This window comes from Calypte anna, chromosome 1 (assembly GCF_003957555.1).
Source record: "Calypte anna isolate BGI_N300 chromosome 1, bCalAnn1_v1.p, whole genome shotgun sequence".
NCBI classification, from domain to species: Eukaryota; Metazoa; Chordata; class Aves; order Apodiformes; family Trochilidae; genus Calypte; species Calypte anna.
Genome location: NC_044244.1, coordinates 119,527,317 through 119,585,232, shown reverse-complemented (window position 1 = coordinate 119,585,232; position 57,916 = coordinate 119,527,317). Strand labels below are relative to the sequence as shown.

General features: G+C 39.4%; 2 protein-coding genes across 7 annotated transcripts; one reads left to right on the top strand and one right to left on the bottom strand.

The window, feature by feature from the left end:
- Positions 1 to 11,534: 11,534 nt before the first annotated feature.
- Positions 11,535 to 41,805, bottom strand: KLHL15 (kelch like family member 15). 6 transcript variants are annotated; one of them, XM_030469451.1, is made up of 5 exons: positions 41,745 to 41,805; positions 39,344 to 39,437; positions 31,654 to 31,711; positions 28,135 to 28,846; positions 17,232 to 18,341 (listed from the first exon to the last, which is right to left on the bottom strand). In XM_030469451.1, the coding sequence occupies exons 4-5, from the start codon at positions 28,837 to 28,839 to the stop codon at positions 17,232 to 17,234; spliced, it is 1,815 nt and encodes a 604-aa protein (XP_030325311.1). In that variant the 5' UTR covers positions 28,840 to 28,846; positions 31,654 to 31,711; positions 39,344 to 39,437; positions 41,745 to 41,805. The 6 variants fall into 6 exon arrangements, with proteins under 6 accessions (XP_030325308.1, XP_030325313.1, XP_030325309.1 ...); XM_030469450.1 differs by lacking the exon at positions 31,654 to 31,711 and having other exon boundaries at positions 17,176 to 18,341; XM_030469452.1 differs by lacking the exons at positions 39,344 to 39,437; positions 41,745 to 41,805 and adding an exon at positions 37,705 to 37,799.
- A 45-nt stretch (positions 41,806 to 41,850) lies between these two features.
- On the top strand, positions 41,851 to 54,661 carry EIF2S3 (eukaryotic translation initiation factor 2 subunit gamma). Its single transcript, XM_030469455.1, has 12 exons — positions 41,851 to 42,177; positions 44,528 to 44,591; positions 45,077 to 45,204; positions 45,321 to 45,442; positions 46,855 to 46,949; positions 48,120 to 48,278; positions 49,002 to 49,136; positions 49,991 to 50,085; positions 51,019 to 51,163; positions 51,585 to 51,754; positions 52,660 to 52,832; positions 53,885 to 54,661. Exons 1-12 carry the CDS (start codon positions 42,109 to 42,111, stop codon positions 53,946 to 53,948), a joined length of 1,419 nt encoding a protein of 472 aa, XP_030325315.1. The 5' UTR covers positions 41,851 to 42,108; the 3' UTR covers positions 53,949 to 54,661.
- The last annotated feature ends 3,255 nt before the right edge of the window (positions 54,662 to 57,916 follow it).

Below are 57,916 nucleotides of genomic sequence, written 5' to 3'. Positions count from 1 at the left end.
TAGGGTTCCTGGCCTTTCCCCATCTCAAAATAATAAATTAAACCCGATAAAACTCCCCCTTGGTCCTTGTCTCCATGGATTCTGCAGCCCACCAGGCAGCATCTTCTTCTTGTGCCCAGGTGGCCAAGAAGGCCAATGGCATCCTGGCCTGTATCCGGAACAGCGTCTCCAGCAGGTCCAAGGAAGTGATTCTGCCCCTGTACTCAGCCCTGGTGAGGCCACACCTCGAGTACTGTGTCCAGTTCTGGGCCCCTCAGTTCAGAAAGGATATTGAGGTCCTGGAGCAGGTCCAAAGTAGGGCAACCAGGCTGGTGAAGGGACTCGAGCACAGACCCTATGAGGAGAGGCTGAGGGAGCTGGGGGTGTTCAGCCTGGAGAAGAGGCGGCTCAGAGGAGATCTCATCACTGTCTACAACTCCCTGAAAGGAGGGGGTAGCCAGGGGGGGGTTGGTCTCTTTTGCCAGAGGACTTTCAACAAGAGGGCATGGTCTTAAGTTGTGCCAGGGGAAGTTTAGGTTGGACATTAGAAAGAATTTCTTTACGGAGAGAGTGATCAAGCACTGGAATGGGCTGCCCAGGGAAGTAGTGGATTCTCCGTCCCTGGAGATATTTAAAAAGAGACTGGATGTGGCACTCAGTGCCATGGTCTAGCAACCGCAACGGTGGTTCAAGGGTTGGACTCGATGATCTCTGAGGTCCCTTCCAACACAGCCAATTCTATGATTCTATGATTCTATCTCCAGCTGACCTGGAGTTGTGCGGGAAGCTGTGCTTTTCCACTCACATCTGCCTCACGGGAGGGTGCTGTAGAGGGTGGTGTGTACCCGGTGTGCTGGCTTGTGAATGCAGTGATTAACCTATCATGGAATCATAGGGTTGGAAAGGACCTTACAGATCATCCAGTTCCAGCCCCCCGTGTGTGCAGGGACACCTCCCACTAGGCCAGGTTGCTCAGAGCCCCAAGCAAAAGAAATAAGGAGTACTAAATTCAATTCCCATCAGATAAAATAATCTGATTAAAATATCATGGAATCATAGGGTTGGAAAGGACCTTACAGATCATCCAGTTCCAGCCCCCCCCGTGTGTGTACAGGGACTCCTCCTGCTAGGCCAGGTTGCTCAGAGCCCCAAGTAATAGAAATAAGAAGTACTAAATTCCCTCCCACCAGATAAAATAAAGCAAGGCTGTGATCCATTCTGATTTAAATAACAGGAAATCTGTTCTCATATAGTCAGTTAATTAACTGCTTCTTTATTTCTTCAGATTTGCTGTTCAGGAGTTTCCACCTTTCGTGGCGTTTAAGATCTTTTGATCTCAAATCCAAGGCAGCAAACACATCAGCAGAAAAATAGCAAGTCCATCAAATGAGATTACTGACTTCATGTTCACGTGTCATCTTTTTCTCATCATTTACTAGGATCTCAGTGCTTGTTATTTTCAAGATTTTGTAAGATATTTATCCTCTTGCTTAATCTTAGTCAGTCAACACCACATCTCAAATGTAAGCAAGAGAATTGCTTTACAGAATACTGTTAATTTTTGCATAGCAGTGAAAAACTACCTCGAAGCTTAAGGCACAAAGTAACTTGAAAACACTAGTCTGTGTTCTCTGGTGAGATTAACTCTTACTGATGGAAAATGCAGGTTCCACAGGCTTGTGCCATCCAGTTGCCATCACAGTTCTGTTCGGGTGGCCACTCCATCCAGACTAGGGCTGAAGAAGTGATTTAGGCTGCCTACCTTTTGAAACTTTGCCAGAGTCTCTGATGCCAGGGTATGGACTGGATGTAGACTCCCCCAGAAAGTGTTCACAGCACCTGAATTCTTCTTTGAAGTGTGCTCTGTCACCTCCTCCTTCTCTCTGACATGGGGAGAGAAGTCTACACTGCTAATTTAGGCACGTAAGAACACTAAGAAACTAATATGGTCCCTCTCTTTATGACTTTTCTTAGCTCCACCCCCCCTTCCTCCTCAGTTGGTAGTAATTTTAAATAGTTAGTATTGCTTTTAGCGTATCAAGAATAGTACCCTATTAGTCCTGGAAATTTTTTTTATAATAGTTTTTGTATAAAAGGTAAAGCATCTGAAGAACAAAGTAGAAAGTAGCTCACTGGGAAGGGTATTGTGAAAAGACAGATGAGATATGGTCCCTCTTGCAATCTTAAGTGTTCTTTGTGATGATAGTTTTTATTGTTTCACCTCAAAGAAAAATCCTACATTTCTTTATTGCAGTCTCTTTATGGACCTGATAGAACCAGCTACAGCAAAAGAAATAACTTCCATACTAACAGGGATTTTTAACCACCACATTGTAGAACTGGACAATGAGCTGTCTGTAAAATTAGCACACAGTCCTTCTTAATTGTTGGTAGATCGGGCTATTGTCAGGAACAACATGAGGTGAAGTAAAAAAAGTTCAGGTTTGTGTCTTTTTTAAAGAAAGCTTTATTGAATTTTTCTGCTGTATTTCACAGGCAGCAGCTGATGCTTGCAAATTAATGGACTATCAGAAACACCATGAAGTGTTTCTTCAGTAGCAAAACCACAGGACAACAGATGAAACAGATGTTGCTACAGTGAAAAACTACATACATATAGGAAAACTTTTCCAGTATTTTATTACAGGATTGGTTATGAAGATCCCCTCTTTAGCAGGGAAGACTTACCTCTAAAACTCACCTAAGTGACCAATGGGCCTCTCCCACCTTTACACAAAAAAAGCAGCCAGGGTGCTGCAAATGTCTGTGGAAAAACAATTTTGCAGTATTCTATGACAGCTGCGTGAGGGTATGGAGATTGACTGGATAGTTTGCAAAGCAGTTGCATTTCTTGGTGCATTTTATTCATCCTTGGGGTGTTAAGAGACAGAAAATTTTCCAAGCTCAAAATGCCAGGTGAGCCCAGACAAGCCAGCTCAGCTGAGGTGAATGATGGCACTTGCTCTGGTGCTCAACCCCAGGCTGTGGATGCAACCAGCTCTTTCCCTAGCTTAGAGAGGACAGACATAAGCATATTTCAAGTGCCTTCTCCTTCTATGTTTGCTACATGAACAACAAAGAAAATTCCAATTGTTTCTGGACGTAAGATGATGTTCATGTTACAAATAGGTTTTTTTCCTGATCTATTTATATGGAATGACTACACAACAATGACTGATACAGTTATGTAACACCTAGGTATCTGAAACAGTTGTTTCATAAAGTCTTTCACACTGAACTACTTTATCAGCTCCAGCATCTTCAGTACGTTTTTCCTTAATATGGAATTTCATCTTTAGAGTGATTGATATGACTGACTGAAAAGAATGGGAACATCTTTCTAAAGAAGAAGAACAAAAATATATCAGCTTCCATGTAGGTGTGTTGTTCTCTTGGTCTACCAGTAATCTGGTTGGAAGCCCTGCATACTTTGGGGGCAGGAATAACTCATGGAGAAGGCTGCTTCTGCACAGGCCCCCTGGGACAATGATAATATATGCCACAATGGGTTATGCACAGTCCAAAACCTAGTCAGATGGACTTAAAAAGGAGCTGAAATTTCTGCTGCTATTCTATAGAATAAAGAGTCTTGGCATGATTGGCTCCTGGCTCTTTCTAATATAAGAGCTTCAAACAGTTTCAGTTTTGTTCCACATGCGAGTATTTTTCCCTTCCATTAGTATCTGGCTTTTCTAAATACTTGTGAAAGAAATATTTCCTTTAGAAAGCTGCAGCTCAGAGAAGCTTGAAACGTTGCCACAGTTCATAAACTATGTCAGCCCAAGCAGAAATAAAATTTAAGAAATTTGATCTCTAATCCTTTGACTTAGCCATTACAATTTGAGCTTTCATAACGTTGTGTTAGATTGCTTATTTACAGTTTAATTTCTTATCAAGGAAATAAGAATGGTCCTTTACCAGCAATACAATGACAGTTATTTGCCACACAGAAAAAAAAAATGTTTCTTGCAGATTCCTGTTAAAATGTGAGTTTGTAACATCTGTCCATTAAATATCCATACAGTTACTTATTTACACAGATGATAGGAAGACGTTAGTAATTCAGAAAGGTTGTCTTGTTTTGATGCTCTCCTCCATGATAAATCTTGACGTATATTTTAAAAAACACTTTTCCATGCACTTTTTCTTTGCTAAAACAACCTATAGTTTTGCCAGGTTGTTCTAAACAAACTTACTTTTAAGATCTTTATAAAATAAACTGCCTTTCTGCCTCTTCCTGCTTTTGTGTAAGTTAAAGCAACACCATTTGGCAGATCTCTTTTCCTTTCTGAAGTTATTCTGAAAATACCCAGTTAATGGAAAATACACAACCACAGGGGCTCCAATAATGGAACTTTCAGTTGTTAAGCAGTTTCATCTAAGACTTCAGTCCTGGCTGTCTAATGCTCTACACATAGCGCAGTTGGAGGTGACATGGTGGATATTACAGCTTTTCTAGGTCAGTCTCCAAATCACACGATCTGTTTCTCACGTTCCCACCACTTTTAGCAAGTATTTGTTAATCAGTTGATAAAGCAGTCTTTTACAGATCTCTGTGATGATGGACCTTTCCCAGCGCCTTTATGAAGGGAGTGTGGTTCATATCTTCATACAAATCCTATTGCCCTCTTTCTACTTTATTCACCTCCTAATTTGCAGGGAAAGGAGGAGGAATAAAAAAGGAGTTTTGAGCAATTTCTAAATTTAACAATACTGTTTCATTTGGAGTGAAACTTACCTTGTGCTTTCACTTTTCATATTGAGGGTGGATCATTTTTCAACATTTGTCTGAGGTGCAGCTATGAGATCTGAAGTCATACATTCAGAAAGTAAATTGAAGCTAAGGACAGTCACCCCTGTGGAGCACTTTGTGCTCTCCCCCTGGACTTACCTTTAATTTCACCAAAGGCATTGCTGTGTTCCCATCTGGGGTAAACCAGCACATGAATTTCAACGTGTGCTGTCTCATCAGCTTTGTCACATCCTGACAACATCAAAAATATACTCTGCACTCCAAATAAAGATCCTATATGCTAAAGTAGGGGACAAGTCAACTAGAGAAATGTATTGTGCAAAAACCCTAGTGGAATCCCACTGAATACAGTTTCACTTTTGGTATCACCACAGTTAAACACTCAAACATTACTTCCCCTAATTCACATCCACTACTTCTCACTGCAGCCATCAGTAGCTCTAGTTCCACATTTCTTAATTACACCCTTCCAGCTGTGACAAATTATTATTCTGTTAAGAAGCTGTTGATGCTGCCAAAGATGTCAGCTAGCAATCATCTTCTAAAGCACTGATACATGCTGTGAGTAGCAGTGGGAACACAAACACCTCTTGATGCTCTTAAGCACCCATCACAACAAAGTCCAACTCTTGTCAAAATTTAAAATACCTCTCAGATTTCAGTTGAGATGGATACTTTTTGGCTATCAGCTGAGGCTGAAGGTCCCCATCTGTTACTATTCTCTTTTAAGTATCTAGTGCATCAAATATTTTTAACTTTAAAATTATTTTCAACATAGTCCTTAATTTCTTAGCAAAGAGATGTAACTAACTTTACCTCGTTTGCCTAGAAATGTATTGACAACAGTATTTACATAAATATATATATATATTAAATGTAATACCTTATTTAACTGAAGGACAGTTTTTAGGCCTACCAAATAATTTCTAATTAGAGGCATGAATTCCTTCTTTTACTGTGCTGCCTCTTTTATAATTAATAGTGACATGCTGAGCTTAATTTTGCTTATAATTGACTTTGAGTATGACAATTTTTTAAAGGTTTCAATTTCTCTTTTACTTTCTACCAGGGTACATGATGTAGATCTCCCACGAAAGAGAAACAGAACGTATTATATGCTTGCTATACATACACATATCATTATACATGCATATATCATTCATGATTATTATATTCTGCTACTGAAAGTGTTCTAATGTCTTCCTTTTTGCTGTCAGGAGAGAGCATTCTAATATTCCTAACAGTATCCACACACACTTTTAAGAGTGAGAGGAGCTACAGAGGTTCATGGGACTTTCCAAACACCGAGACCAGCTGGAAAATACAGCATGTACCATCACAGAATGTGTGACATCTTGCATGTCCTGTTCCTTGAGAAACAGAAAAAGAATCATGGACTTCAGTAGTAAAGCCTACAGCTTGCACTGTTCATGAACTCTTAGCTTAAGCTCTGAATTTGGGCCCCTCAGTTCAGGAAGGACATCGAGGTCCTGGAGCGGGTCCAAAGGAGGGCAACCAGGCTGGTGAAGGGACTTGAGAACAGACCCTATGAGGAGAGGCTGAGGGAGCTGGGGCTGTTCAGCCTGGAGAAGAGGCAGCTCAGGGGAGACCTCATCACTCTCTACAACTCCCTGAAAGAAGGTTGGAGCCAGGTGGGGGATGAGCTCTTTTGCCAGGCAACTCTCAGCAAGACAAGAGGGCACGGTCTTAAGTTGTGCCAGGGGAGGTTTAGGTTGGATATTAGAAATAATTTCCTTACCAAGAGAGTGATCCGGCATTGGAATGGGCTGCCCAGGGAAGTAGTGGATTCTCCATCCCTGGAGATATTTAAAAAGAGACTGGATGTGGCACTCAGTGCCATGGTCTAGCAACCACAACGGTGGTTCAAGGGTTGGACTTGATGATCTCTGAGGTCCCTTCCAACCCAGCCAATTCTATGATTCTATGATTCTATGATTGCTTGTCCACTGAGCTCCCTGTCTGGGCCTTAAAGCCTTACAGGCCCTCAGGGACAAGAGAAATAGCAGACCATTCCAGAAAGTTTTGTTGTGCAGCTTGAACAAGAAAGGAGACAGAGATAAGTAGCACATCAAGGATCATTCAGATTACTTCACTGATGCTGCCACCATAATTTGATGCACCAGGAGATGAGCATAAGAGAAAACCTTTATTTTTCTATTTCTATAAAGTAGAATTTGTTTTCACGACTTGACTTGTTCGGCCTAGAGTAACACCATTTTTCAGAGGAAAAGCCTGTATTTGGCTTTTAAATATTTGTCTTTTCTAGATCTTCATTTCCATACAATTAAGGGATCACCTTTTAATCTTATTCCTGTTGACCCACTACAGCGTCTGTGCAGTCAACATGTTGCTCTTCACAAACACACCAGAAGCTAACAAAAATGAAGAGGACATTATTTGATTGAGAGAGAATGAGAGATAAGATGCAAAACTGAAAGCAAGGTGCCATTTTCATGATATAATCTTGTGTTTCTGTGGAGAGTACTTATTAGCCAGGAAATCCTACTGGAATTCAGGCTGCTTTTGCACCTTTCCATTCCTTTGCCTCACATTCACCAATACCATCATGTCTGGTATCTTCAACTACTGCTTCCACTTGGGAAACTTTTTCCACAAAGAAGTATCACCCAACCTTAATCCTGAAGTGCATTTAGGAAACATGAAGACATGCTTATGGGGTCTTCTGCAATCACTAATGAAAACCTTCATCTAGATAGTTTCCCCCTTTTATGTTTATCATGTCCTATTGCCTTTTGTCACTCACATTTTTGTCTCCACAGCCCATGGAGGAGAGCTCTGGCTGGCAAGGTTGCAGCTTATGCTGTAGGAACTGAAGGGCACAGGAAAGTGGTGGAGACTGATGTTGTCTTTACTTTTAACTGCTTCTCTCCAGCACAGCATTTGAAATCACCTCTTCAGTCATGTAAATTAGTGCATTATGTTGCTGGCAGAGGTAAAAAAACCCACTGCTTTAGCTTGCTTTGACAGTTTTATAGATGAGAAAAATGCCATATTTCTCAAGTGTGATTGAATAGGTTCTTACTTCTGTATGTGCTTAACAATGCACAGTATTATACAGGTGCAGAAATTGGATGTTACAAATAGGAGCGACTCTGCTGAACATCAAGAGATGGCAATTTCATGAATTGAAAAGCCAGAGGATCAATCTACACTGACAGAAGAACGGGAACACCAAGCAGGTAAATTATTGTACAACTTGTCCCAGGCTTTATCTCTGAAGGATACTGGATGATTTCCATCCACAGTAGATGCATAAGTCTTCAGAAGTTAAAGCACTGGAAAACTGTTAACCCTTCTAAGTCACTTCAATTCTACCCTGCTTTGAACAAGGGTGCAAATCTTAAAGCATGGCTTCCTCCACCAATTTAAACAAGTTTAGCAAAACATACACTCTTGTGGTTCATTTTTACCCCAGGAAAAATAAAAACTTCTGCACCACAGAGGCAGGACAAAATTAAACTAAGCAACTGCAGCCATTTTGCCAGGTTCATAACTTCTGCAAAGCTGTTGAATACTTGGATGTTAGCAACTTTATACTAAGATTTCTTCTGCTGGACTATTTAGTTTATTTAGCTTGCGTAAAGGTCAGCCTCGCTCTCCTTGTTTTCAGAGAATGAAACAAAATCCAGCTCTTTCAGAAATCAGCTAAAACACTTCCAGTACTGTTGGTTAATTGGAGCAGCTCCCAACTTTTAAGACAATGAAAAGTCATTAAATTAAAAGCTATGGTTTTGCTAATCATCACCTTTTTTTTTTTCTTTTTTCCCCTAAATACAGAGTTCTTTTCAGTGGTTTGGACAACCTGTCAGGAAAAACAATGAAGGAAAAACTGTTACTTGACAGTAACTCTTCTTGATTGCAGTAAATGAATTGAGAAGCAGGAGCACAAAGAAAGGTTTTGCACTCCAAAAAATCTTGTTCTGAAACGGAATTTTTCTGTGTTTGTGGTTTCATTACAATGCAAAAAAGATCCTTGTAAGTTAAAATAAATTCTTAGTATCAAGTTGGCACCTGTGTTAGATTAAAATAAAATGTCTGCAGAACTACCTATAAGATCCAGAAGAAATGAGAGCATGTGTTACACAAAGCAAATCTCATGGAACATCCTTCAGCCAGAGAAGGATACCCAAGTCATTAGAATTCCATTCCGGGAATAAACTAGTCAACAGGGCTTTCCTAGAGGTACAAGAAGGCAGCAGAGCAACTTCATGCTTTCCAGAAGTGAAAATGAAGGCCATCACTACACCCACATAGGGGAAAGTGCTTAGACCTTGCCTTGCATTTGACACCAGTGTCACCACCACGAGCACGACCCGATGCATTTTGTATGACTTTGGCAATCTGGAAAGTTAAACACAAGAGGAATACACTGACCACCTTGGAGTTTCTCCCTTTAATCTGTGAAAGTCAAACATGGGGGAAATATGTGGTTTCAGTTAGCGTTATGCAATTCTTTTAACACAGAAGGGATGGCAAAGTCAGAAAGCCTCATTGGTAGTACTCAAACACATATAAATAGACCCATAATATGCACAACTTGCCATGGGAGATAAAGATACTTACATAGAAAAGGAATTATATGGTTGGCATAATGCAAACTTGTGAGATAAGCCACATGACCAAAAAATAAAACAAACCAATGCTTAGAACATGCCTGAGGAAATATGAAATGGGTGTGGGAAAGGAGACTGTCAGTTTAGGCCAATGACATGTCTGTCTGGTAAAATTGAATAGTTCAATAAACAGCTTAATCACTAAATCCATCTACCTCATTGGAACGGTAGTCATTTTTAGCACCTCTGATTGATCTACATGTATCCGTAATACAGAACTGCTACCAATGGTGAATTCACCAGGAGACACACTTGACATCGTATACCTGGCATTCAGCATCTGATGCTTAATGGGGACATTCATTCCAATGGCTACAGGACTGAAAAGTCACCAAACACTTAAACAGAGCTCAAAATGAGGTTTATTTTCATCTGTACACACTGCTTGAAGCACCTGTCAGTGCATCTAAGGCACCAAGCAAAAAAGTGGAAACAATGAAACAAGAAATGAAAGCTGTCTTTAGGCATATTCTCTACCTTCTTCTTTAGAAGTACAAAAATTTTGCACATGCCAAGAACGTTGCACTCAGATTAAAAGATGACACTGAGACATCTGTAAGGCTAAAGGCTGGCTGGGGGCTCACAAGCCAATGAGTAGGTTGTGAACTTGAAGGCACAGAACTAACACAGAATGTGTGCAACACCAAAAGCAACAGTCTTTCTTTTGACAATATGAAGCTGATGGAATCAGAAAACAAAACAAAACAAAAAAACCAAAAAGCCCAAACAAACAAAACCAACCGAAAAAAACCCCAAAACAAAAACCAACACAAATACCCCAACACAAAAACAAAACCCTAAAGCCCCAATCTGTAACAAATGGGGAACATCAGTGAAATCAAGAAAAGCATGACAGTGTGTGGATAACTTAAACCAAAGAATCTGGAAGGAATTAATTAATCTGGAAGGAATTAGCTGAAAACAGTCTTTGCCAAACTAACATTGGTTTCATATCACACAAAACAAGAGAACAGAGATGACTACCTGTTGCCAAAAAACAGTATCGTGTGCTCCGAAAAAGTGAAGAATTTGGGATGAGTAGCTATGCAACAGTTAAAATGTGAGAGTTCTCCTTAGTGAGATAATGAAACCATTATTTGAGGTTTTTAAACAATTACACAGGTGCTAACAAGTAAGCCAAGCTGGTCAGGGTAGCATGGTAGAAGAAACTTATTGCCAAAAATACACCATGGCTCACTGAGAAGGGAAAATAAAGAGGTCAACAACAATAACTGCAAATATTTTACGGTGTGGTTGATGTAATCTCTTCCACTGTATCAGTCCAATACTTTTGGTCTCATGCAAATGAAGTTTTAAGTAATTTGAGGTATTAAAACTAAAATGCTAATTTAGAACTGAATATTAAAAAAATAGAGACCACAGTTTTTTTCAGACATTCTTGATAGATTTTTAAACCAGGGACTTTGATCTGACAGCAAGAGAGCTGCCAAAGTATGCTTTTTTTGGCAGTGGCAAGGTGCTGACAAGGAAGTCTTTCATCAGACTGCTTGAAAAAATAAATTCATAACTTCCTGTTATACCTGGCCCTCTTCCCCCTCCCCTTGCCTCTTTCTCAGTATTGAGTATTGTTCTAATCTGACACTTGTATCCTGAAACTAATTTCCCCCCTCCAGCGAAGGGAAATGCTAAGCAGCGTGACTCAGACTTCTGGCCCTTTGAGGACCAAGTGTGCGCTGAACCCTGCTGGCCCCAGAGCCCCCAGTCCCCTGGATGTGACAGCAGAGAAGAGACACTAACTAACCACCAACTAGCCACTAACTAGCCACTAAGCTGACTAACACCAAAGGCTGTTTTCAGTTTTCAGCCTTACAAATTTATGCCTTGACACCAAGTTCCAGATGTACCAAAGTCAACTTCAAACACTATTTCAAGCTTGAAATGCAGAGCAGACACATGAATACATCAGAGCAATTAAAATCAGGAAGATGATAAAACACAGCTAAAGATAGGAGCGTGATGCCAGGTAAGGCCATCCCACATTTCTTGTGGGAATCACCTTGACACAACATCATGACCTATAGAAACAGAATATTTTTGAAGAGTTGTTCAACCTGGTAAATTCTGAAGTCCTGCAGAAAGCAACCCAGATCCATTACACTTTCAGTATTACACAGTTTACACGAGGGTTTAAAGATTAAAAATATTTTATTTACACTTTTCTCTATACACATTTAATACATTTTTTTTCAGTTTAAAAACCAAACAGCGCATATGCAAGTCTGAGCATATTGTATCCACAGCTAGGGAAAGTTACTTCTGCCAAAAGAGAAAAAAAAAAAAAAAAAGAAAGAAGACTTTAAAACAGTTAAAACAGGCAATTCTTAAATTATTCAGAGTTTATAGCAGCTCGGGGGTAATCATTAGACAGTTAATCCAAATGTACATATGAGGTCATATATATGTAATTTTAATATTCTATAGGAAAAGTATTTCCAATTGCTAGACACAAACATGGCACAGTTTGAAAATAACTTCTGTTAGCTTATTGTATACTTATCAAATACATAATTTTGAATACAATCTGATATCATATACTGGAACCAAGTGGGATACACTATAGAGGAACTGCAATCTCCAACATACAATAATTTATTTTTAAAAGAGCTACAAAAATAACAACATATAGGAGAAAATGTTGAAAACAAAAACATTGCTCACTCTTCACCTGCTCCCAGAACTGACATAAAAGTTAGGTGGGTCCCACTGAGGTAATAAAAGCCCCCCAAGCATAGCTAATTTTACAGTCCCACATAGCACTGTATTTTCTAGACTTACAGTATGGTTTTCTACCAGAGCCATAAATAAAAGCTACCCTCTGCAAATAGAAATGGTTTTCCCCTAGCTACCAACATGTTAATCCAAATATATTTGAAATTGATTTTTGAAAGCTATTTATTAAATACTATATAAATATTAATTGAAATCTGGGAAGTGAAAAAAAAATCCACGAAAACTGTGCTCAAAACAGTTTTTCTCCCACCTGCCACATACAACTCTGTTTTATGGAGTTCACCTATGAACTCCATAAACTTTATGGAAACTTTAAAGTTACTCATCAACTTTCAAAAATAGAATACAGATGCGGAAGTTGTCATAAGTATTTATTTAAAGCAGCTTCAGATTGTTTTACAAACATTAAAATTTCAAAATGTTAACTACAGGACACCAGCAAGCTTTGTTTTAAATAGATTACACGTGCTTTCCAGTTAGGTTTTTTCTCCCAGTCTCCTTCAGTGAGCCCTGCCACACGCAGTGGACCTTCCTTACTCAAGTAACTTCAGCAGGTGAATTTTTATTAAGAGAATGAGAGCAGGATGAATATTTTCTTTGATGTCCCAACCCTATAAACACCTAAGCACAAGTTTAATAAAAGAAAACATAAAAGTGCAAATGTAAGTACCTTACAGTTTTGTGTTTTCTTTATACTAGACTGTTCACATATGTGAAGTACACATTTAAAATGTTAACAGAACCAAGGGCCCAAATCACTAGTTTGTTTTTTTTTTTTAATGTGGGAAAATGAATTAAAAAGGCAAAATACCTCTACAAATGGAGCTATTTCTAAACAGAGTAACACATAAATGCTGACACATGCCTGAAATTTATATTTAAAGGACCACTAGCATTTCCCCATAATGCTTACCCCTCTTTTTCCAAAAGAATGGACATAGTGAGTTAAGCAATATTTTTCTTTGTAAACCAATTGCAATTTGTACCTGCTGAATTTTATGCTTTGCTTCCTGAGTGTCAAGTGAAGCTCTGTCCCTGATGCAAGTAGTTACCATATTATCAGCGTAAAAAAACGCAGCACTTGGGTTTGTAAGGCAGGAGGTCCTCAAGAAAAAAATAAAAGGATGCAAATCTCAGACACCAGAGAAATAAATATTGAAGTCACAGACCTGCAGAGCTTGCTGTAACCGGGTTGCTATCATACTGCAGAAAGTAGGGCATCCCCACTTTTCAAAAGAAACTTTTATATATAAAAGCAGGCTGCAGGTAGCTCACATGCTGCCACTGCTAGTTCCCCCTTGCTAGCAGCGCTTTCTGAAGCAGCAGAGCCTTTGTAGAATCAAGTACTGCCTTCCTCCACCTGCATCAACGGGGGGAAGAAAACTTCAAAGAGGTCCTTGCCACCTAATAGCTCTCACTACAAAACTATTACCATCACTTTGTGGGGAAACAAGGGGCTATTTTTTCCTTATGCAGTACATTGAAAGAAAATTATCTGTCCCCAAAAGACAGATACTGCAGCCTATGGAATGGGGACTGGCAGTGTCCAACTCCTTTACAGGAGCAATATTCTTTTTGCCTATTCTGGCTCATCTGAAAACAAAATTTCCTCCTGGAGTTAGTTTCCAAATTAAGACATGAAGCCGATACATTTTTGCTACAAATGCAGAAAAAAAGCCCTCACTGTGTCCACCTTGTTGAAGAAAAGGCAAGTACACTTGCTGTTTAAAAGCAGGATATGCATTAAGTTTTAAATAGGTGGGTGTGATCAGATTTGCTGGCATTCTATTATCGTTGGGGTGAGAAGAAGAAACCTCCCCAGACTTACAAATCATTTAGATGTTTTTAAAACTAATCTTTTATTAATCTGATTGCAATGTTCAAAAGTTGATAGTAACAGGCAGTTCTTATTAGCCAGTTTAGTTTTTTCTTTATAATTATCTGGAGCTAGATACTAAAAAGCAAACACTAACAAAGTTTCAATAAAATAATTTTAAAAAAATCCCTCTGATATATGAATCGCCTCAAAAGTTCCACTGCAATGGAAAAGATGATGTAACTTCCTATTTCATGTTTGAAACAATTACAGCAAGGTAGAAATGTAAATTAACAAAACATTCTCACACAGCCCCACATGTTGTGAACCCAAGCAAATTCCAATCATGCCTAATGCTGGAAAGGTTACAGCCAGCTTCTCTATGGAGACACAACTTCAGGGAAGCAGTAACCAACAGTTCAAGCTAAGTTTTGATAATAATTACTATTACAAACCTGAACAAGGTCTTTCAGCACGGGGTGTCTGAAAATAAGTAAGATCTTAAAAGCAGAGCACCTGAAAATTATCCGGGTTTTCATGTTTCAAGTGTCAATACTCACCTATGACCTCAGTGTCAGCTGCTTAGCGCAAAGAACTTCAGAAAGTGCTTAAATGCAGATTCAAAAATATAACTGCAGACATCCTCCTCCTTACCATTATTTTTAATAAAGCCTTGGCCATGTCTCTTCACTACACCTGAATCATGGAAGACCAGATATCCAGAATCACGTCCATTCCCCAGACTGACCCTAGATAAAAGTGAAGTATTCCATACTACACGTAACAAGCCCATGAAAGTCTGCTCAAGCAGGATTAGTTTTTTGCTACCCCATAAAATTACTGAGAAATAGACTGGTGACAAAAAAGAGTAAAATAAAAGATTCTGGGTTTTCCTTGTGCCCAAATATTCCACGAACTATGTACAGCAGAACCTTTTTCCTTGCACACAGCTAGCACCCACTGGACTCAGTTGATCTTTGCACCCCTGCAGGGTAAGGTACACACAAGTCTCACAGTGAAACTGAGGTTTTAGTTTAAGCCACATTAGCTTTAAGTTCTTAAGAGAGGAAATTCTATTTCTAATTCAGTAAACTGAATTTTAATTTTAAAAGACCTAAATTTAACTGCAAATTAGCCTGTACCAGAAGGCTGAATCAATATTTAGCCCAGTCACTACCAGTGTAAGTAATTTACCACTGTGGTGTATGAAGCCATACATTTTCTCTTTCTGTTAAAACACAGGGAAATAAAATACTCTACCAATAAATAATTTCTAATAATAATTTTTTAAAAAGTCTGCCAACTTGCCATTTAGCTCCAAATCCTATCTCAATGCAGAACATAAGCACTAAAATACAAGTAGAAGTTTAAACATGTAAAATTCCTTGTATCAATGATATCAAAATTGGTTCACACAAGTAGGTGTTATTTTTAACATAGGAAATCTAGGGGGATTTTGGTCCCTTTTTAAGTGCATTCTTTTAAGCTCCCTGAGTACTGTACATTCCTTTTCTACAGTGACTTCTGACTGGAAGATGCTGAATGAAGTGGTTTTGCATTGCTGCATATCAAGTAAAGTCCGTTGCTTTAGGTGGAACACAGCCACGTAAGATTTTACAGAATATGCAGGTGCACATTTCAGCATTTTGCCCCTAAACATCTGGAACAAAGTGTGAACCTTCCACATCTCCCCTTTAAACTCTAGAAGTGGCTGATTTCACATCATTAGATATAATCAGAATGTAATTACTGTTAAATATTTGTTTTAGCAGATGATTCTTACCAATATACCATCAGTAACAGTATCTGCAAGTTAACACAACGGAGTTATTCAAAGCCCTCTTGGACCACACACGTCAGTACAGGCACTCTGAGGTCAGTAGCTATAGTTGTGTAGTTTTTTTTTGTAAAAGAAACATAAATGGTACTAACCATCCAACCACCTAACTCCACATATTCAAAACACAGTAGTTCATAGCACTCAATAATAAAAATAATAATAGAAAAGATTATACCATTTCAATGAGTACAAAGAAAATACTTGCATTGAAGTACAAGTAAAAGCAAAATACTGAGAATAAACAGTGGTTTATCCAGTTCTGAAAATAACTGTGGGTCAAAGCAGAGCTTATTGACATTTTCATAAAAAAAAGAAAACTGGGCATCACATTCAAACGTAAAAGAAACTCTGGCAAGATGTGTTTACTTTTTAAAAAATAATTTATAATCAGTTCATTATGTAGCATCAATAGAAAGAGTTTAAAGTTACTGAATCAATCAGTGTATAATAAAGGTAAGATACTTTGATATCAAATGAGGCCTCCAGTTACTTAAGATCTTCAAATTGCTTAGCTGATTAAAGGATAGTGCTGTACCTTAAATTCAGCAGCTATGGCTGAATCTGTGCACTAATTAAAATATAGTATTGTAACTGCACATAAAGAGATGTATATATATTTTTTACAGTGTACGCTTATGTGTGTATATTGTTTTTGCTCACCAACAAACACAATGCAGATGGCAGTGCAGAAGGCAGCATAGAAATAATATTTTGAATATAAAAATGGTCCATTTTCAACTTAGTAGAAAATGTGTAATTTGCATTTTGGTAGACTTACTGGTAGTACTATACAAAACCAGGAAAAGTTCATGCAAAGGGGTTGAGATTATTCTTCAACATATATAAAGGGAAACAAAAACACCTAGAATTGAGAATACTTTGCATTTAATGGGAAAAGCACCCAAAAGACAATGTAAATACAGAAATTATTTAGTTTTGTTCTTGCAAACCTGGTTGTACCCCAGTACAGATGATGAACTTTATTTTGATGTGCAATAGAAAGTGAAAGTAATGTCTTTCTTTCTTCCACATATATTTTGTTTGTTAAACTCAACTTATTTCAGAAGCATAGTGTTATCGTGGACATGGAAAAAAAAAAAAAAAAAAAAGAGAGAAGAGAGAGAGAGAGATAAGGAAGGATTATGGACATAAAATGTTACCAAAAAATAACCACACTCAAAAATATATTTTTCTTTCCCCTACTTTACAATTATGTTTAAAAAAAAAACCAAAACCAAAGCTTTTACAATATCCAAACCGCTATTGGCTTTTCTAATAAACTTGGTAAGTACTCTCCCTGTACATCCTGTTTCTCTTAAACATTTAGTAGTTGTTCTTATACACAAGGTAACATCTCTGAAGGAATTCAACTGGTTTGGGGTTTTTTTGATTAATTAGGTATAGCTTTTTGTATTCCATTGAGTTGTCCATTCTGCTTCAGCTGCAACGTCTAACATGCTCCAAAACATATTCAGGAAAGTGTAAGCTGCAGACTTGTAAGCCATCCAGCTTGCACGGCATCCTTGGATATTCATCTTCTTTCCATTTGTTTTCCTCTGGATCAAAGGTGAGAATGGAATCACTGTAATGACCATTGTAACAAAGGCCTCCAAGAACCATTATCTGCTTGTCCAGAACAGCTACACCATGACCACTCCTACCAATTGGCATAGAAGCCAATATAGTCCATTGATCAGTATCTGGGTCGTAAACCTCTGTAGAAGGACATCCTTGAGATTCAAAGGAAGCCCTTAGGATCACACAGACACCACCAAAGACATAAAGCTTACCATTGTAAGAAATCATCTTGTGAAAGCATCTCGCATAATTCATTTTGCATTTGTTCTCCCAGCAGTTAGTAACCACTTGAGTTCTCCTTGTTCGCTGCTCTACTGTCCCTTCTTTACTGGGATCAAACACACACACTTGCTTAGAAGTTGAAGATGAAGTAATTCCACCAGTGATATACAACTTGTTACCAAGCACCGTCCCTTCGTGTCCGTATTTATTGACTGGATAGGGATCCACAAATTCCCATTTATCTTCAGTAATATCATACCGTTCAGTTGAGTAAAACGTTTCATCCCTGGTTCTCCCAGCCACTGCATAAACATACCTCCCAATAACTCCAACAGCAAACTCAGAACGTGGAACAGACATGTCTGCCATTCGTAACCAAGTGTTCTGTCTTGGGTCATATCTAAACACTTTGGATGAAGCATGAAACTCACCATCTGGCCCCAGTTCTTCCCCGCCTAATAGGAACACAAAGTTGTTCACAATGGCAAGGCAGTCTGGTCGTAAAGGTACTTGAGGACCCTCTAGTTCCCACCAGACCCTTGGTTTGTGCAAGAGAAGAATTTTACTGTTTACCATACTGTGTCCTATCATTCCTCTAAATACTGCAGTCTGGGGTTTGGCAGAACGAATTTTGTTGGATTTCATTTCCATCAAAGGCTGCTGGTGAACGCTATGAAAGTAATTCATGGCTTGGTCAACCTCATGTCGCAGCTGCCGGGAGTAGCGATAAAACTCTGATGTTTTTACCTATGAATACATTTAAAAGATATTAAAATTCTGACCAAGAGAAGCAATCCAGAAAACCTAAATGACTATGTGTCATTAGAAGATTATTTTACTTAGTTTCATTCAGGCAATCTTGACAGTAATTGCATTTGTGCATGGAGGGTTAAATTAATGCACTGCTACCGAAAAACAAGAAGGCAATTTAGTGATTAACAGCAGTGACTAACATTTTCAGAATACTCACATGCAGAATTTAAGCCAGAATTAGGCACAGCTGAAATCATTATTCCTTCTCCCCCAAAATGTCTCTGTTCATCTGCTGCTTAATACATGAAGTTATACGAAAACATACAAAATTTAAAATGTACCATTACCCTGGTTTTGAAACACATTATACACCCATTCTGTTTACCAAGGTCTACCCTAGTATAATTTCTGCTGAATTCTCACAACGAAGCCTAAGCAGGCACTCCCAAATGCCAGACTCTGCTCACAGGGATATTTAATTGGGATGAGGTGGAAGGTATCCAAACGTCATACTATCCACTTTTCAGGGTAGGTTACCTTATGCTTTCTCCGCTGTGAGTTTTCACATGTTAACAAACACCTTTAACACAAGAGGAAAGCACCTCAACCTACAATCCTTGTTATTCATTTATGTGGAAAAGTGTAGGTAGGTTTGAGCTTGCACTTCCTAGGTGAGTGTTACAACCTTTGAATTACCACAAAATAGCAAAGTGCTTCCTCTCGATGGCATCTCAATTTTAAGAGCAATCCCTGCTCAGTTTTACTGGAGTTGGGTGTCAGGGAGATTGTAAGAATTTACCTTTTCAGGACCCCTCCTACTATCTGAGTCAATTTAAGTTGGAACTGGTCCTGAGACAATACCAGAAGACATCAACACCTTGAACATTTTAATAAATCAAGGTCTGGGCAGCCCTCAGGACGTGATTGATGTTAACTTCTTCAAAGAGGCTTCACACTTCCCGTGAAGAGCCTGGTCTAACACAACATTCTGACATACATTTCTAAAACAAACAAAAACTCAACTAGACACTGCCAAATCCACAAATCCTCTTGTCATATTTGATCCTAAGTCCAAGGTTTTTTCACATAAAACTGGATTGCTTTCAAACACTCCGAATGCCTTTAGTTCCCACCAGTTCCAAAAAGAGAACCAATGCTCCAAAAAAATGTCAGACCACTCTGAAATTTCAAAGCAACCACAAGGTAACATAAGAAGCTACTATTTTTTAACAACTGTTCCTTCACCTCCTCCTATTTCCTGACCCAGGAGATAACAGCCTGTACCACCACTAAAGGGTGGTGATGGTGTGAATTTGAAAACAGATATTCTTGGTAACTTGTGACTTTAGTTACTTGTTCCATAAACAGGTACTGTTAAGATTTTCTTAGCATTCTGCTAATAATTTATCTTCCTTGTATGGTAATAAAGACATTTTTCTGTCAGATAAACATTTTAAAAAAAAAATTATTGGATATGATTCACACAGATTTTGAGACTGTTTTACACACCAGATTTTTAAAAAAGCCTGAATACTAACCCACTAGTGTAAAGCACTGTATGGCTAAAGAGTTACAGTGATGTGATATTTTTATTTACACTTCTTTCCCCCTCTTTGTTTTGACAAGTTCAACTTCTCTTTGCTTGAAAAAAGATGATGGTCACATGCAGATTGCATATATTCCTCCTGGAGTAATATCCAGCTTCTTTCTACTGCTTTTACCAGAGATGATGACAGAGCAAGAAGGTTTACTTAGATATGGTGCTTATAAAACATCCACAGAAGCCCAACTCTTCTAGGAAATAACAGATCTATTTTCTTATTGCAAATAAAGAATGTACCATACAAATACAGGGGATATGCTCATGTAGCATTTGTTAGAATAAACCATATACCCAGCCTGTCTGAAAAGATGGAACATAAAACACAGAAAAACGTGCTGGGAGAACCACAGCAAAAATCTTATAGTTTACAAAATACGAAAAAGGAAGTTAGAATAACAAAGAATCATGTATGGGGTACATTATCCTTAAAAGTAATTTCAAATTTTAAAACAGCATAACTGTCTCACTCATGCCCTAACTGGCGCTATCATTAAAAAAAAGATAAACCATTTTTGTGCATTCTATATGCATTTCAAGTTTTTCTGTAAGATTACTGAAGAAAACAGGCTCAACATTCTTACAATGTGAAGCAAGCCAGCAAAGCCTGGCAGAAATGGAAAATGTTTCTTCTTTCTCTCTCAACATTTACAATTCTGTCTTTAAATCTAGAAACTGAAATGCCAGCCAGAAACTGGAATTGAAATAAGCCTCACATATCCTCACCACTCTACTCCTTCACATGGCCTCAATCTCACCCCATGAGAGCGTGCAAAATGAAGCAAGGAGTATTTCTAATTCCAGAGACAAAATCTCAAGACCAAGGAATCAACCTACTAATAGTTTACTACTATCTCAACAGGATTAATATCAAAGCAAAGCCTCAATCTCTTATATTAACCTGAAAGACATCAAGAAGCAAACGCAAGTACCAGTTATAAACAATTCTTTCAGACTGAAGTCCATGAGGAAGCTACCTACAAGCACAATCTTGATGAGAGGAACATGGAAACACATAAGCACTAGGAATTCTTACAATATTTGGAGGGGAAAAAAAAAAAAAAAAAAAAAAAAAAAGCCCACAAAACAAAGCAGTGATAGAATATCTATATTTTGGTAAGAAAAGGCTTGAAGGTTTCCAAGATTTTGCTGTGAGAAAAAAAAAACAAATAAAAAAAATCAGGGTTTTTAGCCTTCCACCAGCCATACAGGAACTCTCCTGAGAGTCAACTAATGGTCTAAAATGAATGTTAGGATATGCCTGTATGAATGAACAGACAGCTCATAGCTGTTTGATGCAAAAGAAGGCAAAACAAATGTGGGTCAGTTTGCCCACTTTCACACTCACACACAGTCTGCGTGAAATCTTACAGCATTATTAAAGAATCCTATTAAGCCCATAGTAAGGAAAATTTTTCAAACACCTACACTTCTGAATAATTTCACCATACTTTTAATTATTTATTAATATATTTAACTGTGGAAAACCAAAAAAGAGAAGCATTAAACGGGTTTAGGTATTAAAACACAACTCTAAGTTATGCATACATTTTAGTTCTAATAGAATAAAGAACGTGGCCTTCAGTAAGCTTTTTGTAAAAATGCTGACACCCAAAATACACTGAAGAAAGCCCCTCAGTGTTCAAAAGTAGGCTTCTGCCATTGCCTGTAAGTAGCAATGAGAAGTAACAACAGATAGCCAAGAGCTTACTGACAAATTTTCCCATTACAGTCAAATGCTCTAGAAGGAGCATGCACCTAATTACCAATATACTCAATTAGAGAGAACAAGTTTCTGCAAAACATCAAAACCAGATGAAAATACACACTAAATGCAATGAACCTTGAAGTAAAAAAAGTGCATTCTGGAGAGTACATCACCAACTCTGAATTGATAAAAAAAGCCACAAAAAACTTCCTAGCATTTTTGAAGTTTAAAGAAAGGCTCTTCTGTTATCTTGCCAAAGGGTCTCAAAGTTTAATCTGGACTCCCTTATCAATCCCAGCCTTATTATAAAAAAGGCATTTAATCCAAGAGCTAACGTTTTCCTCATGTGATTTTTTTACATACTTTCCAGTTTTCTGGACAAAACCTTCTTACAGAGGTCTGGATGGGACACAGCCCTAATGCAAGAGCTCCACGGAAAATCTACTGAGAACTCTCTCATTGCATCATCTACCAGTTAACACAGAGATTCACACACAGATTTGTTATGGCTGGAAGAGACCCCTAAGATAACCGAGTCCAAATGTCCATCTAGAGGAGAAGAAGAAAAAACCAGCAACAAACCAAAACAAAAAACCAAACAAGCACAACAAGCACACCCTCTAAAGCGTGTCCTGAAGTGCCTCATCTACACAGTTTTTAAATACCTCTAGGAATGGTAACTCCACCACCTCCCTGGGCTGGCTGTTCCACTGCCTGGCTACTCTTCCAGTAAAAAAATTCTTCCTAATATCCAGTCTAAACCTCCCCTGACATAACTTCAGGCCATTTCCTCTAGTCCTGTCATTATTCACTTAGGAGAAGAGATCAACTCCTCACTACAGCATCCTTTGTGGTAGTTGTAGAGGGCAATAAGGTCTCCCCTCAGCTTCCTCTTCTCCAAACTAAACATTCCCAAATCCCTCAGCCTCTCCTCACAGGACTTGTTCTCCAGAACCTTCACAAGCTTGGTTGCCCTTCTCTGGAAAAACTCCAGCTGTCTTGTATTGAAGTGCCCAGAACTGAACACAGGACTGGAGGTGCAGCCTCACCAGTGTCAAGTATGAGTAATAGGGACACACTGTTGGACACACTATTTCTGACGCAGGTCAGGATGCTGTTGGCCTTCTTGGCCACCTGGGCACACTGATGGTCACATTTAGCCAGCTGTGAACTAGCACCCCCTGGTCCTTTTCTGCTGGGCAGCTTTCCAGAGATTCTTATCAAGCCTGTGGCATTGCATGGGATTGTGACTGAACTACAGGACCTGGCACTTGGCCTTGTCAAACCTCATACTACTGCCTCAGCCCAACATGTCCAGGTCCCTCTGCAGAGTCTTTCTACCATTGCGCAGATCAGCACTCCTGCCCAAGTTGTCTGCAAGCTTACTGAGGAAGCACCCAACCTCATAATCCAGATAACTGATAAAAGATACTGGATAAGACTGGCCCCAACACTGAGCCCTGAGGAACACCACTCATGACTGGCTGCCAACTGGATTTAACCCTGTTCACAACTCACTACAACTCAACCATCATTACAGTGGTTCACAGTCAGACTTTTAGCTGCATAGACAGGTAACAGCATAAATAAAATCAAATGTGTCATTACATTATAAAAAAATGAAGAAAACAGTTAGACCTCTCTACTCACCCCCCTAAGCAGTCAACATCAAAGCCTCAAAACCTCACCAAAATCACCACCATCCCTCCAGGCATAGCAAACTGGAGCTTGAATGGATTTTCTCTTCTTCATTTTAAATGACTGAAACATTGAGTAAAAACTGCTGGCTTTCCAAATTAATGCAGCTATTAATAACTGCTCATTTTTCTGCTGTATTGTAATGTATGCTTTTCTAGTTGCAGCAGTTCAGAATTTTCCAGTTATATTCTATGAAAAAAAGCAATCCAAAAATGTCAGCTATTAGTTTCTAATTTGAAAACTGCTCCCCACAAAAGACCAGATCTAGCCTATCTTAGCAACTTATCAAGTCCATCAACTTCCCCCCATTTCCCTTAAAGTAATTAAACAAAATAATAAGTTACAGGAAGAGCAACGAAATGTAAGGTATATGTTCTTTAAGACAAGTTTGACTTCAGTATCTAGAGGTTACCTTTTTGTTTTCCATTACAATCACTTAAAACTTTATTATTTCAAAAAAGCTTTCAAAACCATAAAGAAAGGCTGTTTGAAATGCCCAAACTGAACATCTATTATTTGTATACCTGGTGCCTAAATCTTGACATGTTATTACATGGGGTGGATATTAGCCTGGTTCCTTCTGTAGAACTGGTAAAAAAAAAACAACAGAAAAATCTGGATGGCTCACAATGTGACCCTATCATCTCTAACCACGTAAGCAAAGAACTACTTCAAAGGTTATAAAACTCTGCTTACTTTTCTAAAACTGCTAAGTCTGAATACGTGAGTAATGAGTTGAGTAAAACTCAACTGCTAGGCAAATGGAAACACATTTTCAATGAATAATGTATCAGACTCTTAGAGAGCAAATTCCTCTATTTACTTGAAAAGAGGTTTTTTTACTGGAGATCAAGCTGAATAAAAATTAAAAATCCATCAATCCTACCAAGTAGACAGGATCCTTATTATTTTCATGTCTACTTATCTTTGGCCATACTCTAAGCATACTTATAAGCCCGTCAACAAATATTTTGATAATGTTAAAACACTTATACCAAAACAAAGTTAAGCCAAATAGAAAAAAATTATTAAAAAAAAAAAAAAAAAAAAAAAAAAATCACACATGTGCCTCTAAAATAGCAGAACCCAAATTTCTTTGCAACTTAACATGAAGATGGGTAGCACTGTAGAAAGCTGTTGTGCCTTCCCTTTTTCCAGCACAGATGTTTACTGAATTATAACCAATGGCCAGCACAAAAACTGGTCAGCACAGGGCTTGAAGGGTTATTCTGCAAGGACTACAGATTACTGTTTTTCAGCCTAATCATGTTAAAACAAGACTACATTGCCTCTGCACAGTAAGGACAATGCCCTCAAGTTGAGTATTTTGTGGGTGCTTTTTAGAAAGTGGCAAGAGAAATTACCACAATCAAGCAGGAATCTAAGCAATTTATCAAATCAGAGTGAAGCCAACAATTCATATGGCAGAACTGAGACGTTCAGCATGTAACAGACACTGCTAGTAGATCTACCACAGGTTAGTAATAACCTTTAGATATAAAAAAGTGCAGAACCTCCTCAAGATAAAAGGGGCCCACTAACCTCATCCACTAGACACATCTGATTCTAAGCTTCAGCATAAGGTCGTAGAAGTAGATACATCTGAAATTACTAGACATGTAGGTAAATGAGAAAAAAAAAAGGAAAAATTCAGCACATTTATCAAAGGTGAAGTCACATACAATGACATGTTCAAATATTATTATTATCCAGGCACAGCAGAGCACATTCTCAAAAATAATATTCTGTTCATCCTACCTCTAAAGTAGAAACAGATGCATCTAATAACTAGTAAGCTTCTGATTTAAACTATTTATTTAAAAATCAGCATGGGCTAGTCATAACAGTCCTACAGAATGGGCATTAAAAAAAAAAAAGGTTGCCATTTTAAGGCCAGAGGTTTTGAAAGAACAGTTCAAACTAAGAAGTACACAAACTAAACAGAGCTTAGACAGTGTATGAAGGGAAATCATGACAAGGTTGCCTACAGTAAAACACAGAATAAACCAATGATCTAGGAGAAACACCCTCTAGCTTTTTATCTCCAACCTTCCTCAAAGATACATTTTGAGTAAGGGCAAGTGTAACATGGATAGCAGAACTAATGCTTCTCCCCATGCACTTCGCCTTTATTTCTTAACTATTCCTCAAATCCTTACTTTATTTATCTTTCCATTTTCCCTGATACATCTACACTTATACTAAACACTGAGGAACAAAAGGAGTATCTATTCACACTTCAGAAGCAGTTTTTCCAGGACAGGTTAGAGTAACCAAACAGGCTGTACCTTCACTCCAAATGCACACTAGCCTCCAGGTATAAAAGTAGACTCATTCATCAATTCCTTTTTCAAAAGGACAAGCCATCCCACTCAGGTTGTAAATATTTTCAAAAAAATGATGCAAGAAATAGACTGTCTTAAGAGGCTGAAAGTATCCTTAGTGTGACTTGTGAAGTTAATTTTTCCAAGTTATTTATATACTACAATGACAGGCATCTTAGAAATGCGTATTAGAAAGATTACATAAGAGTACATATGACAAGCCAGACAGCGTATACAGAGTTTGCTGAACCATAACAGTCAACCTCAGATTGTATTTGGTACATTTACAAAGGCATTTAGTATTTACTGGCTTTAGGAAAAGGGTGACTTCTGTCTACGGATCTCAAAAAAATAAGCAGTTTTACCGTTGTGTTCTACTTTCTACACACAAAAGTGAGTTCTCAGGTTGCTTCTAGAACAGTTAACAGATATGCTCTTTTATTTACAAAAAAAAAACAAACAAGAAAAAAGAAATGTGTGGTCTACATTCTGATGTTATCTCCAACTGCAGTCATCCCTTGTCACCTGTCGTGCTGAATCCACTCAGTGTTCTCTAGCCAGGGCAAAACACAGATACATTCTTAGCTGCAGTAACTAACTGCATACTTATTTAGCTGTGCTTCCCCCTGCTCAGTTGTCCCACTCCAGAATCTGCACTGGTTTCTCTCTGATCCCACAGACAATTAATGGAAACGGTATTCACAGATAAAGCTTTTGCATGTGGGTACACACACTGGGATGCTGAAAATTATTTCTCTCCTGAAGTTGTACCTATCTGTCCATTCTGTAGCTATCAAGATAAAACATGAGAAGCACTGTATACAGGATTTATAGCACTAATACCAAAATGAGCTCCAGAAGCTACACCTAAATGTAATGCTGAAGACCAACATTTACTTTTAACTTACGCTTACAAGAAAACTCGTGTCCCAAAAAGCCAAGGAACTGAAGCAGACTTTTCTGTCAGTCTGGCTTTATCAGACTGACTTTAAAAATACTCTGTGAATCCAATCAGTTTTCCTACTGAAAGGCTTAAATGATGTAAGAATAAAGTATGATGTAAGAATAAGGTAAAAGCAATATTAAAAACAAGACACTTAAAAGTATCTTGCAAAGCAAAACTCTTACTTGTTGAAAATACTTTAGCCTAACCCAACACAGACATTACATTACTATTCTAAAGTACATTTAGGCATTTATTTTGTTTATGTCTATAGGCTAATATAGGACCATAGATAGATTTTATGTATTGTTACTTCCTCTACTCAATTCACACATGCAAAGAAACCCAAAACCAAACAAAAACAAAAAAACCCCTCACTAGTAGTCTCTGAAGTAACCAATGGATTTTATAGTATAAAATACAAATAAGTATAAGCACTACTGCTTAAATGATCTGGTAGACTTTAAACCACCACCAAGAACAACACCTTATTTGTATATTCACTACATACCAAAGTAAAAAGATATGAGAAATTAATTTGTAAGAAGCTGAACAAAACCACAGGATCTTAAATCCTATTAATTCACTGAGAAATGAAAAATACACAAGTTTAAGTTGTCTCTTTTCACACAAAATTAACATTGTTAAAACAAAACAGCATAGTTTAAGTAATGGCTAACCTGAATACCCTTACCAATGCCAGCCTGCAAGAGAGCTGATAACATTTTTAATTCTCTACTGTTGAGAGATACTCAGAAGTAGAAAATAACATTTTTTTTTCTGTTCTACAACAGAACAGTAGGAAAAGTTCTTTTTAACTTCTAAACACATACAATTATCAGTTGGATTTACATCACTTGTTACAAAGATTCCTCTGATATTTAAAGTAAATAATTGCATTTCACACCATCAGTAGCTTTTGACTGTATTATGTGTCTTGTATAGAATCAAATGTATGTGTAGTTTGCAGGATCAGGGCTTAGTTCTGACTGCTGTGTCAAAGGACAAGCACTGAAGATAAATCATCAGGGTGTTTTTGTTGTAGTAGCAGATACTGGTTTTCATTTGTAAATAAAAAAAAATCTGTACTTAAAACATGTAAAAACTACAGTCACTATGTTTTGATTATATTGATAACAATTATCACAATATATGCCCTACGTACCGTATAAAGCTATAAAAACTCTGGAAAGCAAGAAGCAACTTGTGGAAAACAGAACAATTGAAATAAAACTGGATACAAGTGATCTTATTTTAAAATGTCCTTTCCATATGGAGTCACTTAAAAACATGTATTGTAAACCTACCTGTTCTCCAGCCACTGTACATACTATTTTCTACTAACCAGATGACAATCTTTTTAGATGTTTGCCTTCTTAAGAGTTTATTGGAAACATAAATTCTATCTTTCTGCTCCTCCTAACAGGTTTGAGAATCTTACCTATTTAATGGCATGCTGCCCTAGCTAAATGACGAATCCTAATCCTGTCTTATTGCTTTTCAAATGCACCAACCTTCTCAAAAACACTGGATGGTGTCATCAAACAAAACCTGATGTTCTGAATGATGGTGTCCGTATGCCTCCAGCGTCTTCTATCATGGCGCAGCCAGGCCTGAACAGCTTCATACAGCTCTATCTCTGGAAACCTGCTCAGATGATCATTATCCAAGTAAGACATGAGCTTCTCAAAGCTCAGATAGGAAAGGAAGTCAGGTCTGGACATGAGCGGCACAAAATTCTCTAGCAGAAAGGAGTCCAATTTTTCCCTGACTCCTTCAATGTTTACACCAAAATCATCCAGAAGTCTCATAATTTCTGCACAGTTTTCTAAGCAGATTTTAGCTAAGAGAAAAGAGCAGCAAAATTTTACCACCTCTATGAGCTGGACATACATGGCAGCCTGAAGGATTTCATGAACAGTGTTCATACTCAGTTCAATAGTTCCATAGTACATGAATTGAAGGACATGACTGAAGCCTGTAGCTGTCAGGCCTTTCAAATGGATTTTGTCCTGATCTCGTTCTCGCATATCAGCTGTGAACATAATCCTGAAGTAATCACTCTGGGTGGCAAGCAGTGCTTTATGGGCCTGAAATTGGTGATCTTCAATGACAAGTGTGACATCAAGAAGCAATCCCTCCTCATACAGTGCTCTGAATCCAGCAGAGACACTGGTGTCATGGATGGAGGAGCTAAACCCTTCCACGTCCCCTGCCATGAATCACCTGGGGGGAAGAAAGAAAATACAAATAAAAATAAAAGTAAATTGTTATTTCTAATAACATATCACAAGCCCTTCCTGAGCAGATAAATCCTAACTGAGACTGCTTTTATTAAAACTTTAAAATCTTCACCATCCTTTTTTTTTCAGCTGAAAGATCAACTTAATATACTACTTAAACCATGAACTTTAAATTTTCTCCACCCAAAATATTCCCAGTTTAAAGGAAAGATAATGAACAAGAATAACTATGTAATACTTTCAAAAGTGACTCCTCAGTTTAGTGGAACTCAGATTCCAAACAACTTAGTGATCAGATAATAAACATGAAATGCTAAAAAGGTTGTCATGGCTTTCTTCCTCTCCCCTCTTCGATCTTTCTACGGAATTTATCTCAGGGGAGCAATAAAACACCCACTCTTGAATATCAAAGGTTTCAGAAAGGAAATAGAACTTCCTCAACTTCAGAAACAAGCTCCAGTAGATCAGTACAAGGTATAACCTAAAAAAATATGTATCTTAGTCTCGTTAAAAAAATGTCATTTTACTCAAAAGTTATTTCTAAGAAACTAAAAAAGCTCAGAGATACTATTTAAGCTTGTGTGTTTCACTTCTCTTGTAACAATGTAGTCACCTCCTCCCCTCCCCCCATTGTTCTTATTTTAGGGATTAATTTAGTGGTGAGACTTCTAAAGTGCAAAATGCTAAGGCAATAGGAAGCACAGTAAACAATATTCTGTTTACCAGGTTTGGTCAAGCTTAATTGCTTACTAAGCATTTGAACATTTGCAAATGCAGTGCTACTTACGTGCAAGCTATAGTCAGTAAATAAAAAAGCAAAAAAGAAATTTAATACTAGCAGGATCCTACCCTGTTAAAGTTAAGAAGATTAATAGTCAATAAAAACCCAAATCAAAACATGTTCAAAATGCAGGAATTTCTCAAAACCTTGCTCATCTTCCTTGAATTTCGGTAGGGTGAAGTTATACAGGCAGCTTGAAGCAATCTGAGAATTTATCACTAGGGCAACAAGTACTCTCTGTCCTCCTTGCTAGGTCCGAGCTCCTGCTGGTGCTTACCCTAAACCATTTTGGGGGCTCACTGGACTGCTTTAGAAAGCCAATGCAACTCTGAAACCTGACAGAAAATTAAACTAAACCAAACCAAGGGTGGGGGGTAACAACACACACACACTACTGCCCTGCAGCACACACAAAACCTCAAAACCTGAGAGCTTTCTGCTTATCAGTGAGCTGACTTCTGACCGACACTACAGGGGGTAGGACACAAGAAACAACCTGAGGCAGCACACATCAGCAGGGAACAGGGAAAAGAGTAACATACTCCCCTTTTGGCATTAATCAGCTCCTAGATTTAGTTCAACCATTTTTGTTTCACTTTATCCCACCTTAAGTTAGGTGGGATAAATTCCACTGCAACATTCACTCAGTTATTTGTGTGTGAAACTGAATTTCCTGTAACAACTGAAGTTAACAATGCTTTGGTTATGGGACTCTGCATGAAAAACTTTCTAAAACCTGCTGATTTTCAAGGTTAGAGAACTTTACAGCAGTATATGGACCCAGAAGTGTCTCCACGTTCACCCAGGTTTCTCAGCTTCAGAGAGCAGCTATCACATTACTCCCACTTCCTCACGCACCACGTGCTCGACTGCTGCCACTCTACTGGAACCCATTTAATTTGACTCTCGTCAATGGAGAGTCATCTCCTGAACTCAACAGCACAATCCTGGAAAACAAAATCAGAGATACTCTTTTGTCTATTCAAAACTAAGATGGTAAGTGGGTGCTTGTAGCCATTCCTCATGGAATCAGTACTGCTCCCACACTGTCAGTCAATGCCCGTAGTGCTCATGACAATTAAGGCCTTATGACAAAATTCAAATTCCTGAGAGTAAAAGCAGCAGCAAGAGAACAAGATGAACTTTATTTCCAGTATCCATGCTAGCATGCTTCCCTCAATGTCACTGACAACAGAGAGAAAATGCAAACTGCTCCTGAGCTTCATATTGTGAGTCCTTTATTCCAGCACACAGCACGTGCCTACCAGAAAGAAAAATTACCATCAAATATTTTCCTTAGTTGTTAGTAATTCTAACACAAAAGCAGATGAGGAAAGAACTACTTGACTAACTCTTATCACCTCAAAAAGAAGCAACAACCTGAAAAAGCAGCATAAAGCCTGTCTTCACAGGATTTTTGCTAATAGCAGTTCTGATAACAAACAAAAAGGTAAACACTACTATTAGCTTTTGTTTCACTAGAGCACTTGTAACTCCTTCTCTCATGCCTCCAGTCCTCTGATGTTTAATAATAGTTGAGCTCATACTTTAGTCTTGCTTGTTTAAGAGATTTAATGGCCACTTGCCTCTAAATGGGCCACCTGTTTTCATAAAACATACAACAGCTTGAAACAACAATGCCTCTGTTTTATCTGAAACTGCCCAAGAGGTTGAAAAATTACTAGGATTCTCAGACAGAACAACTGTGTAAGTTACGTTAGGACACAAGCTAAAACATGTATCTCAGATTTAATTTCAAGATCAGTGGAAAAAGGAGGATGGGACAGTTAGAATTTGTGAATGTGAGATGTGAACAGAGTAACACAACAGTATGTTGGGAAAAAACAGAAATGAAGCAAACATCCCCCAGGTAACTGATGCAACATACATTAATCTAAAAATAACAGGAACTCCCATCAGACAGGCTCATGCAGGTGGCAATCTCACAGAAAGGATTTTTTCAAAACAGTACATACATTACTGCACATGTGAACAACAAAGAACCATACCAGTAAGCTCCAAACACATACTAAGGTCTTCCCCCTTAACTTGTGAAAGCTATGTACTCTGCAAATAATAGGAGAGAAATTAACTACTATATAGGACAGCTTTAAAAGGCTTCAAAAAAGAAAAGGTGGCAAGGGAAGGTAAACAGAGACAAATGGTAAATGCACTAAATCCAGAGAAGCACCTCTGGTGGTCGTTTTAGGGATCAAAGTAAATAAGTAACACACAAAACCCAAAAATTCGCCATCAGTCTTGGGCAACCAGCTCTAGGGGAGTTGGACCAGATGGCCTTCAGAGGGCCCTTCCAACCTCAACCAGTCTGTGATTCTGTGATCAAGTTGCTTTTATGTAGAGACTGCAATTTTTTTTGCATTGTTATTAAATACAAATAATATAAATACATGCAAAAAAAAATCAGATGTAAGCTACTACCCTTCAAATTTTAAATCTATTAGAAAATAAGATGACAGGAATCACCAAAATACATTTTAAAAGCACCTGTATTTAGGGAACGCTGCTTAGGGTTCAAATTTTCACATCTCTTTAAAACTGATTATTCTGTAAAAATGTACTAAAACCAGATGCCATCTCCACCCTACATTGGTAACAAAGTGGTCAATGCTCTGAAATTATTGCTGTACAAGTATTAAAAAAGGGGGATTTAAGCCACTTAATCCTTGTTTTTACATCCTTACTTAGATTATTTTACTCAATCTACAGTTTTCAATCTCAGTATATCTTGCCCCCCAAACATCAGACAGCATTTACCATTACACCATCTTAGGAAGCTTCAGGATTCTATGAGTGAAAAGGAAAAGACTACTTGTTTTACTGCACTAAATAAAATCAGAAAATACCATTTTTTGTCATAAAACTACACAGTGTATCAGCAGATATATTTTTCTTTACAGCACAAAAATGTATTGGCCAAGGGTTAAAACAGCACAGAAAGTGGGAAACTAGATAGTTAAATGCATATGATGATCCAGTGGTAAAAATCTCAGTTTCTATAGTCAATATCCTCAGTCAAAACCAAACAGCAATGTCATAGTTCAAATATTTTAAAAAAGCAATGCAAAATACTCTCAATTTTAGTGATTTTTATAAAGCACAGACATGCCATTCCTCCCACACACACACTTGCAATCTCACATGTAATTCTATGCACTATTCAAATGCTGCAGCTTATTTCCCAGAAGACAACAACATAACGTGGGTTTTTTTTCGTATTTTCAATAAAAATGCAAAATTCTGAGTTACATCTTCAGGCATGCAAATCACAGTAACACACACTTAATCCTAAAACACGCAGCCTACAGTGGTCTGTAAGAAGACTGGAACAAAGAATCCCAATGTATAAACAATAAAAGGAAAATCCAAGTTGACATTCTGCATTGTTCTGCGCATACTAGAGCTGATCAGTGTAATGCAGCACAGGAAGTAAGATTCTCTGCAGAAAAGGCAAAAGAGAAAGACCCTTAATGTTATTAGCTTTTCCTGACATTTCTTCCTCTTATAGCACACAATGCATTACAGAGTATACTCTGCCATGACTGTACAAGCAATTACTTGGAACACTGATTTCTCATCTTTATTCTGCAGCTGTAATAAAAGTCAGAAAACCCTGTTCCAGACTGCTTTTTCTTGCTAAGCAAGGAGGACCTTATTTCCTCAGGTTGTCCGAGGCTCTTAGTCACAAGCAGAAGAAAGAGAATCTTAAATGCCAAGATGATTGAGAAGGGACTTATGGAACAGCTGCTTTTGGCTCATGACCTGTTTGATTTAAAAATTCATCCAAAAGCAATACTTCCTGATAGTAAGTGTGACTATGTAATGCATAGGCTTATATGCACTTTCCAGGGATAGAAATGTATTGGTCTAGGAAAGTATTGATAATACCAACACTAGCACAGGAGCTGAAAGGCAGGTTTCTGTTTTCCTTTACTACCCTTCTTAGTAACTCATTTGAGATGCTGAGATAGAACTAGTAAGCTCCTTTGTTTATAGATAGCAAAGTACCTATTCATTCTATCTACCTCAGAAATTCTGAGAAAGCACCAATATGAACACAGCTGAGTAACAAAATCTCACATAATAAAACACTGTATCTATGAGTTTAATGGAAAGTTATTTCACCAGACATACAGAACCATACTTTGGTACTAAAATGGGAGCTTAAAACCCCAATAATCTGTTCCATCTATAAAATGCCTCTCATCTATCAAACACATGCATTTAAATGAAAATTTTAAAGCCACTACACATGTTCTGTTCAGTGAAGTGCGTAGCAAAGACTGCTTTGAGCAGAATTCTTTGACCCTCATTTTGTTAAAAAAAAAATTCCTGCACAAATAGGATGTTTCTCCATAGTCAAGCAGTATACACATGTATGAAAATAATATACACACATTCATTTGCACATACAAGCAAAATATTCAGAACCGCATTTACTCTTCCCTGAAAACTGGGTATTAGAATACACTGTACTGCAATCAGTAAGAATGCAATGAGCGTATAAATACAAATTTACACAGTATAAATAATTTATGCACCAAATTAAACTTCTGTTAACATGGTTTGACACTGAAACTATTAAACCTTGTCTGACCCACCGTTTTCCATCATAAATCCCCATGAATGGCAACAGAAAGAATGAAATAGATGTGAAACAGACCAACAACCACATCAAAACTTGCCATTGCTGTAACAACTGCAGATGTAGGAAACAAAGAAACCCATCAAGTTGGTATGTGTCCCATCTAAAATTCTTTATAATTAATATGTTAAGTTTGGGAGGCAACAAATCTTAACCACATTTTTAGGTTCATGCTGAAGTTTTGACCCAGCTCATGGCAAAATTCCTCAAACACCAAATTATTTTAGAAGTGAAGAGTTAAAAGCTTACCAGTCACTGCCAGTCAGAGGAACCAGACTGCCAGTACTCTAGAAATTAAACCTTAGGTATTCCTGAAAATTGTCCACGCTGCATGAAGAATTACTTAGGGACGTGCACCTGACCAGGACAACCTCTCTCATAATCTCTACCCATGTTGCTACCTCTGAGCAATCCCCATCAGTTTATGACAGCAGTGGCACTTTTTTAACACTTTGGCTGTCTCTGAGGTCATTATGGTTATCCTAGAAGCATTAACAGAACTAGCTGTACCCAAACATACTAAAACTCAGTATGGATTAGGTCTCAGCTCAGTATCGTTAAAAATCACTGCAAGTATGCTAGAACCCTACTTAGGAGTCTTTAGTTATTTCCATAAACTACAACACTACAAGAAAGTGTTTTATTTCTTTTTCTTTTTGAGAAGCCTCAAACTCAAGGTGGTCTCATATGCATTTTATTCATAATAGATAGGTTTCTCAGCTCATTTTACTCTCTGTTCCTAAAAACTTATTCTATAACCCAATTTAGTCTTTCTGCACAGAAGGATCTGAATGTTACAAGAACACATACAAAAGATGAGAACCATTTTGCTTCAAAATACTAGTGAACAGTATATTTTTCATATAGGCTGAATTTAGATTAATACTAATTCATTATCTGTCAGAAACTTCCCATTTTACAACACCAACCACCAGTGAATAAAATATGCTCTCCAGCTCAGCTCTTAAATCAAGCTTTAGGATGACTATCGAAAAGATTCTGATGAAAGTACATGCTTGACAAATATTTTAAGACTGAAAGGTGTATGCATCAGCTGTAGTTACTTGACCAGTTTAACTTCACTTAACTGAATTTAAATTCAACTTCCATCCCATGAATTAACAGAAATGAGATATACATTATTTTCTCACCTTGTTAGTCCTCTATGTGGATGATGTAACTGCACTTCATTGACATTAAGATAGTTTAAAATATTTGGCTAAAAGACCACTGCATCACTACACCTGTAGAAAAACATGTTCCTGAATGTAAAGCAACCTCAGCTCAATGATCTTCTGATTACATCTAATGATGATACCAGAATAGGTGCCCAGTATAAAATATTTCTAATCTATCTGTAACAGCGAGAATTGCCTTTTACTATAAAAACATGCACCATCACTAATATTTAAGAATTAAATCATGGTAGTGATTGCAGATTTGCCACTGCTCTCAAAGCGGACAGGGTTGCTCTATCCCAACTGCCAACATCCCTTACAGACAGAGAAAAAGAGAGAAGAGAGGGAGAGAGATACGCTTGTGGCTTTTATAATACCTGGTTATAATACAAATGTAAAAAAAAAATTAATAGTGATTTTTCTCATTGTGAAGATACTTATCAAGAAAACTAGAGTATTCTATGCAGAAAAAGTGGCAAGTACTTAGCAGTGAAAAATTTAATTATACTTTTTTTATACCAAAGTTTGTAGACTCATAAATTTTTAGCATAGTAAAAACGTAATGTGTTACAAGCAGTTTTTAAACTATATTTGTAAAAATAATTTTAATATAAATTATGCTACTTCAACTAAACCTTACAATTGTATTTTTTAGTATCTGTATATTTATTGCTAACTCAGTTAATACTTTTACTATGATCTGAGAAAATTAATGAGATTGTGCCTTTTGTTCAACACACAGCTTTTGACCTATCAAATGTCAGAACTGTCAGACAGGAATCACACATTAAACTTCTACAAATTTCTACCAAACTGGCAGCTAGATAAATAAAAGAGGTACAGCATAATCCAAGTTACCTGTTCTGCTTTGTTTGCTGAAAGGCATTTCAACACATGTGTAGATCCAACCCCGCCATAGGGCATAATTCAGGAAAGTGAAAGGAGATGAGTGACACTGGGAAAGTTTATAGGACATGTGGTAGAATTTAAACATGTTGGCTAAGTGGTGGAAGGAAAAAGACGGAAAGGGGGTTGGTGCATGGTGGTATGGGGAGGGGATCTGATTGTGAACTGGGGCAATGGAGGTAAAAGAGCTGGGTTACTCTCTTACTGATGAGTATACACAACAAAGAAGTCAACAGGAAGCCAGACTTCAGAAGTTCTGCCCTTTTATCCATTAACAGCTTTATAGTTCCCTATAAAAAGAAAGAAACAAAACCAAAACCCACAAAAAAACAAAACCAAAAAAAGCCCCCCAAACAACAAAACCCAAAACCAAACAATGAAAAAAACAAGATCTTTTCATTTTTAAGCGATACTTAAGTATTTACCAAACAGCTCAAAGCTCTAGTACCACTCCACTCCTGAGCTACAGCCTACTCGTTCTGCTCACAGATACTTTTTCCTCCCCCAGCGCCGCCGATCGCAAAATAGCCATTTTCGGGGTAGGAACTCAGATGACCTACTTCAGCTTCTCTGCTTGGCACATTCATCACCACTCCGCGGTGAGCCAAGGCTCACAGGCCGAGCTCCCCGACTACCGGGGCAGGCGGGCTCCGAGTTGGAGACGTACCACTCCGGGCCGCGGCCGTCCCTCGGAACCCGCGCCACGATCCCCCGTTCCGTGGGCTCACAAGGCTTTCACGGCGCCCGCCCGGCCATGCCTGCCGCCTCGCTACTGCCTGCCTCCCGCCGCCGCCCCCATCCCCGGTGCCCGCGCACGTCCGGCCCGCCGCTCCCACCTGCCTCGGCAGACGAAGCCGCGGTGTAGGTGGGTCCCTGAAGCTCAGGAGGAGACCCGAACCGCCCTCGGTGGGGGCGGGCAGCGGCGGAGGGGCACGGGAGACCCCGGCGGTGGCTTCACCTACCTCTCGGCAGCGGCGGCGCTGAAGACGCGGCTCCTCCCGCTGGACCGGCGGAGAGGGGGACCTCTGTGTAACATAAAGCCGGGGGTGGCGGTGGCAGCGGCGGCGGGAGGCGCAGGGGGGGGCTGAATAGAGGGGCAATGGCTGAGGCAAAGCCGTGAGGAGAAGGAGGAGGAGGAGGAGGCGGAGGAAGGGGGGATCCTGGCTCCCTCCTCCCCGCGGTCCGTGCTCAGGGGGAGGCGGGGAGCCGCCCCCCGCCGTGCCGTGCGGGCACCGGCCCTCCTGGCCCTGCCTGGCCTCACCCCCGGGGTCCCTGCCGCTCCCGCCCGCCCAAAGCCGCTCACACTTGTTTACCTTCTGCGCTGCTTAGCGCGGCCGCAGGCGCCATCTTCCCCCACGACAGGCACACCGCACCGGCCGTCACTTCCGCCGCCACCTGCGGCCCGGCGGGGGTGGGGGACACACACGCCCGGGGCGGCAAAGAGCCCCCGCCCCGCGGCGTGACCTGTCCCACCCGCACCTTCCTCCGCATCCACCGGCCCCTCCAGCCTATACCGGCAATCGCTGGGAAACCGGGCACGCCCCTGGAGAGCTCGCCTCGTACGGGAGGCCAGCAGCGCACGGCCGCGGCTGGGGAGAGCGGCACCAAGGAGCATCATCTGCACCTGGCTCTCAAAACAAGCGTCCGCTTTGGGTGGCTGGAGGGCGTGATGTTCCCTGCCACCCCGCAGCCTCAGGCCGGGCCCTGCTGCCAACCACGGCACGCAGCGCTCCAGCAGCTCTCGGCTTTAAGCGGGCAGCAAGCCCCGCGGGGACGGGGGGGTAGGGCTTGAGCTGACACCACCAGAGCCGTGGCAGCCCGGTTAGGACCTGGCTGAAGCCCTTCCCTGGCAGCGGGAACTGCAGGCTGGTCCCTGCTGCCTTCTCGGCCTTGCCAGCTTGGCGTGGGACACCGGGTCACCAGAGCCCCACGAGTCAGGTCCGCGGGCCACGGGCACTCAGCATCGCCTCCCGCAAGCAACAAACAGCACATTGCCCGCAGGGACGGAATGGCAGCGCGGCGTGGGGTGAACGGGGCTTTGCACTTTCCACTTGCAACTTTCCACGTTGCTTTTGCCACCTTGCCTTTTGCCTGGCGAACTGCAACTTTATTGCGAGAGGTGAACTAAAAAACTACACGGACCTCTGGTCTGCCACCCCCAAACTAGTCGCTACCTATTCTGTACCTCCCCATCGCCTCCCACGTCAGTCGCTGCTTTAAATAGCAGGACACAGGCTGCCACCCTCTCCCTGTTTATTGCAGTTCTTACCCCTTTTGCTGCCTATTTTCAGCTTCTCACCACCACCCCCCACCCCATGCTTGATGTACACAAGAGCATACCTCCTCTATAGCTGCCTCCCCCAAGTTGAACGTCTTTCCCACCTTTCACAGCTTCACACAATGAACCAGCTATTCCACGCACTGCTGCACAAAAGGCTTCCCACTGCTATTCCCACTCTTTTCAGCTGCCCTCCTACTACTGCCTGCTTCCTCCACACTACAGTCAACCTGCTGCCATTCACTCCTTTATCCCAACGGACTGAAGTCTCTCTACTCAGCCAGCTCCATACTATTCCACCTCAGCTGTTCACTCATGTGACAAATCTGCCCCACCTCCCCGGTCACTGCGTGAAAAAGTTACATGTGGGCTTAGGGTGAAATTGCCAACCTTTAAGTGCTCTGTCTCTGCTGAGACAGAGAGCATTCCTGCTGCCTTAGTCTCAAAGGAAGGACCTTCTCTCCTTTACTCATAGGGTGTCTCTTCTGCTGCATCAAGCATGTACCCACTCACATCTCGTACTTCAAAAAAGAGAAACTGCAGTTGAAAATAAGTTTTCTCATATACAGATGTGATACAACCAAGACTTCACACATCCTTCTGCTCTCTTGGGACTTTTGACCTTTGTAGGTCAGTGAGGGCGGAAAAAGCTAGTGGGGTTGTTTTGGTATTACCTGACTGTCATTTTGCTGTTTGCAGTTTATGGCAAGCAGAGATACAAGATGATCTTCAGGTCTCTTGTACACACTGCCAAAGATGACCGCAAACCTAGCAAAAAAAAAAAAAAAAAAAAAAAAATTTTGACACATTTATTCTCAAAATTTAAAAGCCGCCCCCCCAAAACCATCTCCTTGTCCTTGACAGTAGACATTTTGCCTCTAACGAAAAATCAAGCTATGTTTATAATGCTTCAATTCTGACTTCCTAAATAAAAATGAGACTTAAATGTGGGCCTTCAGCAAGGACCAGCAGTATCTACAGTACCACAGTTAATATTAATTTACACAGAGATTCAGGCATCTGCACAAAGCTAGCTCCCAAGTATTTCCCAGTGGCCTAAATCAGAGTATTGCAATGAATAAAACTATGGACAAATTTTTTTGAGTTATATAAAATAACATTTGCCATTTCATTTGAGTAATTTAAAACATTTAATCAGGACATTTATGTGTAATACACTTGAAAACTCCTAGAAATGTTCTTATCTGCTTTAATTAGATATTTGCAGCCTTTAGGCTTTACTGGATTTTCTTCACATCACAAATATTCCCAAATACAGTGAACCAAAGTAACAAGAGTATCTCAGAATACGTAAAATGCATAATTTCATTATTAAAATAGAAGCAAGTTGTAGGGTTTTTTCCTAGATTTCTGACAGAGTTCTTGGCAAGGATGAAATCCTTTTTCAAGGCTGCTGCAAATGTGACAAAAACTTGTTTCCATAATTTTACACTGCATTATTGCATAATTTAAACAGCTAACTAGCTACAGAGTCTAGTATTTTCAGTTCATTTTCATAAAAGAGTGATTATACATGCCCAGACGTCGAGGCAACTACAACCAAGTATTGCATCATGTTCCCACTGTATTTTGTGTATTTTGGTCATAAGCATCTATTGACTTTTTTTTTTTTTTTAATCTGAAACTATCACATAGCCTGATGAAAGATTAGATACGAAAACTTACTTTCCAGACCAATGTGCAAAATTATTGGGCTGCAAGACAAAATACGTTTTGTCATTGGCAACACCATTATACACAGTGTAAGGTTTCTTACCCTATTTTTATATTCATTTCTTCAGGAATCCTGGTAATGTATTTGCTCTAGGTAGCAGTGAGTAGAACTCAGGAAGTAGAACTCACTGCTAGCTCTTCTATCAGGAAAGCATGAAAACAGTAGTATTTGCCTAAGTGGGAGCATTGCTAAAACAAGCATACCAGTTTTATATAGATTTACATCATCACATTTCAGTCACATGGTTTTCTGCTCTGTGGTTTGTCTTTTTTGTTTTTCTTCACCCAAGTAGTTAGCCAGGCAAAACTGAGAACCGTGTCATTTTCCAGCAGGCAAAGCCACTGTTGAGGAATGTGTATGTACTCGACATAATTGGTTACTCCCACTGAAACCTGTTTCTCTGATCGTAATAGAACTCCTGTTAGTAGCAACAACCTCTATACCCTTAAGCAGATTCCATGAAGGTGAAATCAATTAGGTTTCCCAAGGAGGGAAGATTGTGAATTTGGCTCTTAGTCTGAACCTCTAAGCTGGCTCCCATAATGGGATCTGGGCTTTTATTAGAATTTTAAAGTTGTTTAGCTTGTACTCAACTCTGAAAACTGCACGCATTTGGCAGAGTTTTTACCTGTTTAGTACAAAAGAACTCAAGCTGGTCATAACTTGGAGCAGGATCTCCCTAACACTAAACTCTCTCTGTACAAAGCACAGTAAAAAGGATGAAAGGTTGAAATTCAAAATCTTAGCAGGCTGCTGGCGAGCAGAGATTACTAACATATGCAGAGTGCCATTTCACGGTGTGAGCAGATAAACCGATCTGACACCAAATTAGAGACACTCACTTCCAGCACATACAACCACGTCTTGCATCAGTTTTACCTCTACCTTCCCTTCTGCATCACCCCCACTCACTGCCACAACAAAACCTACACTATCACGCTGATTGATACACACAAAACACAAACACAGGACAAATCTCTTTTTTTTTTTCTTTTTTTTTCTGTCAGCACCTCTGAACCAAACTATGCCCGCAACCTCATCACCCTACCGCAGCCTTCTACATACACACCGCGCTTGCTTAGCACAGGGCAGCCGCAGGCCCAGCCGGCCTGGCGGGAGGACAAAAGACCCTCCCCTTTCCACGGAAACACTTTCAGAGGCGTGGATTCGCCAGACACGTCTCCCACCCGAGGTCACCGGGAGCTGCGTGTAAGCCCACACCCCCCACTCCCCCACAAACCCTCACAAACCCCCACAAACACCCACGCCCCCCCCCCCCTCCCCAGACCACCCTCTCCCGGGCCTCCCCTCAGCCGCCCCGCTCCACCCGCGACCGTTACCCGGCGACCGGCGCACGCGCACGCCGCCTTCCCGCCGCCGCTGCCGCCTCCAGGGCCCGGCGCATGCGCGGGGCGTCCCCCTACGGCCGCGCGTGTTGCATCACCCGGCGAGAGGGCGGTGGGGAGAGCCGGGGGGAAACGGAGGGGTCCTTCTGAGGGCTGTCCTGCGCCGCGCCTGAGCTACTCTCGCCCCGCGGTGGGGCTGTCGGCGGCTCCGTGACGCCCGTCGCGGCGAGCTCCTAAAAGGAGCAGCTCCTCTCCGGGCGGCCGGCGGGCGCTGGGCTGCGTGCCGGCGGCCCCGCCGCTGAGGGTTGAGGGGGGTCAGGCGGCCGCGCGGTCCGCCTCGCTTCCTCTTCGGGCCAAGATGGCGGGGGATGAGGCGGGAGTGACTCTGGGGCAGCCGCACCTCAGCCGGCAGGACCTCGCCACCTTGGTGAGACCCCCCCCCCACCGGGGGCAACCGGGAGACGGGGACAGGCTGCTGCGAGCCTGGGGGCTGAGGAGTGGCGGGTGTGAGCGGTGGGGGCCGCCGGAGTGCGGCGGGGCCGGGCGGGCCGCTGCGGGGTGGGAGCAGCGCTCGGAGGTTGAGGGGGTTTGTGGCTCCCTCCCTCCCTCCAGGCCCCGCCGCCGCCGGTGAGGTGTGATGGGGAGCGGATGGTTTGTTATTGGGGGGGGGGGTGAAGGGAGCTGCTTCACACGGGGGCTGAGGGAAGGGGTAGGTGGCAGTAGGCACAGGGCAGAGCGGCGGCGCCGGGAGCAGGTTCGGCCGGTGGCAGCGGGTGTGGGCTGGCTGGATGAGGCACTTGGCTTGCCGGTGAGGTCGGGTCCGCGGCTTGGCGGCCTGGCCGCCCGGCTTTGCCGGTGAAGCCTTTGTATGACACTGATGGAGAGAGACGTACGGTTTCCACCTCGAAAAGGCTGTCCTGCGCTAGCGGGTTTGAAGGCTCTTCAGTCTATCAAGTAGAGTCGTAAATAGCTGATTTGTCCCTGAGCAGGCTGGGTGGATTGGTTGCCAGCCCTCCCTTGGCTGGTCTACCAAGAAGATTTCCTTGACAACTAAGAAAAGCAACTTAAGTCGTCTCTCGTGGGAGTCTTGCCTATCAAAAGTCTGGCCTGGGCTGTCTCACTTGTTCCACGTGTACGCAGACAAATCAGCCGAAAGGCCCGGTGCTGCCTCACTGGTTTTCAGCAAACTCGAAGGGCTTGTTTGCCTTTACAGCCTTTGGTATCTCGAGGGTTTGAGCACAACAGTTCTTTTGGGGTTATGGCTAATTGTGTTGATGCTATGCTAAGGAAGTGTGTTCAGTAATGTCAGAGTATTTTTACTTTATTGCTGACTGTGGTACTTGCCAGTCAGAGCACAGATAGGCCTAGTTAGGAGGTCAGTAGGAATTATTTTTAAATCCTGTTCTCTATTTTTTTCAGTTGGCCTTTGAATACTTGCAAGTGACTGGAGCTTATAGCTGAGCTTAACCTTTTACCAGTCTTCGGGGAAAAAAAAAAATGCATGCGTGCATAGTTGTGTGAATCAGGAACACTTCTCTTGATGACAGGATTTGCATCATGCTTACGTGCCTGTCACCCTGCTAGATGGTGCCATCTGCAGGTCATGTTCCCATCGGTGACTACAGTGTTTTGTAGTCCTTTTAAGTTAGATATGCAAGAACTGTAAATTGATTTGCCTGTGTTAGGAGGGCGAAACTTGTTTTAAATGGATTTTAAATGTTTTATTCATGTAATATTTGCAAATAGAATGAATGAGCTAATATCCTTTTTACACAGACATGTAAGTTATGCATTGTTAGAGCATTTATTGTATTTTTACACCGTTGTATAAAAATACAATATATGATTTAACCATACATAACTTAATGTCAATTAATGTGTGTGTTGTTTGTATCTTAGCAAAATATTTCTACTCTGTCCTGCACTGAGGACTCTTGACATTGTGAATCTGCTTGAACTGAGCAGCTCACCCATGTGGCTTCAGTGCAGAATGGAAATGAACTGTAAATAGTTTCAACAGTAGTACAGAGGAACATTTCAGTCGATTTCAGCATTGAATTGTTCTTTCAGTATTTAGACAAATAGCTTTAAAAAAGCTTTCGGTCTTTTAACTGTAAGGGGGGTAACTGTAGGTGGTGTATTTGCCAAATGCTACCAGTAGATTCATACAATAACCTGTTTAGGACAGAAGAATTTCTATCTGCTGTCTGAAGTAGAAATAACAGCATTTGAGAAAAAAGTAGTCATAAAGAAAGGGAATCATGGTGTTAATGAAGTCTCTGGTTCTGCTGAATCCAAAGTGTCAAGTTGTAATTATATATTGAGTGTAATGGAAACATACCAATTAAACAACAGCTTATTGACAAATATATATATATCTTAAGCATATATGTGATTTAACTCGTAACTTGTGGAAAGTTAATTTGAATTTACCTGTTATGTATAATTTAAGTTTTGGGGTAGTTAAGGGGGTTCTGTGTGTTAGAAATTCTTTTGAGGGTGTTTTTGTGTACTTTCATTTTTAACATCTTGTAGCTTATAATGATTTACAATCAGTGTTTTGATTTACCACCCTTATTATTTTACACCAGATTTTTGTTCACTTTTTGTCCTATTTAACACAGTTGAGAGACTGGAGTGCATATGCAGAACTATTTTAATGAGCTTGGTTGGAATTTTCTGAATAGGACCACTGGATATTTTTTAAGAAAATGCATATAGTACTCTCTAAACATCTAGATACAAGATTAATAAATCCTAAAATCTCCCTCATGCAGGATGTTACCAAGCTGACGCCTCTTTCACCAGAAGTCATCAGCAGACAAGCAACAATTAATATAGGTAAAAAGAAACTTTTAAAAAATAAAGTTGCATTACTGTGACTCTGGTGCCCATGCAATAGCATATGGTACCTATGAGAGAATATTTTAAAGATATCTTTATTGAAACAGACAGTAATATAGATGAAGTGTTTTTATTGTAAATTTTTTCAAGGCACAGGAAGAGAATTGTTATACCCTAACTTGGAAAGCACCAATTTTACTACAAGAACACTGTGGAATGAAGTGGGGAACAGTTTATTTTACATTAAAATTAAGTACTGGGATGAGTTTCATGAGAATGCAAAGATCTGTCCATTGGAATATGGACAACTTTAGATCTTGTTTGTTTAATCAGAATTTATTACAAAACTCATATTTGCTTCTCTTGGGAGCTGTGGACTTACTGGCTACAAAGAGCTTGGGGTAATTATCTGTTGATTGTAATGGAATATTGCATAGCATTTAAAAATGGTTTATTGACAAATGTTTGCTTTTAAAACATAGGTACAATTGGTCATGTAGCCCATGGAAAGTCGACAGTAGTCAAAGCTATATCTGGAGTTCATACTGTCAGATTTAAAAATGAACTGGAAAGAAATATCACAATCAAGCTGGGTTATGCTAATGCAAAGGTGAGACATTCCTATAAATCTAACAAATGTCGATAAAATATTTCAGGGTGGGTGTAAACTTATAAGTAACTAATCCTTGATGAGTAAAACTTTTTCTCAATTTTTAAAAATTACAGATTTACAAGCTGGATGACCCAAGCTGTTCCCGGCCAGAGTGTTACCGATCCTGTGGAAGCAGCACCCCAGATGAGTTTCCCACAGATATTCCTGGCACCAAAGGGAACTTTAAATTAGTCAGGTAACTTATAAAATGAATGGTATAAATTGTATTCACCTCCTTTTACATAATGGAAAATAGTCAGGAATGATCTGCAGGCTGAATGTATTAATTGTGGTAGACTACATGTTCTGAGGTGCTGGGCACCCTGATCTGAGGTATCATCTAAACTGCCTCGTTTTTATGAGTCATGATGCACAGTCCATGGTGGAGCACAACTCTGTCTTCTGTGCTTGAGTATGTGCAGGACTCTGGGGTGAAATTTTTCTTCTATTGATATACGAACTTTTTAAAGCCACTAGAATGACCTCTCAAACATGTCTTGAAAATTCCTTTCTGGTGGATGGCCTTGGTTAAACTTTTGCTTCCTGGTGGTAGAAAAGTCTTCAAAGTTCTTAATATATGAAAGCCTGATGCTTAATGTGAGGTTGGGCCCCTAACTGGAGGCCAGGTGTCCTTTATTTGCTTCATTTCGATGAAAGCATCACACTGATCCTTCTGCAAGCACAGTGACTGCAACAGGTGTTACATGGATCTTTACAGTAATTGCTCAAATGAGAGTAGTAGCAAAGACTGTTGTACAACAATATTCCCAGTTCATTCATATATATAAAATACACCTAGTTCTGTAATCACTTATTTCTTTCTTTTCCTCAGATTCCTGTTAGAGCACTTGTTCTAACAGTAACTTCTGCTGCAGTGTCACACTTACTGCAGCCAATGCAGCCATTCTTGAACTATTGATTAAAAGCTTTGGAGTCTTTATCTTACTGTTTATTTGCTTATAGTAGATTTTTAACATTGTCAGCAAAGCAGTAAATTAGTCTCTTGATTTTTTTTTTTTGGTGGCATACTACCAAGAAACAAGGATTCTTCACTGTGTATGTTCAGACAAGAATGTAGTGAATCCAGTATTACAGTCTGCACAATAAAATAATTAGTTTGAAAATAAGACCTGCAACATTGTCTCAGTGAATGAATTTTTGAATCAAAGTGCAGTTACAACCATGTAATTAATGATGCATAATTTTCTAATACTGGAGAATGGGAGATGTCTTTTAAAAAGAAATCCTATGGGGTTTTGTTTTTTGTTCATGTGGGGAGGGGTTTGTTTTTTGGTTTGTTTTTTTCCCAGTGCACTAGTCTAATCTAGTCTAGTTTATAAGCAAATCTGTGAAATATTAAAGCAGTGTCTAGTATGGATATATGGTATCAAATCTCGAAAAACTATTCAGTAGCTGTTCAGTAACTTTTTTATTCTTATGAAAATATTTTTAAGGTATTACTTTTCAACATCTGTCTTGAAATGTGTATTTATCTATCAATTTTAAGGATGCTTTTAACCTTTATGTTTGCTCAGCCACTCAAATAAATCAGTCAGAAATTGTTGATGATTGGCTTTTGGACTTCTTTTTAACTTTCTTCTACAACAGGCATGTCTCTTTTGTGGATTGTCCTGGCCATGATATTTTGATGGCTACTATGTTGAACGGTGCAGCAGTAATGGATGCAGCTTTACTATTGATAGGTAATGTTTGCCATAGAAAAGCAGAGCTTTTTGTTTTCCCTATTATTTTTAAACATAGTGGAGTAACTTTATATGGGTTTTAAAATTTAGTGGAGCGGGGTGAGCAATCGAATAATAAAAAAGAAGTATCCTAACAAGCTGGGTTTTTTAAACATAAGTGTACATACTAAGTCTAGTAGCTGGCCCAATTGATAGAAGATTAATTAGGTATGGTGAAACCTGGTAGTGGTATAGTACTGGAAAATTTGTAGCATTTTATGGACATACATTAGCTTACAGGTACATTTTAGTTTCTCTGAAGTTTCAGTTTATTTTAGATACATACTCTCTAGCTGTGCAGGAGAGTCCACAAACATGAGTACAAACAGTAAAACCAAATGAATATTGACAGTATCAAGGTACAGGAGTTTTATCTTTATTTAGACAATTTTTAATCATATTTGCAAACAAAAGGAAGTGTATCAAACTCACGTTTATATGCCTGTAGAACAGTTCAGTGCTCTGCAGTGATAAATAGCTATTATGCTACCTGTAGGGCTTATCAACAATTAAGAACAGCTTCAGATACTGTAGTTTAAATAGTTAGAGGTAACTGATGAGCTCTCATTCCTTCTGCCTGTTTAGTTCTAGAAAAAGACTGAACTTCAGGTGAGATTGACTACCATAATGGCACATCAGTCCAAAGTTGGCTTTTTGGATGGCTGAAATCCAAAGTATGCTGATACCTGTCCTGTTCACATACTTGATGTTTTTATTGTGCTTTACAGAGTTTGGGGATTTTTATGGCTTTGGTGATCAGAAAAAAACCCCATAGAATTTTATAGTATTTCTTAAAAGGTGAATTCTCTGCTAAGCAACAGCCAGTACTGAGATGTCTAAAGACCTACTAGACAGAAGTTAGCTCTTTGGAAATTTTAAAATGTCTGTATTTGGAGCATGTAGAATGGGGAAGACAACTTTGGGAACTTCTCATCTGTCATATACTGTGTGGATGCTAAAGCCAGCAGTTCTGGGAAGTGCAGGTGCTTAATAACTTGGATGATTTGCATGTAATTTACTGAGAGCTGACTGTCTTTTTGTATAAAGGTATAATGGAAAGCAGATGTCGTAATTGTAGGAGTTTCATCTCTCTTTGCAGTTTCTATATTGCAGTCACCTTTCTTCTTTCAGCTGGTAATGAGTCATGCCCTCAACCCCAGACCTCAGAACATCTAGCTGCTATTGAAATCATGAAACTGAAACACATTTTGATTCTACAGAATAAGATTGATTTGGTGAAGGAGAGCCAGGCTAAGGAACAGTATGAACAGATTCTTGCATTTGTACAAGGTAAGTTTTCAACAGCAGAAATACAGTTAGTAGTGAAAGTTCTTCAGTGCTGGGACATGGACGTAGTGGTTTTCTCTGTGCTTATAGTAAAGCTTCTCTGGCTTAGATGATGTTGATGTACACTGTTAATAGAAAAAGTAGACATTTGGTGTTGTGCTTCTTTCCTGTTTCAGATTGTTTATGTACAGTGGTGCTTTGGCTGTTGTTCAGAGCTATTGATGTAAAACTATCAGCAATAACAATTCTAGTAGATTTTACTGAATTTCTGTTTTCTAGGTGTTGTCTCTTCTTGGATTGTTTCTGCTGCAGTGCAGAGAGAACAAAGCAGTACTTGTTAGGAATTCTAGTTCTCAAAAATTAAATCTGACTGTAAAATCAATATTGATGTATCAAATATTGAGATATCTCTGAGGAAATGATCTTGATCACATTGTGATCAGGAGTGAATTCTCCCCTAGAGCAGATTATCTAGCAGAATGTTCAGGGAGCAACTGTAAGGCTCTTTAGTACACTATTACCCAGGAGCAATGTGACTACCTTAAAGAAGGTCTGGCTGGTTTGAGCTAAAATGTCGAAGGGAAGGGTAAATGCTCTGACACTGTTTTGGGAAATACATAAAAAATGTCATGAAATGTATTAGTATTTTTTACAATGTTAGATCATTTGGTCATGTTGCTGTAAATACTATACTAAGGCTTCACATTGAACTTGATTTTGGTTTAGGTACAGTTGCAGAAGGAGCTCCAATAATTCCAATCTCAGCACAGTTGAAATACAACATTGAGGTAGTCTGTGAGTACATAGTGAAGAAAATCCCAGTTCCTCTGCGAGACTTCACATCTGAACCAAGGCTTATTGGTATGTAAATACTTCAACTTTGCTCTAGACTTTTGAGGCTAACCATTTATTCCATGTGTCTACACTTGGAATAACATGTTGGTGAATGCTCTAAAGAGGTAGGTTTAAAAGGAGCATTTAGTGCCCTCTTATTTAAAAACTTGCATATTTAAGATTTGTATGGTGTGTTCATTGCTATGGTTAAATCTGCTGGGGGAATTGCTTGGTTCTATGTGTGTGACAGCAGCAGAATGCAGTAAAGATGAGGAATCTATCTGTGTCTTAGAACATTCCTTTAATTGCTGTAAATCTAAATTTAACGAACTGTTGAATTTGAAAAGGAAATTATTTCCATGAAAGTTTTACAGGTAGCCTGGTTAGATTTTCTGTGTTGAGTCCTGTCTTCTGAAAGTCTCAGTTGTTTTTCAGAATATTTTGAAATTCAGTTCCACTAAAATCAATTTGTTTGTTTGCTCTTTTCCCCACAAAACATGGGAAACATCCAATATGTATGTTCAGAATAAATGAAAATCTACTATATTAGGACAAGGTTACAAAATTCACAACTAACATGAAATTGGAGGTTACTTTCTTTTTAGGTACTGATACTTTTTGCTATGCAGAAACAGTTAAAAAAGCTATTTATGTATAGGAGCAGTTTAAATAATTTTGAGAATGAAATTAACTATGTACTTAAAAATCCAGCATAAAACAGTCATAGTATTTTAGTGTTATCCTTGAATTATGTATTTGTAGCATTTATAAATACGTGTATACCTTAGGAAGAATACTGAAGCAAATTTGCTAAAGAAAGGCACTAATTCTTTCAAAACCTGATCTTAAATATAAACTTGGTTATGGTCTGTTCTTTTCAGTAATTAGATCTTTTGATGTCAACAAGCCTGGCTGTGAAGTTGATGACCTTAAGGGGGGTGTAGCTGGTGGCAGTATTCTAAAGGGTGTTCTAAAGGTAACATTTCTCTCTCTTGCCTGGAGATCTGTAATTACAACAATAAATAGAGTTTTTGCATGATTAGTACAAAATTAATCTCTACAATTTAATGTATTTTAGACTAGGATACAGTCAGATAGCACCTATCCACCTACCCTTCCTGTCCATGCCTTGTTTTTACTTTCCTGTTTTAAAACACCAGGTACAAGAAATGTATTTTTATTACCATTGTCTTAACTTTTGCTAATAGTGACACAAGTTTCCTTGCTTGTGAAACTTGCTAAAATAGAGGGAGATTTTTTCATTTTTTTTTTCTGTCCTGCCACTTTTATTGAATTACTGGGGGCAAAGAGGGGAGCAAAAGGTACCTCTTAAGATTGTATGGGTTCCCACAGGTCCCACTTCCCTATTAAAATATTCTGTGTTTTTGATTTTTTAAAATTTTGTTTGTGGCATACTGCCAATAGATGGGAACTTTAAAAGTTGCTTTGTTAGACTGGAAAACCAACTGCATCTTCAAAGATTTATAAAACTTTTCTTCATCTTGCAGTTTTTATTAATACTGATCAGCTGTACTGACTGAATTAACTAAATTTTTCTTAGTTCTGCAACATTTCTAAATGAAATGTAAATTAAAAAAACCCAAACAAAACAAACTAAAATTGAAATTCTGGAATTATTGCTGGTAAACATCCTTTGCTAAAGCAATTTATAAATTGCATTTACAAGACAATTAATTGCTTCCTTGGCTATAAGTTACAGAGCTTTCAATATAGATTGATTTACAGTAAATGGTGCAAAACAAGTCCTAGAAATTCTGCAGTAGCCCAGAACCAAGGACTTGTACAAGTAGTAGATCTAAGTAGGTCTGAGTAGGTCTTATGTGTGCATAGCAGTCAGCTTTGTTCCTGTGAAACAACCAGTTAATGACTTTTTCACTTTCATAATTAGGTGGGCCAGGAAATTGAGGTCCGGCCTGGTATTGTGTCCAAGGACAGTGAAGGAAAACTCATGTGCAAGCCAATCTTTTCCAAAATTGTGTCACTCTTTGCTGAACACAATGATCTGCAATATGCTGCTCCAGGAGGTCTTATAGGTGAGAATATTCTCTTATGGAAATGATTATTTTTTTCATGCTTGTTGAAAACACTTGATTTGGCTTAATAAATGTCATTTAGGAAAATGTCATTTGTAGGAAACAAAAAGGCTATGAGAAATTTCAAATAATACATATATGTATGACAGAGAGACAACAGGTGTGTCATGTTAGGTGGTCAATAAATAACTTTCCTGAATGTCAGCTTAGATTCACTTGAATTGTTAAAATTGTAAAAAGCTTTAACAGCTTTGTTTAGACAGAGCTCAGCCATGCTGACATTCTGAAAATGCTGTCTAGATAACAAAATTTTCAGTAAATTATCAGTTTGTTGGTTTTAGATCTCCTTCAAATATTATTTTAATACATCAATAGGAGAGCTACCTCTCAACTTCTTGTGACTTTCCTTGTTGTGTTCTAGGTGTTGGTACCAAGATTGATCCAACTTTGTGCCGGGCTGACCGAATGGTTGGCCAAGTTCTTGGTGCAGTCGGAGCACTGCCAGAAATATTTACAGAGCTGGAAATCTCCTATTTCTTGTTGAGACGACTGTTAGGTGTGCGCACTGAAGGGGACAAGAAAGCTGCAAAGGTCTGTATCTTTTGAGTTACTTTTGAGAAAGACAGGGCTATGGGATTTTTTTTCTTAATTTACTTGTGCTAAGTTTTATTAGCATGTAATTTTTTATAATTAATTTAGCAATTTTGTCTATCCATTCATATTTTCTTGTCACATAACCTGTCTGTTTGCTTAGTATTATAGAAGAATAGTTTTCAGAACAGTAGGAATTACTACCAGAGTTGTTTAAAATACCATAAAGATTTTTTGTGTCTTGAAGTTAGGTATTACTGAAAAGATATTGGTAGTTGTTTTCCTTTGCTATCAAACTATTTATCAGATGCAGAAGTGGAAAAGAAGCTGAACTTGATTCATGGTACAGTCTCTTGTTACACAACTCAAAGTAGATCATAATTTTTCATATTAGCAGTGAAACCTCAAAACTGCCTCATGTAACAGTAAATTAAGTACCTCAGCTGTCTCTTTATCCTGAGCAATTATTTAGTTTTCCAGAAATCATTTTGATAGACGTAGGCATAAGGGAAATGAGAATATCCATTTTATATAAAGGAATGGTATAATATATCAATTTTAGCAGTATCTGAGATTGGTTTGCTTTCAGTGCAGTGCAGTATGTGCAATTTTCAGGACTTTTCTACAGAAAATGGCATGATACACTTTCTAGGTTTTTCCTACAAGAACTTGACATTCCAAACATATTTACATATTTTTCATTTCACAAGGGTTAAAATAGAAACTTTACCCACCGATGCTGTGTATGGTTTCTATGTGGGGATGTTTATAGTTTTTTTACAAGTTTGTTGCGGGTTTTTTTGTTGCAGTTAGGTAATAGGAACTTCTTAATACTCTGTGTAGTATGTTGTTTGGCTGTTTATTACTAAAGCTTTTGTTTCAGATTTTTATATGTTTTCCTTCAGGTGCAAAAATTATCAAAGAATGAAGTTTTAATGGTAAACATAGGATCCCTGTCTACTGGGGGGAGAGTCAGTGCAGTAAAGGCTGATTTGGGGAAGATTGTGCTAACCAACCCAGTATGCACAGAAGTGGGAGAAAAAATTGCCCTGAGTCGAAGAGTTGAGAAACACTGGCGGTGAGTTGGTGCTAAATTGGTAGAGTACCTGGTTGTTTTAATGTTAACAACAAAAAAACCTCAAACATCTGATTTTTCTCTAGAATAGGTTAATATATGTCTATTTTAAAAATTCTCTGGATTCTTCTGATGCATCAACAGTATCAACTGGAGTGACCCATTCAAATTACAAGGCTGAAATGGCTGACTACAGAGAAGCATCTGGAGGCTGAAAACTATGAGCAGAATTGGCTGATGGTTCATTTTAAGCTTGGTGCCATGCTTCTCTTTAGTTGATTATGGATATTGTACCTATTGCATATCCCATAAGACTTACATGAATATTATAAGGGCATTTAGGTTCATTTACCCTGCACAGCTCTTGCAGTATGAAGGGAAAGTATAAGAAAACATAGCTATTCATACGAAAAAAAGCCCATTTTACGAAAAAGAACCATGCTTTTATATCCTTGGGTGTGTGTTTCTTTTTCAGATCAATAGGAAAGCATAGATGAGAATTCAGAGCTAGCTGACAAACTGGGGAAGAGAATATTCCCTGAAAAGAAGCACAAGAAAATAGTAACCTATTTTAAATGGGGCAGGGCAGGGAGGAGGAAAGAAGAGGGAAAAAAATGGAAGGAAAGGAAACTATTTACACTGGAAGCTGGGTTTTTTGAACTATACACTGACAGCCTGCATAATTTTTAATGGAAGTTTTGTTGCTTCTGTGGATTCATTTGCACTTGAAAAACATGAGCAAGTTTTGCCAGAAAGCCCACTTACACACTTATACTTGTACAACATAAGTTACAATACTTTCAGGTTTTTAGTTTACTGTCTTAAGACACATGCTTCACTGATTACAAACATACAAATGGTCTCTGTCCCTCCTCCTTTTTTGTTCTGTGTTTCCACTAACCAGTCTTAGATTCTTGTAGGATATTTTGGGTGGGAGAGAGGTGGAAAAAATTCATAATGTGAAAACCAAAGGCATAAGGATGACAGAAGGATGTTGATTTATCTTGGATGTTTCTAACTACTAAAAGTAATAAAAACTGTTCTTCTTTCCACAGTTTAATTGGTTGGGGTCAAATCAGAAGAGGAGTAACAATCAAGCCAACTGTTGATGACGACTGAGGAACAAAAGAGAGTGCTTCATTTTTAAAGATGAAGTGCCTATTTCTAATTAGGAGGGGATATGTTTTCATGGTGGAATTGGAAGCTGTGCAAACCTTATCTTTGAGTTGTATGGCTGTCCTGAAACATTTTATTGAATTTACCCTCTTACTAAAATACTAATCACTATCACCATTAAAAGTGTAAAAGAATTGGCATAGAAGTGGGTCTCGTTATCCACATTTTAGTAGAAATCAATTGTACATGTCCCATGGCATGTGTAATTTATGTTGTGTTTCAGACATATCTGTTTAATCAGTCAGGCCAGCCCCAGTGTAACACACCAACTATAAATCTGGTATTGAAATAAAATATTGCTTATTTTCATTAATTCATACAATTTTTCTGAGTAACAGAAGACTGCAGTGATTGTTCAACCAGTACAAGAATTAAAAGGGGGAAAAAAAAGTCCCCCTCAAGACTACTACCCTTTCTGCAGCTGTTTACAACAAAAACTTTCTTTGCATGGTTCTGACTTGAGGATTCCAGCTGTATTACACTTCATAATCGGGATGGCAGTGTTGACTGACTTAAATATGTCACTTCCAATATCATAAGGAGTTTTGGTTAAATCCCCAAAGAAGAACTAGAAGTAAACTGGATCTGAACTGGCAGTACTGGTTTTTTTACTTTATTTTAGTGTGGATTTACGAAAAGAACATGATTTGTTTGAAGCTTAGGTGTTTGTTATGGAACTCTGTGTTTGTGACCTAAGAGTTCTTCATACAGGAGGAGTAAACTGCTTATCTTTAAGCTATATTGAAGAAATATTAGCTGTGTTCTTAAAATGCAGAATATCTGGAGAAGTCTGTAGAAGGGAATGATTTGGGGGTGGGGCAGAGGGGGGGGTTGGAATTCAGAATGAGATGAGGAAAAGGGTATAAAACTACTTTTGCTTGGCTAGCCTGAATCACTCCTTAGGGGGAGACATAATGGGATAAACTTACTGTAGGGTGCTAATACTTTCATTCATTTAGGTTTAACTTTGTCATTTGTACTAATGTACATAGTTCTAGGCATTTATATACTAGACTATCAAGTTATGCTGCTTTTCAAATATTTATACAAAGTACTGTGTTCATTTTCAAACCTGGTTTCAGTTGTGTTTAATATCTTCAGGGCCATTCTAGAGGTAAATACTGTTTCACCCATCAAAATGGACATGGGTGAAACAGCTTGAGTTTGGTTCCTGATTTTGCGTTGTATTTTGTGTTGCCTTATGCCATCTGCATTTCTGTACTCAGTTTCTACATTTGTAAAGTACTTCTACCTCACATGATGTTGCCACTAAATACATCAATTTTTATATAGTGTTTCTCCTTTTTAAGAGAGACAGATGTAGATCTTCCCAGTTCCTGTAGTACTTGACCAGTACACAATCTTAAGTGTGTCTGTTTCAAAAACTGCACCTTCCATGCTTTGGAAACTCATTTCTGTAATTCTGAATTTTAGAAATTTGGGTAAATTTATGTTTCCCCTAGTTTGGGAACATGAGGGTAAGCACAAAAGAGAAAGTAAGTTACCTCGGAGTCTGGAATGGCATCATCACCAGCGTGAAATCTACTCCAGAGAGTTCTTTCCATATGCACTGAGTGTGTGGTGCTGATGACAAAAATGAAGAAATGCTTCTGACAAACTGGTTAAGCACCCATAGGCATTTCTAGGCATCCAGATATTTTGTAGAGTAGGCTTAATCTTTTCATCTGCAGTTCAGAAAATAAAAGTGCCCTCATCTTTCCAAAAACACTTCATCAGCAAGCCTTACATCCTACTAGCTCAATAGCTGTAGGTCATTACTTAAGTTAGGTCTAAAACATGATTTAATACTGATGTAGTTGGTAGCATTTTTATGTGTTACCAGTAACGTTAAGTGCTCTATGGAAGTGTCTCCTCCTCTCTGAAATATAAAGTAGTAGTTTCTTTGGCATGCAGAGGAACTGATGGGAACTAGGGAGACAGTAGAGGCACTGAAGTGACAGGGTAGTACTGAATTTTGCATCTGACCCATTCTTGCATCAGCATCACTCTGCTTTCACCATGTCTTTTCCAGACTGGGCGAGGATTTTTCTTTTTTAGCAACTGCAGCCCTGTCCCAAGGAAATCTCATATTTTGAACTGTTCTCCACTTCCTTCTGATGGCAAGACTGAGGTTCATTTGTGCTTGCGTGCTGTGTCATGCAGAACAACAGTTGTCTATGAAAAATGGTTGCCTGAAGGTGGGATGGTTGTTACAGAGCAGTGTATCTACCCCATCTACCCCAAAATCTGTTCTTGATCCTTCTGAAGAGCAGGGAGGTTAGGAGTATGTATAGGTGGTCTCAGGTGTCAGCTATGGTTTACATATAAACAGTGATCATAGAATCATAGAATCGGCTGGGTTGGAAGGGACCTCAGAGATCATCGAGTCCAACCCTTGATCCACTACCGCTGCAGTTACCAGACCATGGCACTGAGTGCCACATCCAGTCTCTTTTTAAATACCTCCAGGGATGGAGAATCCACCACTTCCCTGGGCAGCCCATTCCAATGTCTGATCACTCTCTCCGTAAAGAAATTCTTTCTAATATCCAACCTAAACTTCCCCTGACACAACTTAAGACCATGCCCTCTTGTCTTGTTGAAAGTCGTCTGGCAAAAGAGACCAACCCCCCCTGGCTACCCCCTCCTTTCAGGGAGTTGTAGAGAGTGATGAGGTCTCCCCTGAGCCTCCTCTTCTCCAGGCTGAACAGCCCCAGCTCCCTCAGCCTCTCCTCACAGGATCTGTGCTCGAGTCCCTTCACCAGCCTGGTTGCCCTCCTATGGACCTGCTCCAGGACCTCAATCTCCTTCCTGAACTGAGGGGCCCAGAACTGGACACAGGACTCGAGGTGTGGCCTCACCAGGGCTGAGTACAGGGGCAGAATCACTTCCTTGTATAAGCCTCAGATATCCATAAATATCAGGTAAATCCTATGACATTGTGGTGATAGGGGGAAGGTGTAAAGTGCTCTGTTCTTTTTTGTGCCACCAAAACATAACATTTCTTCCACCTGTAAAGCTTTGACTCTGCTGGCATGAGTCAAGAATAATGGGAGCATCTGAGAGTTTGATGAACACCTGAAGCACGTGTCTCAGCAGCATCAAAGAGCCACGTCTGAAGAGTGTAAGTGTACGTGTATGAGGTGCTGATATGTCTGTATCCACACACACTGCATTCACTGAGTTGTGATCTTGAAGTTCAGATGAATTGAGGAAGAGATACCATGTAAAACTAAGGAAGCTGACAATTGGATTTCCCTGGCCAGGATGAAAATAGTAACAGATTACTTGAGACATCTCTCACTTCATCAAGGATTTGTTTCAGAGGGTTTATTTTATTTTTTACCCTTCATAAGACAGGTGGAGTTTAGCTACCTGAACATAGGTGTGCTGTTGCATTTCAAAGGGGCTGGCTAGCTGGGGCAGGGCTGTGGCATTGGCAGCTGCCACACTTGCCACGTTCTGCAGCTGTAGTGGCAGCCAGGCACCTGAGAGGGCACCAGTCCCTGCATTTGGGTGACTGAACCTCTTGCAGTAATCTCAGAATTTGGTAAGTGGGTTCAGGAGGGTGCTAAATCGTGTTATCACTATAGAGAGGAAAGTATCACCTCAATATTTTTCAGACTCCGGATGCCTAAGTACATGTACAGACCAGTGCTCATAAACCGAACTGCTACCTGTTTCATCAGCCTGTGACTGGTTCTGCATTAAAACTAGTGTGAGGCATTGGCTGGCTGTGATTCCAATAGGTTTTTTCTTGTTAGTTCAAATTAAACAAATGACTTAAACATAACTGAGAACTCGGTTTCTTATCCATATCACAAATACTATATTGCCTTGCAAAGCCACTCAGTTAAAATTCAGGTTGGTTACCTGCTTTAAGAAATAATATTTTATGGAAGCAAAAGCAG

Bases quoted from the DNA above. Each gene is read 5' to 3' on its own strand.
- KLHL15 (XM_030469450.1), bottom strand. From the start codon at position 28,839: ATGGCAGGGGACGTGGAAGGGTTTAGCTCCTCCATCCATGACACCAGT. The intron at 18,342-28,134 runs GTTGGTGCATTT...ATGTATTCATAG, and splicing joins CATCCAGTGTTTTTGAGAAG to GTAAAAACATCAGAGTTTTA.
- EIF2S3 (XM_030469455.1), top strand. From the start codon at position 42,109: ATGGCGGGGGATGAGGCGGGAGTGACTCTGGGGCAGCCGCACCTCAGC. The intron at 49,137-49,990 runs GTATGTAAATAC...TGTTCTTTTCAG, and splicing joins ATCTGAACCAAGGCTTATTG to TAATTAGATCTTTTGATGTC. The intron at 51,755-52,659 runs GTCTGTATCTTT...GTTTTCCTTCAG, and splicing joins GGGACAAGAAAGCTGCAAAG to GTGCAAAAATTATCAAAGAA.